We start from the raw sequence: 72,089 nt of genomic DNA, 5'->3' as shown, positions 1-72,089 counted from the left end.
AACAGAAAGTCCTCTTAGGAACCGAAACTCCTCTTAGGAACAGAAAGTCCTCTTAGGAACAAAAACTCCTCTTAAGAGTCGAAACTCCCCTTAGGAGCCGAAACCCTCCTGTCGGAACCGAAAGTGTCAGAAGCCTCTCGGACCGAAACCTCAGCGGACCGAAGATCAGCAGCGAGGACCGAGCCTCGGCTCCCCCTGCGAGACCCTCGCATCCCCCTTCGGAATTTTGGACCTTCGGCCTCCCCTTCGGATCTTCGGACCTTCCCTCCTACTCTCGGTTCCCTCTCGGTTCCTAGCTTCTAAGAGCCGAACCTCGCAGGTTGGGTTCCTATTGTCCGGTTTTTGACTACTTTCGTCTCCTAAACCCGTTTTTGACGTTTTTGACGGGATTTTTTCACCAAATTCATATTTTTATCATTTTTAACCCTCAGAACTATTATTTTAATTATTTTTCAAGGATTCATTAATTATAAATCATTATTTTACAACAAGAAGAGTATTCTACACCACAAGTGGGTCAAGTGTGCCCACTTGCCTCCTATGTGTCACTTTCTCATTGGTCCTACCTTATCCACATCACACAAACCAAGGCAAATATCCCTTCACCTTATCCACTTGCTCCAGCAACCCTCCATATAAGGAAATGCCTGGGATTTTCCATGATCATTTGCTTCACCATCAAACATTATACACTTCTTAAGGGCCTCTTTTCTCTCAACTTTCAACAATACTTTTGATGTGTTCTTGAGTCATTTATTCACTTTTTGGTAAGTATTTCCTTCTAACTCAAGTGCTATTACATGTTTTCATAACACTCTTGGATCGTCGACTCATATCTTAACACCAAAAATCGTTCTTAGGATCATCCAAAACTTCGTGTGTTCATCAAGTGATCTAGACTTGAAACTTATCATCTTCAACCTTTCCACTCTTCAAGAAATCACTGAAGGTGAGTTCATACCCCTATATTTTCATGTTTTCTTCAGTTTTCAGGGGGGGGGGGGAATACAAGTTAAAATACCAAAAACTTAACTAAACTCAAACAACAGCTTTCATCATAAAAGTTGAGTCTTATTCACGGACTGTATTGACTATCTTAAACTTAATATCTTTCAAAACTGTATAATATGCAAATAGTTCAGGCTCATACCTTTAAAATGACTACTTTCACATCTCCATATGATTCTTCTACGATTTATGGTGATTTTTACAAAACTGCCTATCATTTCAGAAACGAATTCAGACCAGTCTGTGAATATGAATATTTTAACACAAGTGAAAACTTCCAAAAATCATAGTAAAAATTATGAACAAACTAGACATATTTTATGAACTCTCAGAATTTACGGAATCAGTTTTCGACTACATATGATTTTTCTATGATTATTCTAAAACAGTGCTGAAAGGTTAAAAACTAGTCAACAGCTTATAACTTTCATAACACTTTGTAATATGTTGAGCAAAGTGTATAACATTAAGTTCTACGTATTGAATGTATTTTTCTTGTTAGTTTATCATCATAAACTGAAATTTAGTCATTCATAAAAAGGATTCTTCATTCATTTCGAACACATATAATAAACCACATTAAGCATGATTTATGGATTTTTACTACATGAAAAAGGTTTTACTCTCAAAACTAAAGGGTTTTTCACATAGTACTTGATAAACTATAATATTAATAGCTTATGGGTTCATAGCACTAATGTATTTTCATAAAAGGTGATTTCACTTCCTCCACGGAAGGGGTTTTAATATCAAACTATGTGTAAACTAGTTAACTTAGGTTGTGAGGCAATTCTCTCCCCATACGTTCGAGTACGGGATCCCAAATTCCTGTAAGTTATAACCAGAGTCTCTTGTAGGGAGAGCGTGATAATTGTGTATAGATCTATATTGGGATTGACACCCCACACCTTGCTGCTAGCTACAGTGGGACCTGCAGGTCTACAGGTGACAAGAGTCATAGTATCTTAATGTCTGAAAAACGTTGTGCAGGTTATTTTTCGTCATATTATGGTTATAGCGACTCACATGGGTAGTTAACAATCTTTCAAGTTTACATGGAAACTTCTACTTTAAAAAGGGGTTTTACTTCTAAACTAAACGAGTTTATGTCGATTTAAACTTGCATGATTTACTTTAAGTATGGCAAAATACATGTTTATTTTCGGTCATGGGATTTAGGGCTACACATCTTTTATAAAGAAAATATTGGATTTTCTTGGAAACATATTTCTATTAAAACTACATTTCATCTAGAATTGTTAGACTTCAGCTATAATCGCTAAGTGTATATGTTAGAGTTATATAAGAATCTAGTCACAATCGACTTAGAATTGGTGGGCCCACCTTATCTCATGTTCCTTGTTGGTTGTGGACCTAGGGCAGACCCATTATATTCGACAGTTTATTTAACTTAAATTTTATATAACTTATATACGCTGGGCGATTATAGGAGGAATCTATGGGTCTTTCTAGGGTTCATTATCGCATAACATAGGAGCATTCATTCCACACTTAACTAAGAAAATATTGGATTTTCTGGAGATCATACTCTACCGCTTTTACAAGGAAAACGGTTTCTTCCTCAAATAAAACTCTTATGAACTCACCAACTTAATTGTTGACACTTTTCAAAACTACTTGTATTCTCAGGAAATCAGTGAAACAGGAAAACATCAGCATTTTGAGGATGGGACGTTAAATCATCAACAGTTCATTTTGTCATCATAATGTAATTGATTTTGAAACATATAAACATATACTATGGTGTAACCTTTTTCAATTATATTTATGATGGTTGTATTTACTTTGAGCACTATTATACTCGTTGTTGTGATACTATACATGAAGTCCTCCACCCCCGGACGTTTCCGCCATCCTTGGTTTGGGGGTGTGACAGATTGGTATCAGAGCATTGTTTATAGTGAACTAAGTATATCGAACCACATAAGATATACAAACTATAAATGCATTGGGACTAAGGTACATGATGTAACATTTTCAAATAACTATACTTTTAGAAATAAATAGTTTCTTGTTAAAAAGTATACATGCATACATACATACTAAGGTCAGCATCATTCTAGAACAAAACAAAAGTTATGATTGTTAAATGGCACAAGTAAGCTTAGGGATGTATGGTCAGGTCTGGGAATGACATATCCTGATCAACTATGTCTGACCCACAAGTGATTAGCATATGCCCGGGAATGGTTGTGGCGTTGTAACAAGTCTAAAAACTTACCAACTGTATCTACAAACAAACATCGAAAACATAAGACAAACATTAAAATACTATAGGAGTATTTTGTAATACTATAACCAACTTACGTGAAAACTAAAGACCCTTATTAGTAGGTATATAATGACTGAGTGCATATGCCAAGGTTATACATAATTAAAGATATTATAGACTCAGAATCTATGACTATTGCTCTACTTCCTGTTCCTTGTTTGGTTGTGGACTTAGAATAGAGTCATTTATTCGAAGGTCTATTCGATCTCAGGTTATGTATAACTGGTATGCACTATGTGATTATAGACGTTACTAATAAGGATCACCTCCTATAAGTAATTATAGGGTTAGACGTCTATTAACTATCTCTTCTACCCCTATTCTCGCACGAGCAACGTGATAGGTAAATCTTAACGCCCGTACAAAACCCACCTCTACCAACTACCATAACTCCGTCTCAGGGACGTTAGCAGAAACACCGAGAATAGTTTAGTAAAGTGCGAAATTTATTACGTGTGTATATAAATGATAAGGATATAACCAAAGTATATCAATAAAAATTGGCATGCATTTTATTTCAGTGGGAGTTTACCACATTTTTCATAACCTGTTATTACAAACAATTTGCTTATGGTAACTCTAAGATTACTTGATGTATACCTCAAGGTTATGTGTAATTAAGAGACGATCGGCTTAGAAATGGTAAGTCCGCCTTAGGTCCTGTTCCTTGTTTGGTTGTGGACTTAGGGCAGACTCATTTAGTTCAACGGCCTATCGGACCTTAATTGCACGCAACTGGTATACATTGGGTGATCTTAGGGGTGGATCGGGCATGGAACAAATCACAGGATTACAATCGAGTCATTCCTACTAAATTCATAAGTTTATTTATATAGACCTCTGGTATGAATTGTTTTCCACACTCGAAAAATCAGGAAATGCCATACTTGAAAAATAATAACCTAGTTTTACGACGCCCGACTAATAACCAGTACTAAAATACGTATACTCATTTCATCTTTGAAATTCTATAACAGAAAGATGCCGCCTCAAAGGTCTGTTAGACGCACTAACGGAACGCAAACAAATCCGCCACCACCACCTCCACCACCCCCTTAGTTCGACCCAATAATGTTCCAGGCTGCCGTAACAGCCGCAGTAGTAGCCGCAATGTCCCAAATCGGCACCAATAATGCGGGTGGTGCGAGTAATGGTCCCACCAATTCTAACAACGGGGACATTCAAGGACGCTCGAGAGAGTGTACCTACAAAGACTTTACTAATGCCAAACCCAAAACTTTCAATGGGAGCGGAGGTGTCATAGCATTACTTCAATGGTTCGAGAAAACCGAATCCGTCTTTGAAATATGTGCATGCCCTGAAGCAAACAAGGTCAAGTTTGCAGCATGCACATTCTCTGAAAGGGCACTCACCTGGTGGAATGGCCACGTCAAGACATTGACACTTCCGGTGGCTAACTCGATAACATGGGAAGATCTGAAAACCATGTTGATGAAGGAATACTGCCCAAGGGGCGAGATACAAAAGTTGGAAGAGGAACTTTGGGGTCTCAAAATGATAGGCTCTGACATCCTGTCTTATACCTCAAGGTTTAGTGATCTAGCCATACTGTGTCCAGGGATGGTTCCGTCGGAAAGCAAGAAGGTGGAAAGATACATATGGGGACTATCTTCCCAACTTCAAGGGAACGTATTGGCCTCAAGGACAACTACCTTTGACAGTGCCAAAGAACTGGCCCAGCAACTCATCGACCATCATGCCAGCCACGACACTACGACAACCACCCCTGATCAAGCAAGAGGAGGAAACAACAAAAGGAAGTTCTGGGACAACAAGAAGGACCAACCAGCCCACGACTTCACTAAGAAGCAACAGATCGTTGCTGTTCATGCTGCCACAACCCACGCCACGCCAACACCCATAAATCAATACGTTGGAACCCTTCCGAAATGCAACGAATGTAACTTCCATCACACTGGGGCTTGCGGAGAGATACATTGCAAAAATTACAACAGAAAGGGGCACACTGCCCATTTCTGTAAGGCACCAGCACGACCCATCAACCAGGTCCCTGGCACTGGAGTTAGCCCAGCCTGTTACAAGTGCTGCGAAACGGGACACTTTAAAAGGGACTGCCCAAGAGCACGAAATGTCGGTGATGGTGGAAGGGTGCTCGCGATCACTGCAGGAGAGACCACCCCAGAACCGCCCATGAATATCAGTACGTATTTCTAACATCGACGTTTAAATTTTCCATCATCGATTAAAACTTACCAACCATAAATCTCGAGAACACGACAAAACCCAAGTAAGTCTTATCTTCTATATAAAAACACAGGGTTTTTACTGGTGAATCTATGATGGCTAGTGTAAACATTATGGTCATGTATCATTAAGATTCCATGGACTTAGAATGTGTGATTCCGCCTCATTTCCTGTTCCTTGTTTGGTTGTGGGCTTAAGGCGGGGTCACCCATCCGAATGCCCTTGCAAATCTTAATGATATACGACTAGTTTACACCAAGCGATTATAACAGATCTGGTAGGACTTATAATGCAAATTTCGTCACAATTTTTTGAAACATTCGTAATGCTGGAACTTGCTAACTACAATATAAAATATTCATACTGGAAATACCAAGGATAAAACAGGGAGCATAAAGGCACACATTGAATACACTATCATCCCAAAACAATAACTCCTTTTAAATTAAATCAGCTCAAGTTACAATAAGAAATTCCATGGTCGTCATGTGACATCAGGCGGGTTGTTCCTCACCATAATCAATTTCCTATACTATGAAAAGTTCCCCCATCTTTCCTCCAAATTCTTGAAGTCCCAGTCGAAACACTAATTTCGGGACGAAATTCTTTCTAACGGGGGGATGATGTGACAACCGTCAATTTCGGCCAAGTCAAAGTCAAAGTCAAAGTCAACAACTCAAACCGGTCAAACTTAACTAGTACTTGTATGTTAAAAAGTTATTCTATGGATAAAAATGTGCATTTGTGTATCAAAAATTCAAGTGTCTCGAAGACTCTATGTGTTAACAATGTAAAAACCCTAAAGAGAGAGTTAAACGCATCAAAACACGACTAACGACCCGTTCGGGGACTTAAAACGATCATTAACGAAGCATAACGGGGTTCATGAACATTGCATTTGCGAGATTATGCGATAATAATGGCTAAGGTTAAATCTCTCCCAAAACTCCCCAAGTATGTGAAATCTCTCCCAAATCTCTCCAAGTATGTGAAATCTCTACCAAAACTCTCCAAATATGTGAAATCTCTCCCAAATCTCTCCAAGAATGTGAAATCTCTCCAAGTATGTGAAATCTCTCCCAAATCTCTCCAAGTATGTGAAATCTCTCCCAAATCTCTCCAAGTATGTGAAATCTCTCCCAAATCTCTCCAAATATGTGAAATCTCTCCCAAATCTCTCCAAGTATGTGAAATCCTTCCCAAAATCTCTCTCAAATTTTTTCTGGTCATCCGGGTCATCCCGACCCTTAACTTGGTCAAAAATCACGCAAAACGGTAAGATTTCTCGAAAAACAGCCTTATAGAACCGAAACTCCTCTTAGGAACCGAAAGTCCTCTTAGGAACAGAAAGTCCTCTTAGGAACCGAAACTCCTCTTAGGAACCGAAAGTCCTCTTAGGAATAGAAACTCCTCTTAGGAGCCGAAACTCCCCTTAGGAGCCGAAACTCCCCTTAGGAGCCGAAACCCTCCTGTCAGAACCGAAAGTGTCAGAAGCTTCTCGGACCGAAACCTCAGCGGACCGAAGATCAGCAGCGAGGACCGAGCCTCGGCTCCCCCTGCGAGACCCTCGCATCCCCCTTCGGAATTTCGGACCTTCGGCCTCCCCTTCGGATCTTCGGACCTTCCCTCCTACTCTCGGTTCCCTCTCGGTTCCTAGCTACTAAGAGCCGAACCTCGCAGGTTCGGTTCCTATTGTCCGGTTTTCGATTACTTTCGCCTCCTAAACCCGTTTTTGACGGGATTCTTTCACCAAATTCATATTTTTATCATTTTTAACCCTCAGAACTATTATTTTAATTATTTTTCAAGGATTTATTAATTATAAATCATTATTTTACAACAAGAAGAGTATTCTACACCACAAGTGGGTCAAGTGTGCCCACTTGCCTCCTATGTGTCACTTTCTCATTGGTCCTACCTTATCCACATCACACAAACCAAGGCAAATATCCCTTCACCTTATCCACTTGCTCCAGCAACCCTCCATATAAGGAAATGCCTGGGATTTTCCTTGATCATTTGGTTCACCATAAAACATTATACACTTCTTAAGGGCCTCTTTTCTCTCAACTTTCAGCCATACTTTTGATGTGTTCTTGAGTCATTTATTCACTTATTGGTAAGTATTTCCTTCTAACTCAAATGCTATTACATGTTTTCATAACACTCTTGGATCGTCGACTCATATCTTAACACCAAAAATCGTTCTTAGGATCATCCAAAACTTCGTGTGTTCATCAAGTGATCTAGACTTGAAACTTATCATCTTCAACCTTTCCACTCTTCAAGAAATCACTGAAGGTGAGTTCATACCCCTATATTTTCATGTTTTCTTTCAGTTTTCAGGGGGGAATACAAGTTAAAATACCAAAAACTTAACTAAACTCAAACAACAGCTTTCATCATAAAAGTTGAGTCTTATTCACGGACTGTTTTGACTATCTTAAACTTAATATCTTTCAAAACTGTATAACATGCAAATAGTTCAGGTTCATACCTTTAAAATGACTACTTGCACATATCCATATGATTTTTCTACGATTTATGGTGATTTTTACAAAACTGCCTATCATTTCAGAAACGAATTCAGACCAGTCTGTGAATATGAATATGTTAACACAAGTTAAAGACTTCTAAAAATCATAGTAAAAATTATGAACAAACTAGGCATATTTTATGAACTCTCAGAATTTACGGAATCAGTTTTCGACTGCATATGATTTTTCTATGATTTTTCTAAAACAATGTTGAAAGGTTAAAAACTAGTCAACAGGTTATAACTTTCATAACACTTTGTAATATGTTGAGCAAAGTGTATAACATTAAGTTCTACATATTGAATGTATTTTTCTTGTTAGTTTATCATCATAAACTGAAATTTAGTCATTCATAAAAAGGATTCTTCATTCATTTCGAAGACATATAATAAACCACATTAAGCATGATTTATGGATTTTTACTACATGAAAAAGGTTTTACTCTCAAAACTAAAGGGTTTTTCACATAGTACTTGATAAACTATAATATTAATAGTTTATGGATTCATAGCACTAATGTATTTTCATAAAAAAGTGATTTCACTTCCTCCACGGAAGGGGTTTTAATATCAAACTATGTGTAAACTAGTTAACTTAGGTTGTGAGGCAATTCTCTCCCCGTACGTTCGAGTACGGGATCCCAAATTCCTGTAAGTTATAACCAGAGTCTCTTGTAGGGAGAGCGTGATAATTGTGTATAGATCTATATTGGAATTGACATCCCACACCTTGCTGCTAGCTACAGTGGGACCTGCAGGTCTACGGGTGACAAGAGTCATAATATCTTAATGTCTGAAAAACGTTGTGCAGGTTATTTTTCGTCATAGTATGGTTATAGCGACTCACATAGGTAGTTAACAATCTTTCAAGTTTACATGGAAACTTCTACTTTAAAAAGGGGTTTTACTTCTAAACTAAACGAGTTTATGTCGATTTAAACTTGCATGATTTACTTTAAGTATGGCAAAATACATGTTTATTTTCGGTCCTGGGATTTAGGGCTACACATCTTTTATAAAGAAAATATTGGAATTTCTTGGAAACATATTTCTATTAAAACTACATTTTATCTAGAATTGTTAGACTTCAGCTATAATCGCTAAGTGTATATGTTAGAGTTATATAAGAATCTAATCACAATCGACTTAGAATTGGTGAGCCCGCCTTATCTCCTGTTCCTTATTTGGTTGTGGACCTAGGGCAGACCCATTATATTCGACAGTTTATTTAACTTAAATTTTATATAACTTATATACGCTGGGCGATTATAGGAGGAATCTATGGGTCTTTCTAGGGTTCATTATCGCATAACATAGGAGAATTCATTCCACACTTAACTAAGAAAATATTGGATTTTCTAGAGATCATACTCTACCGCTTTTACAAGGAAAACGGTTTCTTCCTCAAATAAAACTCTTATGAATTCACCAACTTAATTGTTGACACTTTTCAAAACTACTTGTATTCTCAGGAAATCAGTGAAACAGGAAAACATCAGCATTTTGAGGATGGGACGTTAAATCGTCAACAGTTCATTTTGTCATCATAATGTAATTGATTTTGAAACATATAAACATATACTATGGTGTAACCTTTTTCAATTATATTTATGATGGTTGTATTTACTTTGAGCACTATTATACTCGTTGTTGTGATACTATACATGAAGTCCTCCACCCCCGGACGTTTCCGCCATCCTTGGTTTGGGGGTGTGACAGATTGGTATCAGAGCATTGTTTATAGTGAACTAAGTATATCGAACCACATAAGATATACAAACTATAAATGCATTGGGACTAAGGTCTCTGATGTAACATTTTCAAATAACTATACTTTTAGAAATAAATAGTTTCTTGTTAAAAAGTATACATGCATGCATACATACTAAGGTCAGCATCATTCTAGAACAAAACAAAAGTTGTGATTGTTGAATGGCACAAGTAGGCTTGGGGATGTATGGTCAGGTCTGGGAATGATATAGCCTGATCAACTATGTCTGACCCACAAGTGATTAGCATATGCCCGGGAATGGTTGTGGCGTTGCAACAAGTTTAAAAATTTACCAACTCTATCTACAAACAAACATCGAAAACATAAGACAAACATTAAAATACTATAGGAGTATTTTGTAATACTATAACCAACTTACGTGAAAACTAAAGACCCCTATTAGTAGGTCTATAATGAATGAGTGCATACGCCAAGGTTATACATAATTAAAGATATTATAGACTCAGAATCAATAACTATTGCTCTACTTCATGTTCCTTGTGATGGGTTTTGAGCATTCTAACACTTCCTAAGTGTACATGCAACCCTAATAACCTTGGATCTATGTTTGTCTAATAATCATGCAAAGTTGAATTCCAAGGTTATATTCCTATCTAGCATACATGGGGAACATTTTTAACTTGAATGAAAGATAGAATAACTTACCTTGTTGTTGATTATGATCCTCGAAACCTTGTGAGCCTAGCACCCCAAGTGTGATGCCTCAAATGCTTCACACAACACCAAATGCAAAGGAGTAAACTTTGAGAGAATCTTACACTTGCAAAATCGGCTCTAGCCCTCTTGTTTCTTATATGTAGCCTATTTTGGTGGAGAATGGGTTTCTTATATAGTGTTGACACATCTAGGGTTACACCATGTAAACCCTAATGTGTCATGACTCTTCATTTCCATGAGCCATGGGTTTGTAACTCCCATGGAGCATCCTATGGGTGGAAACCAACTTGATAATCCATGGAGCCTCTTAGCCCACTATATAATATATGGAAGATTTACATAATCTACCCATATATTTAATTAGTTATCTTTTGATCACTTAATTAATTCTAAATTAATTCTTGATCAAACTAATTAAATAATATTATTAATATATTAGAACTTATAATATATTAATAAACCATAAGTGTTATTTCTCTCATTTTAGTTTATCCAATTGCATGGTGCCATGCAACCCAAATGGACCATGCCGGGTCGGGTCAAGTACATACCAGAAATAGTTATGGACTTAGACACCTTATCCAACAGTCTCCCACTTGGATAAGTCTAATAACTATAACTGCAATACTTCAGGAACCGATCGGCAATCGTAGCTCTTTCAAGGTCTCTCGGAACTGAGAAGATGATGATACGCCATTTAAGATAAGTGATCATATAATCCTATGTTCTAGATATCAGCCGGACAAATACATGGAACAGTGTCTTACTTTGTGTCCAGCAGTTTGTTTCCCGATTTTCAATTTGTTTGACATAGAACTCAATTGAACACATCAACTTAGTTCTGACCGGGCCCGGTACATAGGTCAAAACAAAATCATCGAGGGGCCCAGATATCAGCTTCTAATCCAAGAAGGAACATATAAACTTCAACTCATATGTTTGTTCTACCACTCATTGAATTATACACAAAAGCACGTTTTATGACATCGAGTTACCAATGCGTTAACGTACAATCAATGCATAACCAACTCATAAGTAACAAATCATATCTCTAGGTTTGAAGACTTATATGATATTACCGTCTCATGATCACTCGAGATAAATTCCATGAAGTGATTCCAGTGAGCGTGGGTTGAGTCCAATGCTCAGAACTTATGAGCACTCATGAGTGTTGTAGCCATGTCCAACAACTTAGACCTCTGCAACCAATCATGACAGTCTTGATTCATACCTACTTCCGACATATGACCGACTGTGGAGGTTCGAATAATATGATATACCAAACATAATTATTCTGGAAGTCAAAACATGCAAAATAAATATAGTAAACGATCGACAAGAGATAGCAACACTTTACTCATAAATAAAACACATTTTATTCATCATCTAATGTCAATTACACTTTACAAATTTCAAGGTTATCTAACTACTAAATCTAATATTATCCTTCAGCCCTATGCTCCGAGCATGCTGGAGATGCTTAACCCGAGTCAGTCCCTTCGTGAGGGGATCTGCTGGATTCTCATCCGATGATAGCCTCTTTGCCACGAGGAGTCCTTCTTCTATTCGATGTCTGATGAAATGGTATTTTCTGTCGATGTGTCTGGATCTCCCGTGATCCCTTGGTTCCTTGGCTAAGGCAACTGCACTTTCACTATCACAGAAAATTCCCATTGGCTCTTTAATAGCTGGTACAACTCCAAGGTCTCCAATGAAGTTCTTCAGCCATATCGCCTCCTTTGTTGCCTCGCTAGCTGCTATATACTCTGATTCGCAAGTTGAATCAGCCACTGTCTCTTGCTTGGAACTCTTCCAAGAAATTGCTCCTCCATTTAAGGTAAAGACCCAGCCTGACTGAGAGCGGAAATTATCCCTATCAGTCTGAAAGCTAGCATCACTATACTCTACAACTCTCAAGTCTTCACTCCCACCGAGGGTAAGGACCCAGTCCTTAGTCCTCCGTAGGTACTTAAGGATATTCTTTATCGCAGTCCAGTGTGCCTTGCCAGGGTTCCCCTGATACCTGCTAACCATGCTCAAAGAAAAGGCTACATCAGGTCGAGTACACGTCATAGCATACATGATCGATCCTACAGCCGAAGCATAAGGTATTCGACTCATTTCTGCTATCTCAGCCTCAGTACTAGGGCTTTGTGTCTTACTCAATCTGGCGTTACTCTGGATGGGTAACTCTCCTTTCTTGGAGTCCTGCATGCCGAATCTCTTCAACACCTTATCCAAGTAAGTACTCTGACTAAGTCCAATTAGTCTTTTACTCCGGTCTCTCAAGATCCTTATCCCTAGAATATAGGCAGCTTCTCCTAGGTCCTTCATAGAGAAACACTTCCCAAGCCAGGACTTAACTTCCTGCAGAGTTGGGATATCATTTCCTATGAGTAGTATGTCATCCACATACAATACCAAAAAGCTAACTATACTCCCACTAGCCTTGACATATACACAAGATTCATCTTCACTCCTAGAAAAGCCAAATTCCTTGACTTTCTCATCAAAGCAAAGATTTCATCTGCGAGGTGTTTGCTTTAACCCATAAATGGATTTCTCAAGCTTACACACTCTATTAGGGTACTCTGTGTTGACAAAACCCTCTGGCTGACTCATGTAAACATCCTCAGCCAACTTTCCATTAAGGAAAGCGGTTTTGACATCCATTTGCCATATTTCATAGTCATGAAATGCGGCTATGGCTAACAGAACCCTAATAGACTTAATCTTGGCCAATGGAGAAAAGGTCTCATCATAATCAACTCCCGGAGTTTGTGAGAAACTCTTTGCAACCAGTCGTGCCTTATAAGTGTGTACATTACCATCCATGTCGGTCTTCTTCTTGAAGATCCATTTGCACCCTACAGTCTTACGACCTGGTACATTCTCAACCAAGTTCCAAACTTGATTTTCATACATGGACTGTATCTCGCTGTCCATTGCCTCTTTCCACTTGGCTGACTCAGGGCCTGCCATGGCTTCCACGTAACTGTTAGGTTCATCCAGACCTATCAGCGTCTCATCACTGATAAGTGTATCACCTTCCGCAGTAATATGGAATCCATAGTAATGCTCAGGTGCATTCCTAACCCTTGTGGAACGCCTCAGAGGTACAGACTTGTCAATTGGCTCAACAGAAGTTTCCTCCTCAAGTTGAGTGCTAGGGTTTGAAGTTCCTTCACCACTTGACTCTTGAATTTCTTCAAGGTCAACTTGCCTCCCACTGTCTCCTTGGCTTATGAACTCTCTCTCTCGAAAGAACGCCCTCCTAGCTACAAAGACCACATTCTCACTAGGTCTGTAGAAGAGGTAACCAAAGGATTTCTATGGGTAGCCGATGAAATTACACCTCTCACTTCGAGGTTCGAGCTTATCATGAGTCTCGCGTCTCACGAAAGCCTCGCAACCCCAAATCTTAATGTGGTCTAGTTTGGGTACTTTACCAGTCCACATCTCATGAGGAGTTTTGGCAACTTTCTTTGTGGGAACTAGATTAAGGATATGGGCGGCAGTCTCTAAGGCATACCCCCAAAATGAGATTGGTAGCGAAGCTCGACTCATCATGGAACGAACCATATCCAACAAGGTTCGATTACGCCTCTCAGCTACACCATTCAACTGCGGTGTCCTGGGAGGTGTCAATTGTGAGACAATCCAACATTCCCTAAGATAGTCGAGGAACTCTGAACTAAGATACTCACCACCTCGATCGGATCGAAGCATCTTAATGTTCCTGCCCAATTGATTCTCGACTTCCTGTTTAAACTCTTTAAACCTCTCAAAAGTCTCTGACTTATGCTTGATTAAGTAGACATATCCATATCTACTGTAATCATCAGTAAAAGTCAAATAATAACGATTAACATCCCTTGTGGCATGTTTGAAGGGCCCACACACATCCGTGTGTATAAGATCCAACAAACCTTCACCCCTCTCACAAGAACCTGTGAAGGGTGACTTTGTCATTTTTCCAAGTAAGCATGATTCGCAACTATCATCTGACTTTAGGTCAAATGACTCCAATACTCCATCCTTTTGGAGTTGACCTATGCGTTTCTTGCTTATATGTCCAAGACGACAATGTCATAATGATGCTTTATCCAAGTTATTATCATTAACAAAATCAATACACAATACATTATTTCCTAAGTTATCAACCACATATACAGTTTCATACACACCATCACAAGGTAATGCTTTAAAATAAAGAACATTATTAAAGAAAGCATTAATCGAACCAACTTCATTATCAAATGAAAAGGTGAAACCTTGTTTATACAATGCATGAAAGGAAATAATATTTCTTGCCATTTCTGGCGAATAACAACATTTATTCAAATCTAAACTAAACCCACTACTTAGCGATAAAGTATAAACTCCAATCTTGGTGACAGGTAAAGCTTTCCTATTCCCCATGATTAAGTTTATTCTTCCATGCTCCACATTCTCACTTCTTCTTAGTCCATGCAAATCAGAACAGATATGAATACCACAACCGGTATCAAGGACCCAAGAGTTAGAATGGGGTGAGTTATTAGATAAGATAGTGTAAATACCTGCATGGTTGGGTTTAACTTTCCCATCCTTCACATCTTGCTGGTACTTTGGGCAGTTCCGCTTCCAATGTGACTTTTCATGGCAATAGAAGCATTCAGCCTCTTTAGGGTCAGAAGAAGGAGTGACAAAACCTTTCTTGGTTCCACTTGAAGAAGAGCCATCAAGGGTCCTAGCCTTGGTACCCTTCGAAGAGCTCTTCCTCTTCTTCCCTCTACCTTTCCCGATTGCCAAAACCGGGGCGGAGTTTGGAGTAGGAGTGTTAACAACCGACTTACCCATAAGACCTGTTTTTGCGGTCTTGAGGAGTCCCTGAAGTTTGTTGAGTGTGACCTCTTCCTTATTCATGTGATATGTCATGCGAAATTGATCATAGCACGATGGTAAGGAGTGCAAAATGATATCTATTGCAAGCTCCTCAGGGAAGTTCACATTAAGCTTCAGCAACCGATCCACATACCTTTGCATTTTCTGCATGTGGCTCGTGACGGATTCCCCGTCCTTCATCATGGTTGTTATGATAGAGCATATGATTTCATACCTCTCTTGTCGTGCACTTTGATGGTATCTTTCCATCAGATCTTGGTGCATTTCAAAAGGGTAGAAGACCTCATAGGACTTTTGGAGTTCCGCTGTCATGGTGGCCAACATGATGCATGCCACTTTTGTAGCATCCCTTTCATGTGCCCGGAAGTCAGCGATCTCCTGGGGAGTTGCAGTGGTCTCATCAATCTCCTTAAGCTCCTTGTCAAGGACATATTCTTTGTCCTCGTAGCGGGTAATCATCCTGATGTTTCTGATCCATTCATTGAAGTTGGATCCATCAAAAGTGACTTTCCCACACAAGTTCATAAGGGTAAAGGAGCCATTAGGATTAGAGCCAGAAGCAGCATTGTTTGAAGACATCTGAAAGAAGAGAACAAGATTAGTTTAGATATTAAGAGAGTCCTTAATAAAACACCCAAATGTAATATTAAGGCTAGGATCCAATCACAATATATTATAACTTAGAAGAGGTATGTCGTAATCCAAGCTATAACATATTTGAAAGGTAGGTGAATGACGATTCACCAATTTCCACCATGAAAAACGAAATATAAATATTAGGTTTTTAATTGGTTCTTAGAAATTCCTAGATTCTTTTGAGATTCAATGAACTTTTCAAAGGCATGTTTCAATCTCGAGTGTGTCCTCCAAGTTTTGTGACTGGGATACCGAGGATCACAAAACGAGGTGTGAAGTAACCATGCAAATCACTTGGTACCCTCAAGGTTTATCACTCAATCGATGTGTCGGTAAACCACACACGCTCCACCGATGCTATGGTAAACCTTAAGTCACCCTTTACCTACCTTGTTAAGTCCAAGTTAGTGTGCCGGTTAACCACACACGCTCCACCAATGACTTAAACAAAGTGTAAAGTGTAATTTCATGGATTAGCACCTTATTCACATTTTCCTAAAGTAACTAAGATTGGGAATTTAATAAAAGCATTTAGTTACTTTATAATATTCATCATACTTTTAATGAGAATTTATAAGTCCTTGTCTTACCCGTTCGGCTAACGACCCTCTACCCATCAAGGAAGCGGTGGGTGAGAGTGGACACCCATTAAGTTGTCATTTTATAGGCAACAACCTTATACCCCCCCTTATAGACCGGCTTCGTGAATGAGGCGTACTAGCGGTAAGACGACTTGACGTTATACATATATATATTAGTAACTTATAATATTATAAAGTATAAGGGTTGAATTTTAACTTTTAAAATTCTAATGGTTGGAACTAAAGTTTTAATCAAGACTTTACATGTTCCAAAACTTGAGGGCAAGTTTTGTAAACTTCCAAAACTTTTCATTTCTTATAACTTATGAATTAATTGAGTAATAAAAATGAAGACTCTTCATTTTTATAACTCTTGTGTTCTTTTAATGGCTTTAATAAAAGTGAGACTTTTGGTTTTCCATAACTTGAGGACAAGTTATGGACTCCATTAAAACACATTATGATCATGAATTAAACTACCATGAAGGTTACAAACAATTCCTATGATCATCTAATCTTCATAAGTTCAAGAACATGAATATGAACACTTTCAAGAATAAAAAATTACACTTAAAAAAAACTTGTAATTTTAATAATTGCCATTGTAAATGGATTAGCATAAACATTACACCATCTAAAACAAGCTTTAAAACATCAAAACAGTTTAGGGTAATGTTTCTAGTCCATTTCTAACAACAAATGTGCAAACTTTCATACGAGCAGAAAACAGAAAAACGATTTTTTTTCAAGCTGTTTGCACACAAAAAAAAACAACAAACAAACCTAGGCTCTGATACCACTGATGGGTTTTGAGCATTCTAACACTTCCTAAGTGTACATGCAACCCTAATAACCTTGGATCTATGTTTGTCTAATAATCATGCAAAGTTGAATTCCAAGGTTATATTCCTATCTAGCATACATGGGGAACATTTTTAACTTGAATGAAAGATAGAATAACTTACCTTGTTGTTGATTATGATCCTTGAAACCTTGTGAGCCTAGCACCCTAAGTGTGATGCCTCAAATGCTTCACAACACCAAATGCAAAGGAGTAAACTTTGAGAGAATCTTACACTTGCAAAATCGGCTCTAGCCCTCTTGTTTCTTATGTGTAGCCTATTTTGGTGGAGAATGGGTTTCTTATATAGTGTTGACACATCTAGGGTTACACCATGTAAACCCTAATGTGTCATGACTCTTCATTTCCATGACCCATGGGTTTGTAACTCCCATGGAGCATCCTATGGGTGGAACCCAACTTGATAATCCATGGAGCCTCTTAGCCCACTATATAATATATGGAAGATTTACATAATCTACCTATATATTTAATTAGTTATCTTTTTATCACTTAATTAATTCTAAATTAATTCTTGATCAAACTAATTAAATAATATTATAAATATATTAGAACTTATAATATATTAATAAACCATAAGTGTTATTTCTCTCATTTTAGTTTATCCAATTGCATGGTGCTATGCAACCCAAATGGACCATGCCGGGTCGGGTCAAGTACATACCAGAAATAGTTATGGACTTAGACACCTTATCCAACACCTTGTTTGGTTGTGGACTTAGAGTAGAGTCATTTATTCGAAGGTCTATTCGATCTCAGGTTATGTATAACTGGTATGCACTATGTGATTATAGATGTGACTAATAAGGATCACCTCCTATAAGTAATTTTAGGGTTAGACGCCTATTAACTATCTCTTCTACCCCTATTCTCGCACGAGCAACGTGATAGGTAAATCTTAACGCCCGTACAAAACCCACCTCTACCCACTACCATAACTCCGTCTCAGGGACGTTAGCAGAAACGCCGAGAATAGTTCAGTAAAGTGCGAAATTTATTACGTGTGTATATAAATGGTAAGGATATAACCAAAGTATATCAATAAAAATTGGCATGCATTTTATTTCAGTGGGAGTTTACCACATTTTTCATAACCTGTTATTACAAACAATTTGCTTATGGTAAATCTAAGATTACTTGATGTATACCTCAAGGTTATGTGTAATTAAGAGACGATCGGCTTAGAAATGGTAAGTCCGCCTTAGGTCCTGTTCCTTGTTTGGTTGTGGACTTAGGGCAGACTCATTTAGTTCAACGGCCTATCGGACCTTAATTGCACGCAACTGGTATACATTGGGTGATCTTAGGGGTGGATCGGGCATGGAACAAATCACAAGATTACAATCGAGTCATTCCTACTAAATTCATAAGTTTATTTATATAGACCTCTGGTATGAATTGTTTTCCACACTCGAAAAATCGGGAAATGCCATACTTGAAAACTAATAACCTAGTTTTACGACGCCCGACTAATAACCAGTACTAAAAGACGTACACTCATTTTGTCTTTGAAATTCTACAACAGAAAGATGCCGCCTCGAAGGTCTGTTAGACGCACTAACGGAACGCAAACAAATCCTCCACCACCCCCTCAGTTCGACCTGATAATGTTCCAGGCTGCCGGAACAGCCGCAGTAGCAGTCGCAATGTCCCAAATCGGCACCAATAATGCGGGTGGTGCGAGTAATGGTCCCACCAATTCTAACAACGGGGACAGTCGGGGACGCTCGAGAGAGTGTACCTACAAAGACTTTACTAATGCCAAACCCAAAACTTTCAATGGGAGCGGAGGTGTCATAGCATTACTTCAATGGTTCGAGAAAACCAAATCCGTCTTTGAAATATGTGCATGCCCTGAAGCAAACAAGGTCAAGTTTGCAGCATGCACATTCTCTGAAAGGGCACTCACCTGGTGGAATGGCCACGTCAAGACATTGACACTTCCGGTGGCTAACTCGATAACATGGGAAGATCTGAAAACCATGTTGATGAAGGAATACTGCCCAAGCGGCGAGATACAAAAGTTGGAAGAGGAACTTTGGGGTCTCAAAATGATAGGCTCTGACATCCTGTCTTATACCTCAAGGTTTAGTGATCTAGCCATACTGTGTCCAGAGATGGTTCCGTCGGAAAGCAAGAAGGTGGAAAGATACTTATGGGGACTATCTTCCTAACTTCAAGGGAACGTATTGGCCTCAAGGCCAACTACCTTTGACAGTGCCAAAGAACTGGCCCAGCAACTCATCGACCATCATGCCAGCCACGACACTACGACAGCCACCCCTGATCAAGCAAGAGGAGGAAACAACAAAAGGAAGTTATGGGACAACAAGAAGGACCAACCAGCCCAGGACTTCACTAAGAAGCAACAGATCGTTGCTGTTCATGCTGCCACCACCCACGCCACGCCAACACCAATAAATCAATACGTTGGAACCCTTCCGAAATGCAACGAATGTAACTTCCATCACACTGGGGCTTGCCGAGAGATACATTGCAAAAATTGCAACAGAAAGGGGCATACTGCCCATTTCTGTAAGGCACCAGCACGACCCATCAACCAGGTCCCTGGCACTGGAGTTAGCCCAGCCTGTTACAAGTGCGGCGAAACGGGACACTTTAAAAGGGACTGCCCAAGAGCACGAAATGTCGGTGATGGTGGAAGGGTGCTCGCGATCACTGCAGGAGAGACCACCCCAGAACCGCCCATGAATATCAGTACGTATTTCTAACATCGACGTTTAAATTTTCTAGCATCGATTAGAATATACCAACCATAAATCTCGAGAACAGACAAAACCCAAATAAGTCTTATCTTCTATATAAAAACACGGGGTTTTACTGGTGAATCTATGATGGCTAGTGTAAACATTATGGTCATGTATCATTAAGATTCCATGGACTTAGAATGTGTGATTCCGCCTCATTTCCTGTTCCTTGTTTGGTTGTGGGCTTAAGGCGGGGTCACCCATCCGAATGCCCTTGCAAATCTTAATGATATACGACTAGTTTACACCAAGCGATTATAACAGATCTGGTAGGACTTATAATGCAAAATTCATCACAGTTTGTTGAAACATTGGTAATGCTGGAACTTGCTAACTACAATATAAAATATTCATAGTGGAAATACCAAGGATAAAACAGGGAACATAAAGGCACACATTGAATACACTATCATCCCAAAACAATAACTCCTTTTAAATTGACTCAGCTCAAGTTACAATAAGAAATTCCAAGGTCGTCATGTGACATCAGGCGGGTTGTTCCTCACCATAATCAATTTCCTATACTACGAAAAGTTCCCCCATCTTTCCTCCAAATTCTTGAAGTCCCAGTCGAAACACTAATTTCGGGACGAAATTCTTTCTAACGGGGGGATGATGTGACAACCGTCAATTTCGGCCAAGTCAAAGTCAAAGTCAAAGTCAAAGTCAACAAGTCAAACCGGTCAAACTTAACTAGTACTTGTATGTTAAAAAGTTATTCTATGGATAAAAATGTGCATTTGTGTATCAAAAATTCAAGTGTCTCGAAGACTCTATGTGTTAACAATGTAAAATCCCTAAAGAGAGAGTTAAACGCATCAAAACACGACTAAGGACCCTTTCGGGGACTTAAAACGATCATTAACAAAGCATAACAGGGTTCATGAACATTGCATTTGCGAGATTATGCGATAATAATGGCTAAGGTTAAATCTCTCCCAAAACTCCCCAAGTATGTGAAATCTCTCCCAAATCTCTCCAAGTATGTGAAATCTCTCCCAAAACTGTCCAAGTATGTGAAATCTCTCCCAAATCCTTCCAAGAATGTGAAATCTCTCCAAGTATGTGAAATCTCTCCCAAATCTCTCCAAGTATGTGAAATCTCTCCCAAATCTCTCCAAGTATGTGAAATCTCTCCCAAATCTCTCCAAATATGTGAAATCTCTCCCAAATCTCTCCAAGTATGTGAAATCTCTCCCAAAATCTCTCTCAAACTTTTTCTGGTCATCCGGGTCATCCCGACCCTTAACTTGGTCAAAAATCACGCAAAACGGTAAGATTTCTCGAAAAACGGCCTTATAGAACCGAAACTCCTCTTAGGAACCGGAACTCCTCTTAGGAACCGAAAGTCCTCTTAGGAACAGAAAGTCCTCTTAGGAACCGAAAGTCCTCTTAGGAACAAAAAGTCCTCTTAGGAACAGAAACTCCTCTTAGGAGCCGAAACTCCCCTTAGGAGCCGAAACCCTCCTGTCAGAACCGAAAGTGTCAGAAGCCTCTCGGACCGAAACCTCAGCGGACCGAAGATCAGCAGCGAGGACCGAGCCTCGGCTCCCCCTGCGAGACCCTCGCATCCCCCTTCGGAATTTCGGACCTTCGGCCTCCCCTTCGGATCTTCGGACCTTCCCTCCAACTCTCGGTTCCCTCTCGGTTCCTAGCTTCTAAGAGCCGAACCTCGCAGGTTCGGTTCCTATTGTCCGGTTTTCGACTACTATCGCCTCCTAAACCCTTTTTTGATGTTTTTGACGGGATTTTTTTTAACCAAATTCATATTTTTATCATTTTTAACCCTCAGAACTATTATTTTAATTATTTTTCAAGGATTTATTAATTATAAATCATTATTTTACAACAAGAAGAGTATTCTACACCACAAGTGGGTCAAGTGTGCCCACTTGCCTCTTATGTGTCACTTTCTCAATGTTCCTACCTTATCCACATCACACAAACCAAGGCAAATATCCCTTCACCTTATCCACTTGCTCCAGCAACCCTCCATATAAGGAAATGCCTGGGATTTCCCTTGATCATTTGCTTCACCATCAAACATTATACACTTCTTAAGGGCCTCTTTTCTCTTAAATTTCAGCCATACTTTTGATGTGTTCTTGAGTCATTTATTCACTTATTGGTAAGTATTTCCTTCTAACTCAAATGCGATTACATGTTTTCATAGCACTCTTCGATCGTCGACTCATATCTTAACACCAAAAATCGTTCTTAGGATCATCCAAAACTTCGTGTGTTCATCAAGTGATCAAGACATGAAACTTATCATCTTCAACCTTTCCACTCTTCAACAAATCACTGAAGGTGAGTTCATACCCCTATATTTTCATGTTTTCTTCAGTTTTCAGGGGGGGAATACAAGTTAAAATACCAAAAACTTAACTAAACTCAAACAACAGCTTTCATCATAAAAGTTGAGTCTTATTCACGGACTGTTTTGACTATCTTAAACTTAATATCTTTCAAAACTGTATAATATGCAAATAGTTCAGGTTCATACCTTTAAAATGACTACTTGCACATCTCCATATGATTTTTCTACGATTTATGGTGATTTTTACAAAACTGCCTATCATTTCAGAAACGAATTCAAACCAGTCTGTGAATATGAATATTTTAACACAAGTTAAAGACTTCCAAAAATCATAGTAAAAATTATGAACAAACTAGACATATTTTATGAACTCTCAGAATTTATGGAATCAGTTTTCGACTGCATATGATTTTTCTATGATTTTTCTAAAACAGTGCTGAAAGGTTAAAAACTAATCAACATCTTATAACTTTCATAACACTTTGTAATATGTTGAGCAAAGTGTATAACATTAAGTTCTACATATTGAATGTATTTTTTGTTGGATTTTGGTATAATACAACATCCTATGGTGCACATACAACCCTAAATACCTTGGATCTATGTTTTCACTAATTATACATGCAAATGGTTTCCAAGGCATTAAACCTATAACTAGCATGCATTTGACATAAACCATATAATATACTAGTTAGGGAAACATACCTTTTATGTGGCTTGAAGTCTTGTTGTATTTGGCCTTAAGAGCTTAGCACCAATAGTATGAAATGCCTCAAATGGAATCACAACACACCTAGGACAAAGGTGGCTCTTGAGAGAGAATTCCATGCACCAAAACACCTCCATATTTCTCTAAGAAAAGAAGTAGTGATTTTGGCTATGGAGTAACCTATTTATATGTAGGATTCCAAGGGTCATGGGTATAACCCATAATCCATACCCATGGGTTTTATGATCCATGGTTCATGTGGCCCAACTCTTTATGTATACATACATAAACTTGGTCCAACATGGATCATAAGCCCAACACATATAGATATAACTAATTATCATAATTAGTCCCCATAGATTTAATTAGTCTCTTTTGATCACTAAATTAATTCCAAATTAATTCTTGATCGATACTAATTAAAACGTATGATTTCATATTAATATATTATAACTTATAATATATTAATAAACCATAAATAACCTTCTCTCAAAAGTCCATCCTAACAAATTGTCCTGATGATATGCAACCCAAATGGACCATGCTACTCTCGGGTCAAGTACATACTAATAATAGTTATGGGCTTAGATATCTAATCCAACAGTCTCCCACTTGGATAAGTCTAAAACTATTATTGCAAGTACGACTTCATAACCCGACTAGCAATCGTAGCTCTTAAAGCCGCTGTCGAACTCTGAACAAATCAATGATGCGTCCATTAGATAAGGGATCATATATTCCTCCATTCTAGATATCATATGGACTGAGACATGGATTATAATCATTATCTCTGTCCATTTGTTGTTTCCTGATTTCTGATTTATGACGACCGACTAATTGAACAAATCAAATCAGTCTAGACTTGGCCAAGCACTTAGGGTGTCATCACTAAATCATCGAGGGGCCCACAGATATCGCTTTTATCCATTTAAGGGTAAAAGGAATGTATAAATTCGACTCATATGGCTTGTTCTACTACTTGTTGAATCATACACAAAGACACGTTTTATAACATCGAGTTACCAATGCGTTTTCGTGCAATCAATGTTCATCATCAAAATCCTCTTCTTCAACCTGCTCCTTTTCTGAAACTTTCGAAACTAAAGCCAATGGTCCACCCAAGCATAATTTCGATTCCTTTGCCATCTCATTCACTTCTGCTTCTTGAGTCTTCAGCAGATTATACAGATCACTCAATGTTGATGCGTCGAAGCTTTGTCGAGTTTTCACCATCAGAGTAACATTCCTCCATTCCTTTCGCAAACCCATGATGAACGTCAAGTTGAATTCCATGGTTGTTCTTGTAATGCCATGACGACGACACTTGTAGATTAATTCATTCAGCCTATCATAGTAACATTCAATTGACTCACCATCCTTTTGCTTAAAATCATTCAACTCAATCAAACAGTGCTTAACTGAATTGATTTTCGTCTTCTCGCTTCCTTGAAAATTTTCTTTGAGATTATTCCACATTTCTTTAGCAGTTATACAACTCCTAACATAGTTATACACAACCGGAGGTAATGCACTGCGTAACTCCCTCATACACCGTTTTTCAAGTTTCTTCAATCGATCAGTTTGAACATCAACACTTGAAGTTCCAGATGAAGATCCAATTGGTTGAACATTTGTTGGAGGAGTAACATTCTCAGACATACATGACCAAAGCTCCTCATCGAGTCCATTTAAGTAGTCATGCATACGATCAGCCCACTGATCATAGTATTCTGGAATGAGCATAGGAATCTTAGTTGAAGATCCTAGCAGATGAGAGTATGAAGTCATTGAGTTTAAGCTGAAGTTCGCCATTGATGTACGTATCAAATGTTTCTTAGAAACTGAAGAGAATTTGAAAGCAAATTGCTTCGAATGAACAGAGATTTCAAGTAGAACACTCGATTCAACAAATCAGTTGCAGAATCAAATCACAAATGAAGATCAAGAACAATTTTCACTTCAGAAGATCTGAAAACTTTCTGAACCAAAATTTGATCCAAAAATATTTTGAATAAGAATGAATAACAGATCGCAGACTATGAATTGATCAGAAACTTGAAAACGATCACTCGATTATACAATTCAAGCACAAAATCTAAACAAAAGTGAAGATCAAGGATGATTTTCAGAATCGAAATGTGCGGAAACTTTTGAGACAAACTTTTGACTCAAAAACGAACGATTCAAAATGAAAATCAGATCATTGCAGTTTGATTCCTGCTCTGATACCAATTGTAGAAGAATTGAACGTGTAATCAAATGTAAATCAGAGTAAATCAAGTCATGATCAAGTAAATACACACGATGTAAATCTGATCTGGTTTCAACTTCGATTACTTTCAACTAAACTTGAGTACAAAACAGATAATAACAGTTGTGAGAACTCTCTTACCTACACTCAAGTTCAGACCCTATTTATAGGATACTGAAAGTACAAAAAAATACTAAGCACTAAACATTAAGTTTCAACTGAACATGTGCCTTAGTAAATACATACGAAATTACAATACAAACACTTCGACTCTTTACAACATTTCGACCCTAACACATCCATACTTTGCTAGATTATGGGGCCATCGTTTGGGTAAAGGTTTCTCTCATTTTTCACCCCTAACCCTCATCTCACAAACTATATCACTTTTTCATCTCATCCTCCAACTCATTTTTTTCATCACGCATCAACTTATTTCATCTACCTATGTTCTACCCAACATATTTGTGGGTATAAAGTAGATATATAGTTCAGATAAAAAAAAGTTTAGATCCATAAAGAAAGTTCATATACATTTCAAATCTGAAGAAAAGTTTAGATTTGTAAAGAAAATACACATACGGTTCAGATCCGAAGAAAAAGGTCTAGATCTGAAAAACAAAGTTTAAATCTTTCATCTAGCATAAGTTCCAAAGCATAAAATACTTATACAGTCTAGATCTGAAGAAAAAGTTCAGATCTGAAAAGAAAGAAGTTTAGATCTTTCATCCAACACAGATCTCAAGTACAAAATATATATATACAGTTTAGATCTAAAAAGTTTAGATCTGAAGTGAGAAAGTTTAGATCAGAAGGGAAAAGTTTAAGATCCAAGAGAAAAAGTTTAGATATGAAAGATAAAGTTCAGATCTGAAAAGAAAGAAGTATAGATCTTTATCCAGCATACATCTCAGGTAAACAGGTAATATATATATATATATATATATATATATATATATATATATATATATATATATATATATATATATATACACACACACACACACACATAGTATGTAATCTATATAAAATACCCCATATCTATTTGCAAGATGAAAGTGACCATGCACTCACCTGATAAGGAGTGATTAGGACAACGCTTCGCTTCTTAAAATAATCTTCTTTGACGAAACCGGGAGTTTTGCTTGAAAACCGGGCTCTTCGCGAGCAAAGTTTCAAACCGAAAAACTCTTTTTCTCGGAGCCTTCGGGCACTCCAAGGCTTTCTTCTAATGCTAGGGAGTTTTCCTAGGCTTCGGGGGGTTAAGATAGTCTAGAGAGAGTGTAGAGAAAGAAAGAGAAGTTGGAAGATGTGAGAAAAACGCATGGCTTCAAACATCTATTTATAGTCGTTGGACTTCGGATTACGTTGGGTGTAGTCTTTGGGTACGCGGGGCGTTCCTCGGTACGCTGGGCGTGTTGGATTAGGTGTCTAAGCCCATAACTATAATTGGTATGTACTTGAATTGATAGCAGCACAGTCCTTTTGGGTTGCCCTCAACCTAGCAACTGGACAAGGAAATTATGAAAGGAGAGATATTAATTTATAAGATTAATAAATTAATATAAATGATTTATTAATATGTTAAAAGATTAATATATTAATTAGAAATCATTATGTTTAATTAATAGTTAGCCAGAAATTAATCAGAATTAATTTTGGGGTTAAAAGAATTAATTATAAAATGCAGGGACTAGTTTGGAATTAACTAATAGTTGAGTGGAAGGATCCAGAACCCCCTTGGAAGGAGGTGGACGAAATCCATAGGGGAAACCCTAGAGATTTCGTCCAAGGGGTCCAGATAAGGCCCTTGGGTTTTGCTTAGGCCCTAAGCAAAGGAGCATTACGGTTTTCCCTAAACCCTAGATCCCTCAGCTATATAAGGAGCCTCCCAGCTCTCAAAATCGGTCACTCCTTCTTTGAAGAAACCCTAGGGCCGAAATTTCATACTCTCTCTACCCTCTCTCCTTCTAGTTTCCTTCTTGCTAGTACTTGGGTGTGATTCCATTAGAGGCATTACATTTGTGGTGCTAAGCTTCCAAGAAGATCAAGATCAAGATCAAGGGAATTATCAATTGTTTGCTATAACAATTGAAAGGTATGTAACTCTTAAACCCTAGTTTACTATTTTCGAAAATAGCCTCCTCCTCTAGGGTTCTTGTTTTGCAATTCAAAGTTGTATGTTCAATAGTTAAAACATAGATCCAAAGTAGGTTGCATGTGAACTTAGGAATTGTTTTCTGGTTTATTTGTTTTACCTAAATCCCATCAGTGGTATCAGAGCCATTGTTTGTTTTAAATTGAATTGCTATAATTGTTTAATTGCAAATTAGGGTTTATAGCTATTAAACCCTAAAGGCCAAATTTTCGAAATTAGGGTTTTGGATAAAAGGGTTTTCGAAAACCCTAGCCTCCAAAGAACCCTAATCGAAATTAGGGTTAGGGTTTTGAAAACCCTAGCCTCCTCCCTTGTGAATTTCGAAATATGCTAGAAGTTTTAGGGTTTCTTGTTTTGGATAATTGTTACTTGATTAGATTAATTGGATAATTATCCTTACCCTAATTTTCGAAATTTAGAGGGATAAGGATTAGGATTAAATTAATTGATTAATTTAATTAGATAATCCTTACAAGATTTAATAAATTGATTAAAAGTTAATTAATAGATAAATATTAAATCTAGTTAATTGGTTTATTTAAATTTAAATTTAATAGTTTAAATTTCGAAATTTATATAAACCTTGAAGTTTTAAAAAGTTTTAAAACAAACCTTATATATGTATTATGATTAAATGTTTAATATTATATATGTATAAGAATATGGTCAGTCAAATCGCTAGTATGCCTCATTCACGAAGCTAGTTTATAAGGGGGGTATAAGGAAACTGCCTATAAAATGGTAGTTGAATGGGTGTCTACTCTCACCCACCGCTCCCTTGATTAGTGGAGGGTCGTTAGCAGAACAGATTTGATAGGAAAACTACTTCTCATTAAAAGTATAATGCTATTAAAGAAAGTACTAGAACATTATTTTTCAAAATCCCAACTCTAGTTACTTTAGGAAAAATGTGAAAAGTATGCTAATCCATGAAATTGCACATTATGCTTTATTGGTCGTTAGTGGAGCGTGTGTGGTTAACCAGCACACTAAAAGGCACTAATAAAGAGTAGTAATGGGTATCTCATAATTGTCATTTTGATGGAGCATGTGTGGTTTACCAGCACATCAATAGTTAATGATAAAGAGAATGAGGTTACCAAGCACATTTGCATGGTTATTCACATCTTGTTTGTGATCCTCGGCATCCCAGTCACAAATAGAAGAGCATAATCTGAGATTAAAACATGCCATTGAATAGTTTCAATGTATCTCAAAAGAATTAGGAATTTCACTTCGTTTGTTTAGTCTAATGGTGGAATTGGTGAATCGTCATTCACCTACCTTTATGAAATTTACACTTGGATCTCGGCATCCCATTTCTAAGTTGTGAATCTTCATAGTTGGATCCTAACCTTGATATTTTATCTTTGGGTTATTATATTGAGGTATCTTGAAATCTAACTAAAACTTTCTTTCTTTTCAGATGTCTACTCCTGGAAACACTTCTGCTTCATCCTCCTCCAACCAAAACTTATCTTTGCTCAATATCTGCTCCAAAGTCGTTATGGATGGCTCTAACTATAACGATTGGATGTGCAACATCAAGATGGCGCTTCGTTTTGATAACAAAGAATATGTTCTTGAAAAGGAGCTCAAAGAGCTTGATGAGTCTGAAGCTACTCCTGAAGAATATGCTGCCTACAAGAAACATTACGATGATGCTACCAAAGTGGCATGCATCATGTTGGCAACTATGTCCCCAGAATTGCAGAGGTACTATGAGGACTACTGGCATTTTGAGATGAACAAGGACCTTATGGAAAAGTACCATAAGCGAGCTCGTCAAGAAAAGTTTGAAGTAGTCAAGTCACTCATGGCTTGCAAGATGAAAGAAGGGGAGTCGGTTGTGTCACATATGCAAAGAATGCAACGCTACATAGAACGTTTGGTCAAGCTCAACATTCACTTTGATGAGGAATTGGCCATTGACATGGTCTTGAACTCACTTCCTGATTGTTATGGTCAGTTTATTCTAACTTACCATTTGAACAACACTGAGCAGACTCTGGCCCAATTGCACAACTTGTTGCAGACAGTTGAAGCAGGGATGAAGGGTAAAAGTATACCCTCCACACTTGCAAGTGCCCCTGTCTTGGCTATTGGACAGGGAAAGGGGAAATAGAGGAAAGGTCCTCCCAAGCAAAACTGGAAGAGCAAGGCTCAAGCTGGGTCATCTAGCAATGGCCCAAAGGCTAAGCCCAATGGTTCCACTCCCCATGTTTCTGATCCAAAAGAGGTCATTTGCTTTTACTGCAATCAAAAGGGGCATTGGAAGAGATCTTGCCCACAATATCTGCAAGATATCAAGGATGGCAAAGTGAAGCCATCTTCGGCAGGTATTTACACTATTTCTGCTAATAACTCATTATCTTCTCGTTCATGGGTCCTTGATACAGGATGTGGTTTTCATATCTGTTCTGATATGCAGGGGCTAAAGGAAAGTGAGGAGATAGAGAGAGGAAGGATAAACTTGATCATGGGAAACAGAAAGTCTTCACCAGGAACCAAGATCGGAGTTTATCAGCTTTTTCTTAGTAATGATGTTAGATTAGATTTGATAAATTGTTGCTATTCGTCTAAAATGACGAGAAACATTATTTCATTTCATGCATTGTTCAGACAAGGTTTTAAATATTCTTTTAATGATTTGAATGGTTCAATTTCTGTTTATAAGAATGGTGTTTTTATGTTTGAAGCTTTACCTTGTGATGGTGTGTATGAAACAGTGACTTGTGTTGATAGCTTAGGAAATAGTGTACTTAATATTGACTTGTCTAATAGTGTAGACAAGGCATGCTTGTGGCATTGTCGTCTTGGACACATTAACAAGAAACGCATAGCCCAACTCCAAAAGGATGGAGTGTTGGAATCATTTGACCTAAAATCAGATGATATGTGTGAATCTTGTCTTTTGGGAAAGATGACAAAATCACCATTCACAGGGTCTTGTGAAAGAGGTGAAGGTATGTTGGATCTCATACACACAGATGTGTGTGGGCCCTTCAGATCAACTACAAGAGATGCTAATCGATTCTATGTGACTTTCACTGACGATTATAGCAGATATGGTTATATCTACTTGATCAAGCATAAGTCAGAAACCTTTGAAAAGTTCAAAGAGTTTAAGCATGAGGTCGAAAATCAATTGGGCAGGAAGATAAAGATACTTAGATCCGATAGAGGCGGGGAGTATCTTAGTATCGAGTTTAATGTCTATCTGAAAGAATGTGGGATAGTCTCACAATTGACTCCTCCTAGGACACCACAATTAAATGGTGTAGCTAAGAGGCGTAATCGGACCTTGTTAGATATGGTTCGTTCTATGATGAGTCGTGCTTCGCTTCCTATTCACTTCTGGGGGTATGCCTTAGAGACAGCCGCCCACATCCTCAATCTTGTCCCTACAAAGAAGGTTGCCAAAACACCTCACGAAATGTGGACGGGGAAAGTTCCCTCGTTGGCACATATTAAAGTCTGGGGTTGTGAAGCTTTCGTAAGACGAGAGACTCACGACAAGCTAGCAGCTAGAAGAGGAGTCTTTCTACAGGCCTAGTGAAAACGTGGTCTTTGTAGCACGAAGAGGAGTCTTTCTAGAAAGGGAGCTCATATTCAAAGAGGATAGTGGGAGCACCATTGAACTTGAAGAAATTCAAGAGTTAACCAATGAAGGAACCTTAGATGACACTAGCACTCAACCAGAGGAAACAGTTCCTGTTGAACCAGTTGATAATTCATTACCTCTTCGAAGGTCCACTAGGGTGAGTGTGCCACCTGAGTTGTATGGTTTTCATATTACTTCAGATGGTGACACATTCATAAGTGACAGAACACTGGTAAACTTAGATGAACCAGTCACTTATAAGGAAGCAATGGCAGGCCCAGAGGCTTCCAAGTGGAAAGAGGCAATGGACAGCGAGATTAAGTCCATGTATGACAACCAAGTTTGGAATTTGGTTGATAGTGCACCAGGTCGTAAGACAGTTGGGTGCAAATGGATCTTCAAGAAGAAGACAGACATGGATGGGAATGTGCATACATTCAAGGCTCGACTGGTTGCAAAAGGTTTCACTCAAACCCCAGGGGTTGACTATGATGAGACCTTTTCGCCAGTAGCTAAGATTAAATCTATTAGGATATTGCTCGCAATAGCTGCCTTTCATGACTATGAAATCTGGCAGATGGATGTCAAGACTGCTTTCCTTAACGGGAAGTTGGCTGAGGATGTTTACATGAATCAGCCAGAGGGTTTTGTTGATGCAAAGTTTCCCAATAGAGTGTGCAAGCTTGAGAAATCCATTTATGGATTGAAACAAGCATCTCGCAGCTGGAATCTTTGCTTCCATGAGAAAGTCAAAGAGTTTGGTTTCTCTAGAAGTGAAGATGAGTTTTGTGTGTATATCAAGGCTAGTGGGAGTATAGTAACTTTTCTGGTGTTATATGTCGATGACATATTACTCATTGGTAAAGACGTTCCAACCTTGAGAGATGTTAAGTCTTGGCTTGGAAAGTGTTTTGCCATGAAAGACCTTGGAGAAGCTGCCTATATTCTTGGGATTAGAATATTGAGAGATAGAAAGAAGAGACTAATTGGACTTAGTCAGAGCACATACTTGGATAAGGTACTAAAGAGGTTTAGTATGGAAAATTCCAAGAAGGGAGAGCTACCTATCCAGAGCAATACCAAATTGAGTAAGACTCAATGCCCGAGTACAGATGTTGAAATAGATGACATGAGTCGTGTACCTTATGCTTCCGCTGTCGGATCGATCATGTACGTTATGACATGTACTCGCCCTGATGTGGCATTTGCTTTGAGCATGGTCAGTCGCTATTAGGGAAACCCGGGTAGAGCTCATTGGATAGCAATAAAGAATATACTCAAGTATTTGTGAAGGACAAAGGACTGGGTCCTTGTACTTGGTGGCAATGATACTTTGAGAGTAGATGGTTACAGTGATGCCAACTTTCAGACGGATAGAGATAACTTCCGTTCACAGTCAGGCTGGGTATTTCTACTGAACGGAGGAGCAGTTACTTGGAAATGTTCCAAGCAAGATACGGTGGCTGATTCTACTTCTGAATCAGAGTACATAGCAGCGAGTGAAGCGTCGAAAGAAGCAGCTTGGTTGAGGAACTTCATCGGAGATCTCGGAGTTGTTCCAACCATCCAGGAGCCTATGGAACTGTTCTGCGATAATGAAGGAGCGGTTGCCTTGACAAAGGAACCGAGAGATCATGGTAAAACCAGACATATCGACAGAAAGTACCATTTCATCAGACATAGAGTAGAAGAAGGCCATCTTGTAGTAAAGAGGGTGTCATCTGAAGATAACCCAGCAGATCCCCTCACAAAGGGTCTGAGTAGGGCTAAGCATATTCAGCATGCTCGGAGCATAGGACTGAAAGATGATATTAGTTTTAGTAGTTAGATCAGTTTTGTTCTGAAACTTGAAACAAAATAAATGTAATTGACTTTTGGTGATTAAATAATAAAGTATTGTTTATTAGTTTTATTACTGCCTTTTGTCAATTGTTTATTATTGTGTTTCATATTTTGCATGTTTTACTTCCTGAATAATAAGATTATTCAAACTCCACAGTCGCTCGTACTTTTGGAAGTAAGTAGTGAATTAAGACTGTCATGAACTGGATTGTAGATTGTCTAAGGATAGACATGGCAATAGAATTGCTGCAATGTTCATGAGTACTCAGAAATTGAGATTTGAGTATTGGATAAACCCTCGCTCAGAGTATCACTTCATGGAATTCATCACGAGTAATACTGAGACGATAATATCTTATAATCTTGAAGCGGAGAAATATGAGTTGTAATTTACAAGTCGGTCATGCATTGGTGATACGAAAACGTATCAGTAAATTGGTGTTATAAAACGTATTGTCATGTATAATTTGATAAGTAAAAGATACAAGCATATGAGTCAACGTTTATTCGTTCCTTTTGCCCTAACCGGAAAAGCGATATCTGTGGGCCCCTTGATGATTTGGTGTCGACTTATGTGCTGGGCCCAGCCAGGACTAAATTGATGTGTTCAATTAGAAGTCCTACATCATCACAAATCAGAAATCGGGAAACATAGATTCTGGACAAAGAGATTGATTACATTCCATGTCTTATGTCTAGGGATATCTAGCAGAATGAAGGATTATATGATCACTTATCTTAGGACATGTAACTGACTGGGTCAGAGTTCAGCAGCAGCTTTTGGAAGCTACAATTTGCTGGTCAAATTTAGAAGGCATACTAGCAATTATAGTTACAGACTTATCTAAGTGGGAGACTGTTGGATTAGGTGTTTAAGCCCATAACTATAATTGGTATGTACTTGAATTGATAGCAGCACAGTCCTTTTGGGTTGCCCTCAACCTAGCAACTGGACAAGGAAATTATGAAATGAGAGATATTAATTTATAAGATTAATAAATTAATATAAATGATTTATTAATATGTTAAAAGATTAATATATTAATTAGAAATCATTGTGTTTAATTAATAGTTAGCCATAAATTAATCAGAATTAATTTTGGGGTTAAAAGAATTAATTATAAAGTGTAGGGACTAGTTTGCAATTAACTAATAGTTGAGTGGAAGGATCCAGAACCCCCTTGGAAGGAGGTGGACGAAATCCATAGGGGAAACCCTAGAGATTTCGTCCAAGGGGTCCAGATAAGGCCCTTGGGTTTTGCTTAGGCCCTAAGCAAAGGAGCATTAGGGTTTTCCCTAAACCCTAGATCCCTCAGCTATATAAGGAGCCTCCCAGCTCTCAAAATCGGTCACTCCTTCTTTGAAGAAACCCTAGGGCCGAAATTGCATACTCTCTCTACCCTCTCTCCTTCTAGTTTCCTTCTTGCTAGTACTTGGGTGTGATTCCATTAGAGGCATTACATTTGTGGTGCTAAGCTTCCAAGAAGATCAAGATCAAGATCAAGGGAATTATCAATTGTTTGCTATAACAATTGAAAGGTATGTAACTCCTAAACCCTAGTTTACTATTTTCGAAAATAGCCTCCTCCTCTAGGGTTCTTGTTTTGCAATTCAAAGTTGTATGTTCAATAGTTAAAACATAGATCCAAAGTAGGTTGCATGTGAACTTAGGAATTGTTTTCTGGTTTATTTGTTTTACCTAAATCCCATCAGGGCGTACCTGCGTACGCGTAGGAGCGAGGGTCGTACAACGCATGTCACTCTACGGATTAATCGACGTGGCTCGTTTCAAACCATGCAAGGCGAGACCGTTGGGCGTAATCTTCTCGTACGTTGGGCGTACCTCGGACGCTGGGCGTCCCTTCTCTACGCGGGGCGTAGGCTTGCACCCAGTCTCACAATTTTGACATTCCGACTTCAAAAATTCATAACTCTTGCATATGAGCTCTGTTTTTGGACGTTCTTTATGTCCACGCGTAGGTGGGACCGTACTCTACAACTTTCGTTTAGACTTTGTTGATTAATTCTCGACTGATTTTAAATTTAATAGTATGAGAAGATTACACTGCTAAACGACCGTGTAAAACTCATAACTTCTACATACAGACTCTGTTTTCGTCTGTCTTTTTATCGTTGAGCTCCTATTGACGAGATCTTCGATTCTCGTTTAGGTTGTGTCGGCTAAAATCGTTTGATCTACAATTCGAACTCCGAGCTGTGCACTTCTGATTCGAAACTTAGAAAAATCATAACTTCCTCATACGAAGTCAGATTTGGGCGTTCTTTTTATGCACGCTCTCTTATTTTGACGCTTATTTTATTATATCTTTGCAAACAAGTATATAATCACACAAAAGCACATAATTCACGTAATTCACATAATGCTCAAATAATTCATCTATATTACTTCAAAGTAGGTTACAATGGTTGACCTAGATTATTACATCATCGTTAATGCTTAGCCCAGAAACACGGGCGTTAAAACTTTCTTCTTTATCTCCTCGTGGTTCTTGGTTGGGTCCTTGGAATAACCTTATTTGTACGATTGACAATCTTTGGGATCACGAGATTGATCTCTTATCTTTATGCCCAATTAGAGTGGGGGATGGTTCTTCTACGTCTTTTTCGCAATACAAATGGCTGGCGTATACGTCTCTTGCAGTTTCCTTTCATAGAGTTTATGCAATTGACAATCATAAATTGGCTTCTGCCAGAGATCGGGTTCTTTGAGGTTGGGACTCTACTAGGCTTCGGCGTTGTCCTAGGGAGGTATTAAGCAGAGCCATTGGGACGACTTCATGGATTTATTGAAGCATTGTCGGCTGTAAGATACTCTAGATAGATTGGGTTGGCTCGGTGATGTATCAGATCGTTTTTCAGTTTCTTCAGCTCGTTCTATTATTGATTCTAGTCTGCTTGGTGTGAGTGGTACGGAGACCAGGTGGAACTATTAGGTTCCTAACAGAATTAACATTCTCATTTGGAGGATCAAGCTTGGTTGCATCCCGACTAGGGAGAAATTGTCTATTCAAGGGTTGGAGCTGCATTCGATTATGTGTCCGATTTGTCTTAATGTTGTGGAGACTAATAAACATCTTTTTATAGGGTGCAGTGAGCTGACTGATATATGGAGTAGGATTGCTATTTGGTGGGGAGTACAGCTTCCTGACCAGTCTTCTACTACATATATTATCTCTTGGTTTGATTATGTTCAGTTGTGTGGCGGCCAACGAGAAGCTTTTGAAGAAGTGGTTTTTTCAGCCTTTTGGTGCTTGTGGAATTTCAGAAATTCCATAATTTTTGGAACGGTTTCTCATAGGAAATCCATATTTTTGATGAGGTTGTTAAGTTTGTTTGTTTGTTTGTTTGTTTTTGGATTTCCAATAGGTATAATAAAGTTATATGCGTAAATGGACGGATTGGCTTCACAATCTTGGTTTAACTTCTATTGTGTTGGAATGTGTTTTTTCTAGCGCCTTGCTGGTTTTTTAATAAAATCTTCCGTCGTTCTAAAAATAAATAAGAAGTACTAAAAGATTAATCAGTAGATGTTAACGGCAACTTTAATAACAAATATAAGGGGGGAATTTGAAAATATATAAGTTATTTGAAAATACTATTATATTAAGAAAGAGAAATCAATTAATTTATGAAAGAAACAAAACATATGATTCATATGATTAGTGAGTTTAATTTTAAGTTTGTATATTAAAATTACCCTTAATTAGTCAATAAATAAGAACCCCTTTGAATTACATACAAGATAAGAAACAATGGAACTTCTTTTTTTAGTTATATCTTTCATAATTTTCTTATTCTTCCTCCATGGTCTCGACCTCTACCGTAGAAGAAGACTACCTCCAGGTCCTCTGGGCCTCTCCATCATCGGAAACCTCCTTGACATTGGATCCAAACCCCATGTATCCCTATCCAAACTCTCCATGAAATACGATCCACTCATGACAATCCGATTGGGCAGTATCACCTGCGTGGTGGCGTCCACACCCGACTCCGCCAGAGAAATCCTCCAACACAATGACGAAGCCTGCTCTGGCCGGGTTGTCTCAGACGCTGTCACCGGCATGAAAAACCATGTGTCGGCGGTCCTATGGATCTCAGCAAACGACGAGTGGCGGACTGCACGGAAAGCCCTCAACACTTACCTCACCCACCAAAAGAAACTCGACACCCTCCAAGACCTTCGCCAGAACGTCATAGAAGGGATGTTGGAGTATCTGCGGGAGTCTGCTCGGAAAAATATGGCCGTAGATATCGGAAAGTTGGCATTCGCAGTGGCGCTCTACATGATGTCGAACACATTACTTTCACAGGATGTGACCAGCTACGAGTCCGAAGATATTGGGGGGTTCAAGATATTGGGGGGTTTAACATAGCAGACATATTTCCGGGGTTGAAACTTTTGGATCCGCAGCGTATCCGGCGCCGGGCGAAGGCTGCTCATGATTGGTTCGCTAAACTGACGGAAAGGTTTATAAGTGAGAGGTTAAAGCATCGAAAGTCGAATCTTGGGAGGTTTGGTGATATCTTGGATTCGCTGTTGGACTTCAGTGAAGATAATGAAGCCAACTTCAGTCTCATACACGTCAGGACCTTGCATGTGGTATTCTCCTCTTTCCTGTTATACTATCAAAATAAAAAGAGTTAAAACATAAAGTGAAATCGAAGTACGAAACCTTTCAAGGTTAAAAGACCAAAAGGCACCTTGAGTTGTTTTTTCATATTTTTTTCTAACATTATCAAACTTTTTAAAAGTTAAACATAAAGGGTAACTTTATTCGACATATTCTTTTATGAAACAAATATAATAATAATAATAATAAGAATAATAATAATAAGAATAATAACTACAAAATGTCTATCCCCTCTTTGCCAAAGTTATAAAGACTATTTTTGAAAAAAAAAAATCACAGGGATCATTTTCGTAATTCATTTTCCACATAGGGATAAAAGCTCACTTTTTAAAATTTGTTATTAGGAAAGGGCATTTATATAATTTTTTAACATGTACGTCATTCCTATAAATATAATTATGTACATAGACCTATTACGTATATTACAAGGACCGTTTTTGTAATTTCTTTTCTACCTAGGGAACAAACATATAAAACCTACAAACCGTGAAGTTCCGAAAGATAAGAGATGAAAATGTCGGTGTTCAAAGTTAAAGGGAAAAAGTGATATTTCACAAAGTAAGGGATAAATAGTAGCATTCGACAAAGTAAGCGGTAGAAAGTCCGAACATACAAAAGTTTAGGGATTAAATATGACAAAATAAGAAAGTTTTGTAGCTAAAGTCTAAAATAAAAAATTTTATGTCTAAATTTTTAGATTATTTATGACCAAAGTGTAAGATAACAAAATTTTAGGGTAAAAATGTAACACTCTAAAACTATGCATTATGGTAAAAAAAATAAAGCTTTAGTGGCAAACTCAAAAGTTTAAAAACCTAAAACTTTACAATTTTTTTATTTAAAAAATCATGTTAGGGCATCATACTTTAAAAGGTTTATTTTTACCTATAGTAGCAACGTTGTTACATAGTGCTACAAATACTTTATTTGATATTTATTATTATCTTTTATAATTAAATATATGTATTTTTATTTTAGAAGAATAAGGTCGTATAGTAGAATATAAAAGGTGTGGGGACCAAAAGCGACAACTCCATAAAATAATAAGGCAAAAACTTGATGTATCACATTTGGTAATGTCAGGGACCAAAAGTGGGCAACTCTTAAACCCATTATAGTTATCAGTAAAGAATATTGAAGTTGTGGGACCAAAAGTGACAACTCCACAAACTAATGTGGTTAAAAGTTAAGGAAAGACCAAAAGTGACAAATTGTTAAGAGTTTTGTGGCAAAACTTTGAAAAAGTTAAAGATGGACAAAAAGAGGCAAATTGTAAAAAGTTGAGAAGGCACCAAAAATGGCTAAGTATCAAAACTTTTGTGGTAAAAATTTGAAATAGTTGAGGAGCCACCAAAACAATCAAAGTTGTTAAATACATGTGCTCTTATTTGAATAAAATAAGGTCGTATAATATAATATCGAAGATGGAGAGACCAAAAGTGGCAACTCTAGAATCTAATATATATATATATATATATATATATATATATATATATATATATATATATATATATATATATATATATATATATACTAGTAGGATATCCGCGCGATGCAGCGGCGCCAGATAGTTTCTTTGGGTAGATAGTTTTCATGCGAAGATTAGTTTCTTTTTCGTGTTTCGGTCTTCTGACGGCTTGTTTTGTGCTGGATAGTTCCTATCGGCGAACAATTTGTAGCTAAGAACGTAGATGCGGGGCACCAGCTAGTTCCATTCAACAAATAGTTTCCACACGACAATTAGTTTTCTTTTGACGGAAAATAGTTTCTCTCAGCCATTTGGCATGCTATTTTTTGTTGGCAAGGAATTAATAGTTCATTTTCAGCGTTGGACAGCTTCCTTTGATAATTAGTTTATGGAGGCGATTAGGTTTTCTTTCAAGCAGTTGTTAAGGATGAAAATAAAAGGATGTTACTTTGGGTTACAAGTAAAAACATAGTGTTATTTTGAGATAAAAGTACAATAGGTGATGAATATTTTCTTTCTGGAGAACAGTTTCTTTTTGGTGGACAGAAAATAGTTTTTGGTTGACAGAAAATAGTTTTCTTTTGGTGATTGTTTTCATTTCGAAATATGTTATATTTCAATAAAATCATGCAATGTATGTTTTCATATCATTTAACACTAAATATATTTATAAGATTTGTACATATTTGTATTCCGTTTTTACAAATAGTTTTATTTATGATTTGGGTTCTATGGTTTATAATTTTATGTTTTGGATTTAATATTACGGCATATAAAATTATCCAAACATTAGTATTAAAAATTAATAGGTAAATATCAATAAATAACATTTATAGAAAAACGATTCATATTTCATAATAAGTACAAATAAAAAAAATAATAAAACAGTAAAATTGAATTTTTGTTTAGGGAGCTTATATCACTTTTAAAAAAATATTCCGAATTGTTTTTGTTTTTCAAACATGGTCCCACTTTTAAAATTCTTATACAAATTTAGTCCCTGTTCTAGAATACTAAAATAATACCCTTTATTCAATTATTGTTAAAAACTTTCGGCTAGGGGTGAGCATGGTGCGGTTCGGTGCGGTTTTTGTATAAAACCGCAACCGCAACCGCAAATTGCGGTTTTTTAAAGCCAAAAACCGAAAATTGCGGTTCTGATTCGGTTCGATTTTGCGGTTATTTTTGCGGTTTTGCGGTTATTTCGGTGCGGTTTCGGTTTTTAACCACAAAATGAGGTGGTGCGGTTTTTCGGTTAAAAGAGTGCGGTTTGTTACAGGAGGGTCAGTGCATATAAGTTTAAAATCTAAACAGATTTCGATAAATGATAGGAATTTGAAATTCTCACATTTTTCGATAAGGATTTGGGAGTGTGAAATTAGAATCATTGAAATTATGTTCAATTGGTTTATTTCACAAAGTAAGGATCATAGACAAACATAGAGTGCATACTTGGTGTATGGCAAAGCTATTGTTTAAGAAAAACATAGTGTACATGCTTGGAGCATGGGACAACTAATGTTTTTAATTCAAGTATAAAGTTGATAAAACTGAAACAATGAATAATGAGTAATCAGTATGGTGATAAATAAAAGTGTTTATTTATATTCATAGGGTTTGATACCATATTTGATTCATTTATTCTTGTGTTTCACTTTGCATGTTTTGACTTCCAGAATAACTAAGTCGCTCTTCCTGAATGATTAAGTTATTCAAACAATCCACAGTCGGTCATATGTTGGAAGTAGATATGAATCAAGACTTTCATGGGTTGGTTTGTAGAGGTCCGAGTTGGTGGACAAAGTGGTGCTACAACACTCATGAGTGCTCATAACTTCTGAGTATTGGATTCAACCCGCGCTCATTTGAATCACTTCATGGATTTTATCACGAGTGATCATGAGACGATAATATCTTATATTCTTCAAACCTAGAGATATGAGTTGTTACTATGAGTTGGTTATACATTGATTGCACGAAAACGCATTTGGTAACTCGATGTTATAAAACGCGCCATTGTGTATGATTCAACAAGTAGTAGAACAAGCCATATGAGTCGAAGTTTATCCATTCCTTTTACCTTCGGGATAAAAGCGATATCTGTGGGCCCCTCGATGATTTAGCGATGACACATGTGAGTGCTTGGCCAAGCCAGGACTGATTTGATTTGTTCAATCAGTCAGTCATCATAAATCGAAAATCGGGAAACAACAAATGGACAGAGAGAATGATTATAATCCATGTCTCAGTCCATATGATATCTAGAATGGAGGAATATATGATCCCTTATCTAATGGACAAGTCATTGACAAGGTCAGAGTTCGACAGCGGCTTTAAGAGCTACGATTGCCAGTTAGGTTTTGAAGTCATACTCAATAATAGTTTTAGACTTATCCAAGTGGGAGACTGTTGGATTAATGTCTAAGTCCATAACTATATTTGGTATGTACTTGACCCGACCCGGCATGGTCCATTTGGGTTGCACTTCACCGGCACAATTTATATGGATAGTCTTTTGAGAATAGTATATTTATGATTTATATTAATATATTATAAGTTCTAATATATTAATATGGAATCATATTATTTAATTAGTATTGATCAAGAATTAATTTAGAATTAATTAAGTGATCAAAAAGAACTAATTAAATATGGACTCTTATATATATGGAATGGGCCAAGTTCATTTAGGTTGGGCTAAGCTTTCATAGATGGTCCATGGAGCTTTTAACCCATGGATCCTATGTAAATGAAAGGTCATGGGTATTAGGGTTTACATGGATGTAACCCTAATCCTCCATAATATATAAAGGGGTCATTGGCTCACAAAATTGGCACAAGTGTGTGAAAATAAGAGTGGGCCGATTTTAGTGTGCATACATATTCTCTCAAGTTCTTCCAAGGTGTTTTGGTGATTTGTGATTCCATTTGAGGCTTCCACACTATTGGGGCTAAGCTCTTAAAGCTTGAAGACATCAAGCTACATCAAAAGGTATCTCATCTAACTAGAACTTTGTAGTATAGGTGCTTCATAATATGCTAGTTAGGATGAAACCTTGGAATAGTTAATATTTGCATGTATAATAGAGAAAACATAGATCCAAAGTTTATAGGGTTGCATGTACACCATAGGAGTGTTAGAATGCTCAAAACCCAACAAATACATGGGTTATATTATTGGTTAGCCACTTACATAATCATGGATCACTTAGCCCATACTATAAGTATCATTGATTTACATAATCAATCCCTCCATATTTAATTAGTCTCTTTTGACCACATAATTTAATTCCAAATTAATTCTTGGACAATACTAATTAAATAACTATATTAATATATTATACTTATAATATATTAATAAATCGTAAATAACCTTATTCTCATAAAACCATCTTATCAAATTGCATTGGTGAAGGTAACCCAAAAGGACCATGCTACTATCGGGTCAAGTACATAGCAGTTATAGTTATGGGCTTAGACACTAAATCCAACATATATAAGATAGGAATCATTAGTATAACACCCAAATGAAATATTAAGGCTAAAACCCAACAGAATATTCTACAATTCGAAAGAGGGATGCGTAATCCAATTGCAAAATATTTGATGGTAGGTAAATGACGATTTACCAATTTCCGCCATGAAAAATGAAATTTATTATTAAGTTTTAAATGAATTAAAATTCCTAGATTCTTTGAGATTCATTGAACTTTTAAATGGCATGTTTAAATCTTGATTATGCCCTTCAAGTTTGTAATTGGGATACCGAGGATCACAAACAAGGTGTGAATAACCATGCAAATTGCTTGGTACTCTTGATGTCACTTATCACCTAATCAATGTGTCGGTTAACCACACACGCTCTATTAATCTATGACAAACATCAAGCTACCCTTTGCCACCCTTGTTAGTACCAAATTAGTGTGGCAGTTAACCGTACACACTCCACTAACGACTTGGCAAGGTGCAAAGTGCAATTTCATGGAATAGCACCATTTATGTCTTATCCTACCCGTTTGGCTAACGACCCTCCACCAGTCAAGGAAGCGTTGGGTGAGAGTGGACACCCATTAAATCACCATTTTATAGACAATATCCTTATACCCCCCTTATAGACCGGCTTCGTAAATGAGGCCTACTAACGGTAAGACTGACTTGTCTTACACACACACACACACACACACACACACACACACATATATATATATATATATATATATATATATATATATATATATATATATATATATATATATATATATATATATATATATATATATATATATATAAGGCCCCGTTTGATAGACATCTTTCCAGGTCTAAACAGATCTTTCTGGCTGAATGGACCGGAAAGACTGTTTGACATGCATAAAAAATAGGACTTTCCAGGTAAGATATGTCTTTACCAGAAAGCTCCAAAACCATATCTTTCTGGCTAAATAGGCTGGAAAGACAATTGTGCCCCAAACTCTGTCTCTTTCTTTCTTGCATTATTAATTTCTTTTAAATAATTTTTTTAATTTCTTTTTTATTGAATTATTATATATTAATAAATATTATTTTTTATATATAATATTTATGTATTAATTAATATTATTTTATTAGATTATTAATTTCTTTTAAACAATTCTTTTTTTATTTTTAATGAATTAAGTATTTTTATTGGATTATTATATATTAAAAAATATTATTTATAAATATATAATATTTATATGTTAATAAATATTACTTTATTGGATTGTTAATTTCTTTTAGTTAAATTTTTAATTCATTTTTATTGGATTAGTTCTTTTTTTTGGACAACCTACCATCATCCTAATATATTTTGAAAAAAAATCATTCATCCCACTATTATCGGACATAAACCGTGTCAATAATCACATGTTGAGTTATAACAAAAAAATAATTGCTAGAAAGAATAACGACGTAACATTAACTTAAAAAAAACTAAAAAAAAACTTAATTGACATTCTATTTGGATTTTTAAATGATTATTGTATAACTTTGATTTTGTATGACAATTTGTATGTTTTTATAATTATTCAACAATTTTATCCATCACTGTATAGAACAACAGGGGAATATTGTCATTTTTCATTATTCTGCATAGTCAATCAGATGTACAATCAAACAACATTGTTTCTTTCTCAGTCAGAAAACTTTCCCATACAACAGTTTCCCAGACAGCACTTTCTCGGATAGAAACTATCAAACGGGGCCTAAGTATTAACTTTTAATATTATAATAGTATAAGGGTTGAATTTTAAACTTTAAAATTCTAAGGTTTGGAATTAAATGTGTCATAAGTGAGACTTTACAAATTCCAAAACTTAAGGGCAAGTTTTGTAACTCTTCAAAACTTTTGGTTTCCATAACTTATGAGTTTTAATGTTCATGAATGAGACTTTTCATATTTCATAACTTGAGGACAAATTATGAAACTCTCTTCAAGTGCAATTTTGATCAGTTATAACTTATTCATTTATCATATAATTTGTTATTCATCAAGTTGATCTAATCTAACTCATATAGAAAGACAATTCACATCAAATAATACAAATAATCAACTTATTATCTTAAAATTTGATAATTGTCCTTTCATTGGATAAGGATAATCACTACCATATCAGAAAAAACATTTTTAATGATACAAAGCAGTTTGTGGTAATGATCGTAATCCAATTCTGGCCTAAATCTCAAGAAAACTGCCATCAGATGATCCAACTCGTCGAGTCTGGCAATGGACTCGTCGAGTTCATCATCTAATTATCCAACTCATCGAGTACAATCATAGGACTCGTCGAGTCCAGCAGTCAGAGTCCAAAATTACAATTTTTCAGCTTTGAAAATTACACAATAGCATTAGTATAATAGAAAACAATCCTAGGCTCTGATACCACTGTTGGGTTTTGAGCACTATAACACTTATAGGGTGCACATGCAACCCTAGATGCTTTGGATCTAAGTTTTCTCTAATTATACATGCAATTTCAAATTTCCAAAGCATACATCCTAACTAGCATGCAATTGAAGACATACAACATAAAACCAAGTTAGATGAATACCTCTTGATGTAAGTTATAGTTTTTGGCCTTTAAAAGCTTTAGCACCTCAAATGTGATGCCTCTAATGTGTCACAAACACCAAATGCAAGAGGAGGCTTATGAGGAGAGGCTAGATAGCACTAAAATCGGTTATAGTTCTTCTTTAGAATGCATGGGCCGATTTTAGGGGCTAAGGGGATGCTTTTATAGTGTGGGAAAGCCTAGGGTTACATCCATTCAAACCCTAATTCACCATCACCCTTCATATTTCTTAGGCCCTTTGGGTTTAAACCTTCATGGATTATCATATAGGTTTAGCCCATCCTAATCAACCATGGATCATTAGCCTATACTATAACTATTACTAATTTACTTAATCAGTCCCCGTAAATTTAATCATTCTCTTTTGATCACTAAATTAATTCCAAATCAATTCTTAATCAATACTAATTAAATAATATGCCTTCTCAATTAATATATTATAATTATAATATATTAATAAATCACAAATAACATCTTCCTCAAAAGTCCATCCTATCAAATTGCTCTAGTGAAGGCAGCCCAAAAGGACCATGCTACTATCGGGTCAAGTACATACCAATTATAGTTATGGGCTTAGACACCTAATCCAACAGTACTTCCCCTTCAACAATGACTAGGGAACCTTCGAATTCTTGTTAATAGTCATCGTAAGCTCAATATCAGTTATTGCTAGGCAATCATAATAGTTATCTGTGAAAACCTTAATGTGAGAAAATCCAATAATGAAATCATTTTTGTTCGACTCAGGAAGCTTTGAAACATCAAAATTGCTCAAAATCCTTGTCACCGTCACCTAGTCATTCAAGTTCATGAGAGGGAAGTTAACAATTAAAATTTCACAAACCACGTTGTTTTCCATCAAGACAACATATCGAAAGTTTTGTAAAAGACCTCCGAATAGGGTTTCTCGAGTGATGGACATCACTTTCTCAATCTTTACTGATGACCACACTTCTTCTTCATTTTTCCCCAATATAACATGAAATCGCATCTTGAGCCTTTTGAACTCATCTTTATCTTTGATGTTTTTTTGCGATTTTGAACCGAGATGAAGTAAACGACATATGGTTCAAAGGGAGTCAAGCTGACTGAAATCTGAGTTCTCAAAGTCATAACTCATTTTTGGTGCTTTGCGAAAGAAGTCATTCATCCCAATCGAAACTATTTCTTCAATGGTTTCATAACACCACTGCTTGCTGGGATCACCCTTATTCAAGCCAGGTGGGTCATTCTGCCTTCACCTCATAATGTTGTTTATCTACCTTTTATTCTGAATATCTAATGCCTATTGCTTTTTCCTTTCTTCTTCAGAAGGAGTCACCATAATACCTTTTCCTTTATCCCCTTGATCGTCTTTCGAAGGTGGTAGCATAGAACTCGAACTTGAACCTCCAGATTTTTCATTTATAACAATTCCTTTTGTGATTGTCTTAATGTGGTTGTTGTTGAAGTTGTGGTTAGTGAAATAGGAAGTGAAGTGTGTATCTTAGTCGAAATCACTTTTCCAATCACTTGCATAGCACGAGGAGCATTTATTGGTAAGCAAAGGACCAACTCAAGGATGGGTGCTCGCTCAGTTTTGATATCGTTTCAATCTTCAAAATCAATTGAGAAATGGACTCTTGAGACACAGTTGACTAAGTCGAAAGATCAACTTTCAAAATTGACTCCTTAATGCTTGATAAGAATTCCTCAAACTTATGCAACACCTTACAATCCTGATCCGATTTCACTTCAATCGTGGTTGAATAAGAAGTATTGAATTCAACCAACTTCGCGATGACATCAACAACAACATCAACCTTACCATGTAACAAAGTATCGTTTTTCTCCATTTTCTCAACTTCTTTTGCCATTTCTGACTTAAGTTCAGCCACCTGAAGATCCACAAATTCTTTTATCTTCATTACTTGTTCCACAAAAAGATCATGACGCTCCTTAACCACATCATGAAGTTTTTGAATTTCATACTCAAAGCTTAGGGGTGCAAACGAGCCAAGCTATTCGTGAGCTACTCGGGATCGGATCGCTAAAAGCTCGACTCGAAACTGATTTTAGATGACCCCGAGCCGAGCTCGAGCTTAATATTAAGCTCGTTTATTAAACGAGCTCGAGCTCGAACCTATGTCACTAAGCTCGATTAGGCTCGCGAGCCTAAACGAGCCTTTATATAATATAATTTCTTATTTTTTTATATATTAAAATAAAAACATATTTGTGGATTAGGAATTTAGGGTATTAGTAAACGAGCTTCTTAACACGCTCGAGCCGAGCTTAAGCTTATTTAGGCAAGTCAGACAAAAAACAAGCCGAGCCCGAGTCGAGCATGTGTAATTATTTACGAGCTCGAGCCGAGCTCAGTACAAGAAGCTCGAATCGAGCCGAGCTCGAGCTCGAGCCTCTTAGAACTTAAACGAGCCCGAGCCGAGCCTGGCCAGGCTCGGGCTCGGCTCGACTCGTTTGCACCCCTAGAGTGAACATTCAACCGTTCGACCCGTTTCTCTTCAAGAATTCCAACCAAGGTGCGAAGACGATTCTCATGAGACTTCAATAAGTATTCCATGTTTACTCTAGAAACAAAATTGCTTCCCCCAGTATCTACTTGAATTTGTAGAAGATTATTGATTTTGGAGTTAAGGATTTTGACATGTTTACCGGACATGATCATGTCATCAGGAACATTATCCTCTTCTGGGTCGAACTGCAGACCATCAATAGAAACCATCACATCATAATCATTCATTTTTGCATCAAGAATTACTCTCTCTACTTCATTAGATTGAGATTAGAAAAGAGTAGTAATTGTTTCATGCATAATTGTGGAGTAAGTTGGTGAAATAGTTGAAACTGGAAATGAAGTTAGAATAGGTGATGAAAGTGGTGGTAACGAAATGGATGCTTCAATGGTTGAGGTTTCAATGGTAGAAATGTTTGAAGTCGGAATGGTGGATGTTGCAAGAATTGAAGTAACAAAATCTTATTTGTTCGACACCACTTCACCCGTATTGACATTTGTGTCCGTATTAGATACATTCACAGTGATTTCTAGAGTTCGAACCTCCTCCGTATGGGACTCGGTTTGCGAAACCCCGGGCGGTATGATAGTAGTCTGCTCAAGGATGGATGTAGATGTGTGATCATTCTAATTAGTGTTCATATCCGTATTAAATATGTTTACATTGACACTAGGATTTCTCATCTCCTCAAAAATCGACTTGATAGGAGAATCCCTTCGAGGTGACCCACGCCCAAAATCTTCATAACGATTATCCCTACTTTCACTATCATTATCCGTTTCGACAATTACGTGATCAACTGGATCTTCAAGTTGTCTTTTCTTCGTTTTAATCTTTTGAACCACTTCTAGGGATTGATGTTTCTATGTGGCAGGTGAAACAGGAACAAGAATGTCTCTAAACAGCTCACCTATTTTGTTGAATTAGGGTTTACGAATCTTCTTGATACCCTTCTGAGAAGAATGAGTATGCAAAGAATCAACCTGGGTTTGCTCAGTTGTATCAATTTCAGGTTCTTGAACAGATGGCCTGACTGGATAATGATGAGGCCTCTTGATTGGATTCTTAGTGCGCTTGAGAATACCAGTCTTCGAAGGAATAACTTCTTTAGAAACTTCCTCCACCACATGATCTTTAGCATGTTGTGGTTTCATAGTCTGCTTCTTCTTTTTCTTCTTCGTTACTTTAACAACTTTCAAAGAACCCTCAGCCCCTTTTTGCAGAAGAGCACCAACAGAAACATTAGCATCAATGGATGCCAAGTACTGAACAAGAATTGGGTTTTTCGGATCAATACACATCAACATTGTATCTGGAATGCAAGCAACACTTGGAAAAATAACTGGATCATCAACAAAAGGTTTTGGAGCTTTCAATATCAAAATCTCACCAGTTTCGACATCCGAAGGAACCAAAATCCCTTTTTGTCCGTACACCACCTTGAGAATCAAACTCCAATATTGAGCACAAGAAAAACTATTAATCATATTGGTGTGAGTAATTGCTGAGCCAAATACTTCCCATAGTTGTGTGACATAATCAACATCCCAATCATAGTAGATGCTAACAATCATCGCATAAACTTCCAATTTTGCTTTGTCCAACCCTGAACTGCGACTAGTCAATCATCGCAATACAATGCTAAACAGAAAACTTCAAATACAGGGAAGACTCGATTTATGAAAATGACTAATTTTAGTCAGAACTAGTTGATGACCCATCTCGTTGAGCATGTGAAGAACCCGTTCATTAGTGACTTCATAAAAGGTACCTGAGACCGGTAGCTTCATGATTTGGGAAAATTGTTTCTTCGTAAGCTTTCGTAGTTTGTTATTCGTTAATTGAAAGGTAACAACCTTGGCTGTTCTGTTGAATACGGAAGTAGAACCAGCAAGAGACAACCAAGTCATTGGAATAGAAAACGACAACGATAACATCGTGGAAAGAATATAGTGATTTAGGGCAAGAATCAACATTTGTAATTGTTCTGGATATTGATCAACAGTTGGCAATAAATGAATATTCGTTCTCTAAATCTTCATTAGGGGTTGTGAGATTTCTTCTTCATTGGTGGTGTTTGAGGGATCAACATTGTTGTTAGGAGCCACCATTGTTGTAATTGCAAAAAAATTTGAAGACGATGAAACACTGATGATATTGACAAATATGTTCTGAGAGCATAAAGGCTGAAAATAGTATCACCAATTTCGTTTTATAATTATCGATTTGAACCAGTAACCAATAAGACAATGCAATGTATTGCATTGGTTATTTAACTGGTCACCGTAAAAATCGCCACTTCATAAAAGTAATCATCATGATTTCCTCAAATCCCGTGAAAATCTGGAACCGTCATGTCTGCCAGATCTTTCGTTGTTCCCAGCCGGATATGAACAGCCACATATATTGAACTGTAATCAAGGACGTCGTGTTATTTTGACATCAAGAGAAGATCGTTCCCTCGCATTGAGTTAAGGCTCATTTGCTTTTGGGATTTGAAAGGAAAATTATATGCCTGACTTTGCGAAATCTTTGTTTCGAGTTGGTATTAACAAAAACCTCAAGGATTCTAGTGTAATTGTGTGCCAAAGAATGAGTGAGAAGAAAATTTCTTGAAAAAATATAGGTATTGTGATATCAAATACATTTGATACGAAGATAGTTGGATCCCGGGAAAAGATCTCTTCATTCGACATCAAGAGAGATGACGAACTGCTTGCTTGGTTTCTCGTGAAATACAATCGAATACTCTTTGATGAGCATCGAAGGGATTCTTTTTCATTGATTTTGAAAGATAGGCTCAATTTTGCTCAATACCACAACTTAACATAAGTTTTATTCAATTGATCAAAATTACTTGGATGACCAGTGTAGTCAGGAACAAGTATGGTTGGATATGTTTTGAAATAACAAAAAGTCAGAAAGATATTCAGACTAAAATCACATTCCAAAAAAAAATTAAGTACTGGACCTTGTTGGGCAAAAATGTCTTGGTTATAGAACATTTTATTAAGATCATGCATGTTGAATGGAAAATGATTTTGAATATTGAAAAGGTACTGAAACAAGTGTTTCGTTATAATCTTGAACAAAATGTTCACCGGCAATTCCTTGATTTGTTGAGATTTTTGGGGTTCACCATCATCACGGAAAAATGACTCAGGATCATAAACACATAGTGTAGCAATATCTACATTATGGTAGGTTTCGACCAGACATGACGAGGATATGCAGTGAGGTGTGTGAATATGACAGTAATTTTGGTGAAAAAGATTGTGTGTAAGAACTCATTGTACCTCTACAAAATATATTGACATAGCAGAAGTCTCTTTACTCAATATGAGAAGAGAAAGGTAGCTCTTCACCTAATGTGAATATAGCCTAATTGGGAAGGAACGTTCGTAACGAGAGTTCCATTAAGGCTACGAAGACATAAAGTCTATGAGGCTTGAGGTCAACTTACAACCGCATGCTTCGAGGGACTCCTAACTAGTACATTAGTTCGAAGTAATACATGTTCCCTTTCTAAATATGATTGTTGAGCATATGCCATAGCAGCATGTTGTTACAATGAGCCACAAAGAGTTAAACACAATATGAATTAAACAAAAACAAGAAAATCTTTTTGGATTTTTAGTTTTTGAAAAACAAATACAAAAACAAGAAAATCTTTTTGGATTTTTAGTTTTTCGAAAATCAAAGACAAAAATAAGAAAATCTTTTTGGATTTTTAATTTTTAAAAAACAAATAAACAAAAAAAAACTTATAAAATGTTACCAAAATACTTTCGAAGTAGTAGTTATCAACCAACAATTATGCTGCACATCGAACTGCTTTCTTCCCCACAAAGTGAATTGATGTGAACGATGAACTGAAACAGTAACCTCTGAACGATTCATAAAAACACTAAGCGAATTAACATCTTTTCAATCAAGAAGAACCTAGAACAGAACATGCTTCGATCATCCCCAATCCATTCAAAATCCTTAAGAATGACTTCTCATCTAAAGGTTTTGTAAAAATATCTGCAAGTTGATCCGTTGTTTTCACAAAATGGACCTCAATGTTCCCGTCTTCGACATGGTCTTTTATGAAGTGATAGCGAAGAACAATGTGTTTGGTTTTCGGATGTTGGACTGGATTATGGCAGATTTGAATGGCACTTTGTGAGTCACAATACAAAGGAATTTTCTACATCTTTATTGCATATTCAAGCAGGTGACTTTGTATCCAAATAACTTGAGATGTGCAAGCTGCAACAACCATATACTCTGCTTCTGCAGTCAAAATCGAAACACACGTTTGTTTCTTCGATTTCCAGCTTACTAATTTGCCACCCAACAATTAGCATTCACCTGTAGTGATCTTTCAATCAAGTTGACAGCCACCTAGGTCTATGTCTAAGAATGCTTATATAAAGAATCCTGTCTTTGATGGATACCATAGACCCAACGAAACTGTTCCTTTGAGATAGCAAAAATATGTTCTTTACAATATTGAGATGGGGTTCTCTTGGGTTTAATTGATACCTAGCATAGTTACACACAACAAACATGATATCAGGTCGAATTGTAGTAAAGTATAAAACTGAACCTATCATGCTTCGATATGTTGTTAAGTCCACAGCTGGCTTGTCCAATGAAGGGTTCAAGCGAGTTCCGACTGCCATAGGTATTTTTACTTTAGTGTTATTCGTCATCCCAAACCTTTCAAGCAAGTTGCGAGTATATTTTTCCTGATTAATAAAGACGCCTTCCATGCTTTGAATAATAGGTAAATCCATAAAAATATTAATTTTCCCCATCATCCTCATTTCAAACTGAATTTTCATAAGCTCCTCAAATTCCTTAGATAACAAAGGTTCAGTTGAACCAAAAATTATATCACCGACATAAATTTGAACAGGCATCAGGTAATTCCCAACTTTCTTTGGAAATAATGTCGGATCAACTGATCCTAGTTTAAATTTATCAATTTTCAAAAAGTTGGTCAAGGTTGTGTATCAGGCACGAGGTTCTTTTTTCAACTTATAAATTACCTTATCTAAAACATAACAACAATTAGGATACTTATCAGTGATGAAACCAGGTGGTTATTCAAAATAGACCGTTTCCTCCAAAACTTCGTTGAGGAATGCACACTTGACGTCAATTTGATACACATCAAAATCTTTATGTGCTGCATAAGCACTAGAAAATTCGAACAACCTTGAGTCTTGTGACAGGGGAAAAAAATTCCTCATAATCGATACTTTCTTGTTGTGAGTAACCTTTAATGACTAATCTTGCCTTATTTCGAATCATATTGCCTTATTTATCAGTTTTATTTTTGAAAATCCATTTTAAACAAATTAACGAAACATCCTTTGTTTTAGGAATTAACCGTCATACTTTGTTTCGTTCAAATTTAACCAGTTCAGATTGCATTGCAACAACCCTATCAGAGTGTTCTAATCCCACCTTTACTAATTTTTATTTAAGTTTCAAAATGAGCACATTAAACATAAAGTATTCCTTATGAACATTAAGCACGTCATTTTTGGCTCGAATTTATGCTCGTGTCAAGACTCCAACATGTGGATCACCAAGAACCTGTTCCTTTGGATGATTGCGTGTCCTTTTTTCCATCGGTGGATATGCATGATGAAAATCTAATGGTGCATCTTCGAATACATCATCCGCTTCTGAACCTTCTACTTCATTCAAAAGATTGTCAGTGACATCATGAAACTTATTAGTTTAATCATTTAGATTATCAGGATTCAATCAACTTGGCTCGCCCTCAACCAATGGATTTGAGTTCTGATGCTCCCCCTCAACATCAACATGGTCCAACACATGCTCCCCCTCGACTTGAGATGTAGTTCACACATGCTCCCCCTCAATAGTTGAATCTTGATGTTCATCATGTAGTGTCGAACTCAAGTGCCCCCCTACACTTGATCATCACTCGAAACCGATACTCGTTCGACATTCACTCGTGAAGTTGATGTAGAATGAGTGTTATATTCTTCCCTTGTAACAGTCGAATCATCTGAATGCTTTAATTCGCCAGGAATATGATTGTCATCAGCATGGTTTTCAACATCTATTGCCCTATCTAGAATACCAAAAATCAAATAATAATTAATATCATTAGAATTCATGATTTTAGAATCATCATTTGTTTTAGAAATGATAAGCTTTTGTATAAAGGACTGTTCGACATGCTTAACAAAATAATCATTAAATGTAAGATTGAAATTTTCTTCGATCTTTCTCGTTTGTTTATTCAACACCCTATAAGCAATAGAATTATGCGAATATCCCAGGAAAATTCCTTCATCAGCTTTCAACTAAAATTTAGAAAGATTGTCCTTGAGATTCATTATAAAACATTTGCACCCAAAAAGATGAAAGAATTTAACATTAGGCTTTCTTTTGTTAATTATCTCATTAGATGTTATGTTAAAACGACGATGAATAAAAGAACTATTTTGTGTGAAACAAGCAGTCAAAACAGCTTCTGTCCAAGGATATTGAGGTAGATTCGCATATGTAAGCATGGTTCTTGTAGCTTCACATTGAGAACCATTCCTCCTTTTGACTACACCATTTTGTTGCAGTGTGTAAGGAGACGAAAAGTTATGCGAAATTCCCAACTCAGTCAAGAATGAATCAAGATTTCGATTCTTGAATTTTGAGCCATTGTCACTCTTAATTCTTCGAATTTTCTTCTTCAAACTCAACTCGATTTTTTGATAAAGTTAATCGTCACTTGAGCAGTTTCAGACTTCTGACAAAGAAATAAAACACAAATAAACCATGAAAAATCATCAACAATGACCAATATGTACTTCTTCTTATCGAGAGTCTGAACAGTCGAAGGTCCACATAGATCAATGTGAAGAAGCTCCAAAGGTTAGATGATTTTGGAATCAATTACAATTGGATGACATTCTCTATGTTTCTTTCCCTATTCACAAGAAGCACACAACGAATCATTATCAAATTTTAAGACTAGTAAGCGTCGAACAAGATCATGTAAAACCAATTTGTTAAGATTTTTGAAATTAACATGGGAGGACGACGATGCCATAACCAGATAAGGTAAAATGAAGCTTTCGGTAGTAGACACATAGAGGGAACTCCAACAATAGGTTGCATGTCAAGCGCGAACATATTTCCTTTTCTTTTCGACTAAAGAAGAATCTCCTTTGTTTACTTGTTAGAAATAATGTTGCCTTCTTCATCAAAAACAACTTGATTTCCAGTGCCCACAACAAGTTGTGAAACACTAATCAAATTATGTTTTAAGCCTTCGACATACACCACTCTGTTCACCGTGAATTGTCCAATAGCCACCTTGCCATATCCCTTGACTTTGATTTTGTTGTGTTATTGCCAAACTTTACTACTCCTTCATTTTCCAGCTTTCGAAAATCCCTTAAATTCTTCTTCCTTCCAGTCATGTGACATGAGCAACCACTATCAATATACCAATTCTCATCGTATTATTCGTCACATAATACGTGCGACCATATAAAAGAAATTAGGTCCCTAAGACCTTTTGGGTCCTTGGACATTAGTTTGAAATGCATTATGAAAGGATGAATCTATGACCCAATTTCAAACCTAAGACTTTAAACTATCTATTAAGTCAATGTCATTGGCTTTAGGCCTCGAAATGTAATCATTTAATGAGAAAGATTCAACATTGATTTTCCCTTTTCCATCCTCATTCTGAAATCCATCATCTTTCTTTGTAGGAATTTCATTCCACTTTTTCACAGATGGAATCGACTCCTATAATGAAGAACTTCCACACATCGAAGCTTTTAAGTAAATCTCGTAAGAAGACTTGATTTTCTCTTGAGAGTATTTTCCTGATTGGTATTGTTTTCCTTTACCTTCAAGCTTTGAATAAGGGTTTGGAAAGTGTTGATTTGTGGTCTTAAAAGGTTCATTTTCTTTCCTTAAACATCCAATTTCTCAAATTTTCGTTTTTGAAAAGACTGTTTTGGTGAATTTTGAAATCGATTTTGATATTGATTATGATAACCAACAACAATCCGATTAAAACATTTTGACCTTGCTGAAAACATCTTTGTCCATGAGTTGGATTAAAATTTCTTTGTTAATTATTTCGAAAAAAACTGCTTTGATTCTTGTGTTGAATAAAACTTCCATTTTTATGATTTAAACCAACATTTCTTTTGAGATGGCTTGTTGAAAAATTATTTTGCTTTTGAGATGACTTGTTTTGAACAGATGTCTTATACTGAAAAAATGTCTAAGCATGTTCAGTTGATTTTTGCTTAAAAACTTTTTGTTTCTGAAAACTTTGTTTCAAGATTTTGTATTCAAAACACTTTCCTCACAAACCAATTTTTCAACATTGTCCTTGAAAACTTGTGCTTTTGTCTTTTGAGATTTCGAAACATTTTCTTTGTTTTCATTAACCAGACTTGATTTTTCAGTTTTACTCCCCAAACACGTTTTGATTTTTGTCGTTGAAAAGTTGGTGAGTTTTTTTTCAGACCATTTTTTACTTTGCTTTGGTTTGAATAAAAACCATTTTTTGTCACATCTTTATTATCCTCCTCGACCAGTTTGTTTAATTCTGGATTCACCTTGTCACCATTTACAGAGGTGACAAAATACTTGGTTTGGAAATACAACCTCATCTGTATACTTCAACGATGGATAGAAAACGGAATTACATTCCAGATAATGTTGTCCTTTGTCTTTCAAGACCTAATTCAAACAAAACATGTTCAGTTGTTCCAATTGTCTACAGTGTCACAAATCTTGTAGAAGGTGAAAGTCTATGAACTAAGAAAGATTCATTATCCTCTAGATAGAAGAAATCTCAAGAGCCATTGACTAAAAAGAAGCCTCTGTTGAACTGTTCTAATATTCTATCTCCTAGAACCGAAGCCCAAACAATAGTTGCGCATGAATCAAAATCTAAACTCAACCAGAAAATAAGAAAAGAATATTCTGATAAGGTTAACAATAGATTAGGTTCAAATGTTGATAGATCCAAAGTCGAACAACCTATTCAACCTGTTTAGATTTTGACTAGAAAACCACATCTGAAGTCTGTTGTGTCCCATTCTTCTGTCAGCACAGAAGAAAAATCCATCCCTTTGGAACCTATTTAGAATTAGAAACCAGTAGAATCCATATATAAATTAACTATTCCTTATTTTTGGTGGATTAATGAGACTAATCTTACTTTTTGCAGTTATCCAGTTCTCTCCTCTAGACTTCATCACATTCATAAAAAATTTCATCTACTTCTATTTCAATTTCATCTACGAACAAAACATCCATCCCCAAGAAATCCTGGGTGCCAAAACTAACTGCTTAACCTTTTGCGAGAAATGTGTCTGGACAAGCGAGACAAAATTGGTTCATTGATAGTGCTTGTTCCTTGCACATGACTGGCATATTGGAATTTCTGCAAGGCTTCCGACCAGCAACCAAAATTGAATATGTTAAATATGGAAACGAATCGAACGACAGCATCAATGGTCGTGGAGTACTTACAAATGGCATATTTAAAATCCAGAAGGTGGCATACATTACAAATCTCAAAGACAATTTCATTAGCATCGCAATTTACTAATGCCAAATTTCGGGTTACATTCAATGACAAACATAACTATATCTTGCCACAAGATCTCTCTAAGTGCTTTATCGCTTCAGGGAGAAATGTAAATATGTACCCTCTATATTTTGAGCTTATGATAGGAAAACCTCAGCTATGTTTTATTACCGATGCTGCTTTAGACAAAAGCTGGCTATGGTACCTACGTCTCACTCATCTCAACTTCAAATATATCAACATTCATGTAACTGTAGAACCTGTGTGAGGCTTGCCTCTAATAAAATTTGATAGCATCTCTCTTTGTGTAACTTGTCAATGTAGAAAGATCAGTAGAAAACATCATCCTCTAATTCTTGATTCTGTTATGAAGGATCATCTGTTGCTGCTACATATTAATCTATACGGTCCCTCCATAATTGAAAGTATGTCTCAGAAAAATACATTATGTTAATTGTCGATGATCATACTCATTTCACATGGCTTTTTGTTTCCACGACAGAAATCTAAAACTACTCAAGAATTGATCAGCTCCATCAAAGGGATTGAAGTTCGGATGAAGCTTCTTGATTGACGCATGCAGAGTGTTAATGGCACCGAATTCACCAATGCTACTCTTGACATGTTCCTTGTGGAAAAAAGATATTGACCATAATTTCTCAAATCCTTACACTCCTCAACAAAATGGTGTTGTTGAAAGAAGAAACAGAACCCTCATCGAATCAGCCAGATCAATGCTCAACTTTGCAAATCTTCCATTGCACTTTTGGGCCGATGTCGTAGCCACTGCTTGCTTTGTTCAGAACCAAAGTATAATCAAATAATGACTCAAATGCACTCTATATCAGCCTCTCAATGGTAAGAAACATAATGTTATATTCTTTCACATTTTCGTATGTATGTGCTTTATCAAAAATAATAATGTAACACCTAGAATCCGAAAGAACAAGAAAGGAAAAAAAAGCCCTTATTCAAAGGAGTCAACTCGTCGAGTTCAAGGAAGAACTCAACGAGTCAGAGCGGGCTCCGTGTGGAAAAGTAAGTGACCGACTCGACGAGTCGGCATATGGACTCGGCGAGTCTGGTCTGGATTGAGAAACCCTAATTTCGGGACTTGGTACCCTATTTAAGCGTCTTATTCTCTTCCCTAGGGTTCATTCTAAGCCTCTCTCGTCCAGTACCCAAAACCCTAGCCACCCAACTCCATTGTTTGAGCTTTTGAAGAAGATTAAGGGCCATTGGAGTGCATCTTGGAAGCTTGGAGGGAAAAGGGGCAAGGAAGGAAGAGCAGATCCAACCTCCATATCGATTTGGCAACTGTTAGGAGGTAAAAGTCTGAATCTTGAGCTTTCAATTGATAGATCTCTTTCTAGCTTTGCCTTTTTGTCACAATTGGACCATTTCCAAGTAGAATCCGGGTGATAAGCCTTTGAGGATGGATTGGACTACAGATCTGGACACTTTTGAGCTTTAGAAGCTCAAAGTGATTGGCTTTATCTAGTTAGGGTTCCATTTCTTGGCCTTGACCTTCATAATTAGCTTGGATTTGGTGTTCTAGCCTCATAACACCTTGCATGTAAGTAAAGTTAGCAACTTTACGTGCAATGCTAGCATAAGGAGTCCAGATCTATGAGTTGGAGGTGTTGGGATGGACTGAAATCGACAGAGTAGAGATGTCTCAGGGAGGACTCGGCGAGTCAGTTCATGGAGTCGGCGAGTCGGGTCGCTAACCCAAGTCCTTATGTTTATAAGTCGGATCAGTGAGTGGGGTTAAGGAGGATTCAGTCAGTCAGGACCCATAATGGTTATGAAGATCATAGCACTCGACGAGTTTAATGAGGAACTCGGCGAGTCCAAGACAATCTTCTTAGTTATGAAAATGAACTCGACGAGTTGTTCATACAACTATTCAGCCTGGGATATTTATACTTTGATATTTTGACGATTGTTACGATATTTTGGAGATACACTGTTTATGATTTTTATATGATGTTCGATGATTATAGTTTTATTACTAAATTAAAACAAAAATTTTAGACTGTATTTTTTAGATGTTACAAGTCGGTATCAGAGCCTTGGTTTGAGGGATTCGGGCACACTTTCGGGTGTGTCTGAACTCAAACTAAGGATGTGGTATAAAGTTTTCAAAGGAAAAGAGTTTTAGAAAAGAGAAAAGAATTTTTAGAAAGGAAAGAACTTTGAAAAGAGAAAAAGGGTGTGGTGCACGCAATCAGCCGAGCTCAAGTAAGTACTCCAAAATTACCTATGCAAGTTTATGTTATGATTATCAGTTTCAGTTTCAGTAGGACAACATGCTAGAATAGGACTAAGGATCTAGGAGGATGCCTTATGTGCCTGCTATATGTGTTCCAGCTTTATGAGAATTGCATGCTAGTATTGAGTAGACAGTAGTAGGATAGCCTGTTTAGGTTATGCCTGATAGCATGAGCTTACCATTGTATGCTAGTACAGTTTCTTGTTATGAGGATAGATTTGCCTGAGTAGTTTCCTTTGTATGAATGGTGCTTGCTTTGTGCTTGGTGGGACTCTGAGTGATGGGAGTTAGCCATTAGGTGAATACGTCACGTCACATGTGATCAGGGTTGAATAATCTCAGAGTGTTGGATTTGGCCTTATTGCGCAGCTCTCGTCTGAGTCTAACCGTTGTAGGGACGAGTCTTTTACTCGAAGGATTATCTGAGCCTCGTCACATGTGATGGTATTTAGGTGATGGCTAATTGGTATTACAAGGAGGCCTTCAGCAGCTGAGGATTGTTTTGGGTGGAGTCAGAGATTTTCCCTAAGGCAAGCCTAGAATGAGAACAGCAGAGATCAGTAGCAGTAGAAGGGACTTGGTAGAGTCAAGGCAGTTCTTGAGGAAAGTACGGATAGATGTGGAAGGTAGTATGGGCCCGTACTATTGAAAGTAGAGGATCCGTACTCGATTCAAGAGGGGCCAAGACAAAGCCAGGGAACTTGTAGCGTGTATGTGTAATCCCTCAGCAGTGAAGTGTAATTTGATAGTTATTGTGATATGCTTTCAGCATGGTGACGTTGCGTGAAAGGCTAGTGGGTGGATCAGGCGCCTGAGAGGGATCAGGCTCGGGTTCAGGGACCGAGCAGCTCGAGGAGCGTATGACAGAGTTTGTATCAGCTGAGATCACGCGCAGTATCTTAGAACAGACTCATGTGATCTTTGGCACGGTCAAGGAGGGTATACTAGAGATTTTAGATGAGAGGCTTGGAGCCTTTCGCACAGAGATGATGGCTATGATAAGAGCACGTACGTTGACATTTCGAGAGTTTAGAGCTTGTGGAGCACCAAATTATCATGGGGGTAGGGACCCCATTGCTAGCAACAAATGGTTGGCAGATGTTGCCAATGCTTTCCGCACGAGCCAGTGTCCCGAGGGGATAAGGTCAGACTCGCCTCCTGTCTTCTGAAGGGCAGAGTGCGGGATTGGTGGGTGGAGGTTGTTCATGCCTTGGGGGATGATGCCGCGTTGGATGCGATGTCATGGAGTGATTTCTTGGCTAGGTTTAGGGCTGAGTTTGCACCAGCTATTGAGGTGCAACAGTTGGCATGAGAGTTCTAGGATCTTCAGCAGACTACTAATACGGCGGCGGAGATCACCGCCAAGTTCAGGGAGAAGGCTCTCTTGGTTCCGTAGTATGTGGCGGACGAGGAGATGAAGAAAGCTCGATATCATGAAATGTTGAGATATGACATCAGGCAGTTTGTGAGCAGGTCCAGCTGCAAAACGTTGGAGGATATGATTGCTCGGGCCAGAGAGAGGGAAGTTGATCTGGAGCAGATCAGGAAGAGGAAGCCGGATGAGGTTCAGGTAACCTCGGGTTCGGGCAAAAGGCCCAAGGGGTCAGATTCGAGATCGAGGGATTATCAGAGCCGCAGCCGATGCGGAAAGTGTGGCAGGACGCACGAGGGTGCGTGTAGGAGTGATAGTGATGGTGAGTCTGGTTGCTTCAGGTGCGGCCGGACTGGTCATTTTAGCAGAGATTGTGCTGTTACCACCACTCGGGGGTCAGATCTGATATGTTTCCTTTGCAGTCAGTGGCGCCACAGGAAGGCCCAGTGTCCGTGTTTGCTTCCGGCAGTACAGATGATATCACATGTCCCTACCACTTTGAGGATCACCGACGGCCGTCAGGGCCGGGTAGAGGCGCCTGCGGTGGGAAGCAGGGCTTTTCAGTTGTCTGCAGTGGAGTCGCGAGCAGTACGCGAAGAACTACCCGACAATATTGGCCTAGCAGCTAAGTTTCAGGGTCAGTTAGCGACTACTCAATCGATTAATGAGGTAGTCGGGGTAGCTCGGGAGAAGGAGATTGGTTTGGATGGGCAGCGCGGTAAAAGGAAGCAAGCACTTATTTAAGGACAATTGGGAAAAAGTGAGGAGTCATACTTAGCTGACTTGGGTGTTGGAAGTCGGGAGGACCTTGAGGTGTGTGGTAAGTATGGAGGAACTCATGGGTTTGCTTGTCACAAGTTCAGGTGTTTCAAGTGCGGGGAAAGAGGGCATATGTATCGGGATTGTAAGAAGGATCAGATATGTTTTCATTGCCACCAGCCTGGTCATTTCAAGTCTTGATGTCCTGTTTTGATGGTGGAGAGAGTCCAGGTTTAGGCGCCCATTGTCCTGTAGGAAGTCAAGATCGAGCCGCATTAGATCGCAGGTATGTCGTTTGAATTATGCCTTTTGTATTAATTCTATTGTTAAGGTTCTGCATCGGTAATGATAATGATACTTCGGAATTTTGTGGCCTGCTTGTGAGTGAGTGATATGCTATCTGCATATCTTAGATTTTAGAATGATAGTTGGAGGACGTCCCCTGTAGAGCAGGTTACTTCGGACGCAGTAGCAGAAGCAAGTATGTGTGAGACTCGGTAGCATCTCACTACCTTCGAGAAGGTGTGGTTCGGGTATATATTGGTTATATTCCAGCACGAGGAGTACCTGAGGGAGGTGCTAGAGACTTTGAGGAGGGAGACACTTTTTGCAAACTACTCCAAATGTGAGTTCCGGTTGTGTGAAGTGCAATTGCTTGGGTACCTTGTCAATCAGAAGGGTATTCTAGTCGTTCTGGCTAAGATAAAAGTCGTGATATAGTGGGAGTTTTCGAGGTCTCCAATTGGGATTCAGAGCTTCCTGGGTCTAGCGGGTTATTGCCGGAGATGTATTCGAGTCCTTGGAGGTGGTGTCATCTTTTGGACTGGTTAGTACTGGGACACTAGCAATGGTAAGCGTGGTTTTCAGCAGATTGCGCATAGAATGGTAAGAAGGATTGAGAATCCTTCCAGTATTGTGTGTTGTAAGACGTTAGTTGAATCTAAGTGGGGGAGATTCATCCAAGGATTTAGAAGTAGGAGTAGTTTTGAAACTGGGATAAGTTTCGCATCCTTGTCAGAAAGGAAGACAGCCCAGGCAGCTGTACGGTTTGAAGACAGTGTTAGAGTCTTGTAAGTCTGCGGGTGTAGCCGTAGCATTCACTAGCAGCCAAATAGTGTTAGAGTGTTGTAAGTCTGCGGGTGTAGCCGTAGCATTCACTAGAAGCCATATAGTGTTAGAGTGTTGTAAGTCTGTGGGTGTAGCCGTAGCATTCACTAGCAGCCAGATAGTGTTTGAGTGTTGTAAGTCTGTGAGTGTAGCCGTAGCATTCACTAGCAGCCAGATAGTGTTAGAGTGTTGTAAGTCTGCGGGTGTAGCCGTAGCATTCACTAGCAGCCAGATAGTGTTAGAGTGTTGTAAGTCTGCGGGTGTAGCTGTAGCATTCGCTAGCAGCCAGGTGGTGATAGAGTGTTGTAAGTCTGCGGGTGTAGCCACAACATTCACTAGGTTGGTAGATAGCGTGAGTGCGTTGTTAGGACGCTGGAAGGATAATAGTACCCACCAGTTCGGGCATAGTAGTAACGATATGGAAATCCGCGGATTGGATTTCGGAATTATCTGGATGGATTAGACCTATTTGAGCCAGTGATAAGACTGTAGGAATGCCGCTGCAGTTTTGAGATCGAGGAAGCAATGGATTACTTCATGTTACTTGTTAGATAAGGCTACAATTGGTCATGTAGCAGTCACGTTTAGCCGTGGTTTGGTAACATCAGGAGTCGACGCACGGACCCTATCGGTTGGATCAGGAGGTTGTTAGAGCCTCAGTGTCATGATAACGAGTGGCAACTAGTTCCAGAGAAGGATTTTGTTCAGAATTCATGTGAGGCGACTAAATAGGGAGCCCTTGGGCTCCGCAGCCAGGTTGGAACACGATATTTCAGATGACTGACGAATGAATTGAGACCAGGAAGGTCTCGATAGATGTTGGAAAGCAGCCATGTAGCAACATGTTGTTTCAGACAGTCAGTATTCAGGCAGTTTAGTGTTCAGGCAGTTCAGTGTTCATGCAGTTCAGTGTTTCAGGCAGTCAGTGTTCCAGGCAGTTCAATGTTTTAAACAGTTTTGGGTCTCCAGCGGTAATGGTATTTGAGGATCTTATGTATGATAAGCGTAACAGATTGCTGAGTAATGCTAAGTCACCAGTGGTCTGTCAGAAATTCAGACCATCTCGAGACAACAGATTTCAGACAGAGTATATGTGATCTTGTCGCAAGGAATTCGTTCATCTGCAAGAGTTAGGGCCTTGTGAAGGATAGCCAGTTGAGTAAATTGATTTCTCAGGATCGTTGGGAGAATTAGAGTGCACTCGAGGATTGTTATCTACGATGATTAGTTTTAGTCTGAATGACCGGGTAAAAGGTCAATGGAAGTGGCCAGCGGGAGTTAGATTCTTCCGGCAGGAGTGTTGAAAGCAGATTGCAGAACAATTGGACGTAGCGGACTTTGAGGACGAAGTCTAGTTTAAGTGGGGGAGAGTTGTAACACCTAGAATCCGAAAGACCAAGAAAGGAAAGAAAAGCCCTTAGTCAAAGGAGTCAACTCGTCGAGTTCAAGGAAGAACTCGACGAGTCGGAGCGGGCTCCGTGTGGAAAAGTAAGTGACAGACTCGACGAGTCGGCATATGGACTCTGTTAAGATTTATGGAGTCATGAACAAATTGATAAGTTTCTAAGAGTTCAAGGGCCATAAATGTAACTTGACAAATTAAACAATTGAATTGTTTAATATTTGTTTATTGGACGGTGAGTGGACGGCAAAAGTATTAATTGTTTAATGGAATCCATGTGCAATTTTGTTTCGGCCGTAACATGTGAATGGAAGAAAATTCAAATGGTGGCTGGTCAAACAAAACGGCTCCTCTCTTAGTATATATATGTGCGATGTAACTCTTTGTATTTGTGCCGAGTGATATTACCATTTGTAATCTTATAGTGAGTTAATATAAAATCTAGTTGCGCCCGTGGACGTAGGATTTACACCGAATCCGAACCACGTAAAATCCTTGTGTTCCTTTATTGCTTTATTTTCTCGTTTCGTTTGTGAGTGTGTGACAGTGTGTTTCCGCTGCGTGTACCCGGTCCGATTCCTAACAACTGGTATCAGAGCCTGGTTAGCGAGGTTTTGGAGGGTACGATCGTTTTTTTCTGTCACACACGAGTGTACCTAATTTTTTTTTTGTTTTCCGTAATGGCTGAAGACAAGATTATAATCGAAAGGTTCAATGGTTCTGATTTTAGCTGGTGGAAAATGCAATTAGAAGCATTGCTATGTCAGAAAGACTTGGACATGGTACTCGGAGACAAACCAGAGAAAATTGAAAAAGCTGCTGAAGATGCGTGGAACTCAAAGGACAAGAAAGCCAAGGCGGTTATTACATTGTCGTTGACGAAGAGCGTTGCTTTCAACATCATGAATGAAACCACGGCGCGTGGTATGATGGAGGCTCTGTGAAATATGTATGAGAAACCATCAGCGGCTAACAAGGTGTTCTTGATGAAGGAGCTGTTCACTACAAGGATGAATGAGGAAGGCTCAGTTACGGTTCACATTAACAATCTAAATTCAATTCTGTCCAGATTATCATCTGTGGGAATTAAATTTGATAATGAGACTCAAGCTTCGCTGCTACTAGCTTCTCTACCTGATAGCTGGTCCGGAACAGTTACTGCTGTTACGAGTTCCGTGGGGACCAGTGGTATGACTTTTGAAGGGGTTAGAGATTTGGTTCTAGGCGAGGATATCAGACGCAAGAATCAAGGTGGATCTTCCTCTTCTGATTTATTAAATGTCGGAAGAGGTAGAGGGAATAGCAGGAATAGTGGGAGCAGTGGGAGTCGGGGAAAAAGTTCTTCTAGAACTTTGAAGAATGTGAAATGCTGGAACTGTCAAGAAGTGGGACATGTTAAGAGTCAATGTCCAAAGAAAGAATTGAACATTGCTGGTGCTGAGAGTGTGTCTGAGGATGATGCATTGTTACTCAGTATGGAAAGTTCTGTGGACTCTTGGGTCATGGATTTAGGGGCTTCGTTTCACGCCATGGACAACGGGGAAACGATGGTGAATTTGAAAGAAGAAGATTTTGGAAAGGTACGTTTGGCAAATGACGAGATGCTTCAGGTAACGGGCATGGGAGATATTGATCTAGTTACTTCATTAGGAACTACATGGAGCCTGAAGAATGTCAGGGTTATTCCGAAGCTGAACAAAAAATTGATTTCTGTTGGTTAGCTGGATAAACAAGGACTGGAAGTAAGGTTTGGTGGTGGTAAATGGATGGTGGTCAATGGTAATTTGGTGATTGCTCAAGGTTTGAAGCGTGGGTCATTATATATGGTTGAGGTACCTACTGAGGGAAGTATGACCATCCCTGTTAAGCAAGACAAAATCTGGTTCGCTAAATCTACGGCTAAGAGAGTTCATTTTGCAAACATGAATTCTGGAGCCAAAGAGATGTTAGCTGAACGAGTTCGAAAGTCTAAACAATTCAGGGGATTCTGTGACAGTGGGAGCACGGGACGTGTTTCGGGTACAGTTACAAAGAGCCGTTGGGTTTTGAAGACTAAGACTGGAAAATTCTCTCTTGTTGGAAGTTTGCAAAGTTTGGAGAGTGTTAGTGGTCCTCGGTGTATCTCTGGATCTGGTGGAGTGTCCAAACCGGTTGAGACAGAGGATGAGTCGGTGGTGGGATTAGCCACGACTGAGTTGGAGCTAGTGGGAGCTTCAACTGGCCCTTCTAGTACTTGAAGATGAGGGGCGGCTGCAACTAGAGAAATCAGACTAAGTTTTAGCTTGTTCTTTGGAACTGGAAGCTTGAAGGACTTGGTTGTTTTTTTTTAAGATTTTTGGAGTAATTGAGAGTTGGATGGCGAAGAAAGACTAATTTGTTCAAGTCTCCAAGTGGGAGATTGTTAAGATTTATGGAGTCATGAACAAATTGACAAGTTTCTAAGAGTTCAAGGGCCATAAATGTAACTTGACAAATTAAACAATTGAATTGTTTAATATTTGTTTATTGGACGGTGAGTGGACGGCAAAAGTATTAATTGTTTAATGGAATCCATGTGCAATTTTGTTTCGGCCGTAACATGTGAATGGAAGAAAATTCAAATGGTGGCTGGTCAAACAAAACGGCTCCTCTCTCAGTATATATATGTGCGATGTAACTCTTTGTATTTGTGCCGAGTGATATTACCATTTGTAATCTTATAGTGAGTTAATATAAAATCTAGTTGCGCCCGTGGACGTAGGATTTACACCGAATCCGAACCACATAAAATCCTTGTGTTCCTTTATTGCTTTATTTTATCGTTTCGTTTGTGAGTGTGTGACAGTGTGTTTCCGCTGCGGTCCGATTCCTAACAGACTCGGCGAGTCTGGTCTGGGTTGGGAAACCCTAATTCCGGGACTTGGCACCCTATTTAAGCGTCTTATTCTCTTCCCTAGGGTTCATTCTAAGCCTCTCTCGTCCAGAACCCAAAACCCTAGCCACCCAACTCCATTGTTTGAGCTTTTGAAGAAGATTAAGGGCCATTGGAGTGCATGTTGGAAGCTTGGAGGGAAAAGGGGCAAGGAAGGAAGAGCAGATCCAGCCTCCATATCGATTTGGCAACTGTTAGGAGGTAAAAGTCTGAATCTTGAGCTTTCAATTGATAGATCTCTTTCTAGCTTTGCCTTTTTGTCACAATTCGACCTTTTCCAAGTAGAATCCGGGTGATAAGCCTTTGAGGATGGATTGGACTGCAGATCTGGACACTTTTAAGCTTTGGAAGCTCAAAGTGGTTGGCGTTATCTAGTTAGGGTTCCATTTTTTGGCCTTCACCTTCATAATTAGCTTGGATTTGGTGTTCTAGCCTCATAACACCTTGCATGCAAGTAAAGTTAGCAACTTTACGTGCAATGCTAGAATAAGGAGTCCAGATCTATGAGTTGGAGGTGTTGGGATGGACTGAAATCGACAGAGTAGAGATATCTCAGGGAGGACTCGGCGAGTCAGGTCGCTAACCCAAGTCCTTATGTTTATAAGTCGGATCAGTGAGTGGGGTTAAGGAGGATTCAGTCAGTCAGGACCCATAATGGTTATGAAGATCATAGCACTCGACGAGTTCAATGAGGAACTCGGTGAGTCCAAGACAATCTTCTTAGTTATGAAGATGAACTCGACTAGTTGTTCATATAACTCGGCGAGTCAAAGCCTAGACCTTCATGCGATGATGATGGACTCGACGAGTTCGAAGAAGAACTCGGTGAGTCGGTTGAAGATGGTCCCGAAGGGTTAGTTGAAGGAGAATCTGTCGAGTTATTGCCAGACTCGACGAGTGGAGTCGGGGTTGTTTTGGAGATAGAGGGGCATGGACTCGACGAGTTGGTAGAACAACTCGGAGAGTCAGGTCAACTGGAAAGTTGACTTTGACCATAACCTTGGCCAGAGCTGACTTAGTTGACCTCTGGAGGACATTTTATGCTAAGTTTTATTATTTGGTGTTGATAGCTCGTAAAGCTAGGAGAGCAGCGCTTCAGAGAATAGTCGATCAGCAACCACAGGATTATCAGCAGAGTTCAGCAGTTCAGGTGAGTTTTCCTTCCAATAGGAACGGGTCTACGGCCACAATGCCGACCCGTTTAGTTAGCAATAGTTCTGGACTTCGGTCCGATGCAGTAGTTCAGTGTGCTTGATGTCTTTGTGATTCAAGCATGTTCTTGTGTTATGTGTTCCGGACTTCGGTCCGATGCAGTATGCAGTATATGTGTTGATACTAGTAGTATTATTATGCCATGCTATGTTCAGTCAGTTTCCGGACTTCGGTCCGATGCAGAGGGCAAGGCCCTGGTTAGTTCCGGACTTCGGTCCGATGCAGTTTCCGGACTTCGGTCCGATGCAGAGGGCAAGGCCCTGGTTAGTTCCGGACTTCGGTCCGATGTAGTTTTCGGACTTTGGTCCGATGCAGAGGGCAAGGCCCTGGTTAGTTCCGGACTTCGGTCCGATGCAGTTTCCGGACTTCGGTCCGATGTAATGGGCAAGGCCCAATATATGGTTATATGTCATTGTATGGTATGTGGTAGTTTGGGGGAGCTCACTAAGCTTCGTGCTTACAGTTTCAGTTTTGGTTTCAGGTACTCAGTTTTCAAAATAGGAGCTCGGGAAGATTGCAGTGCACACACCATCTATTCAGCCTGGAATATTTATACTCTGATATTTTGACGACTGTTACGATATTTTGGAGATACATTGTTTATGATTTTTATATGATGTTCGATGATTATAGTTTTATTACTAAATTAAAACGAAAATTTTAGACTGTATTTTTGAGATGTTACAAATAAAGATCATCTCATCAAATTCTAGCCAAAATGAGATAAAGTCGTTTTTATGGGATATTCTATTAAAGGAGTAGCCAACAAGGTTCTGAATAGAAGAACAAGTCTCATTGAAGAAAGGTTTGATATCATGTTTGTTGAATTATTTGTTCACAACACTTATCAAACTAATGTTACTTCCCATATTTTGGAAAGTGACACACCTAAGTCAGACATACAAGCTCAACAAGATATCATCAACATCGAATTCACTCTTTTGGCCACCAGAAGTTGCTCTAGATGCTGATGTCATTCATCTAACCAAAGTTCAAGTCTCAACAAATTCTTCTGGACCCTTTTGTTGGATAAGGTGTCTAAGTCCATAACTATTCCTGGTATGTACTTGACCCGACCCGGCATGGTCCATTTGGGTTGCATGGCATCATGCATTTGGATAAAATAAAATGAGAGAAATAACACTTATGGTTTATTAATATATATTATAAGTTTTAATATATTAATTGTATTGTTTAATTAGTATTGATCAAGAATTAATTTGGAATTAATTAAGTGATCAAAAGATGACTAATTAAATATATGGGTTGATTATGTAAATCATCCATAACTTGCATAGTGAGCTAATGCTCCATGGATTATCAAGTTGGGTTAAAACCCATATGATGCTCCATGGATGCTCCATGGGAGTTACAAACCCATGGGTCATGGAAATGAAGAGTCATGTCACATTAGGGTTTACATGGTGTAACCCTAGATGTGACACACTATATAAGGAACATGTTGTCATCCAAAATCGGCTACACTAAGAAAAAGAAGAGGGTAAGCCGATTTTACAAGTGTTACATATTCTCTCAAAGTTATTCCAAAGCATTTGGTGTTGTGTGAAACATTTGAGGCATCACACTTGGGGTGCTAGGCTCTCAAGGTTTTCAAGGAATCAAATCAACTACAAGGTATGTAATTCTAGCCATCTTTTGTGTTTAAAGTTCCCTATGTATGCTAGATAGGATTATGAACCTTCGAAATGATATTTTGCATGTATTTTAGACAAACATAGATCCAAGGTTTTCTAGGGTTGCATGTACACTTAGGGGTGTTAGAATGCTCATAACCCATCAGTTGTATCAGAGCCTAGGCTTGTTTGTTAATACTTGATGCAAAATTGTGTAAAAAAAATCGAATTTTTGAGCTGTCTGCACAGGGGAGTCGACGAGTCCATGAGGGGACTCGACGAGTCCAAGTGAAATTGCATCCAACTCGGCGAGTCAGTTTGTGCACTCGACGAGTTGGCCAGGCAAAGTGCAGAATTTCGATTTTTGCTGCTGGAAATGGACTAGAAACATTACCCTAAACTGTTTTGGTGTTGTAAAACTTGTTTTAGATGGTGTAATGGTTGTTCTAATCCATTTACAATGGCTAATATCAAAATTACTTGATTATATGTGTTCATATGTTCTTGAAATTTTGATATGAATGTTCATGTTCTTATGACTTCTTGATAGATCATAGGAATTACTTGATTAATGCTTAATTCATGATCTTTATGTGTTTTAATGGAGTCCATAACTTGTCCTCAAGTTATGGATAACCAAAAGCCTCTTTGTTTTAAACCCATTAAAAGAACACATAAGTTACAAAAATGAAGAGTCTTCATTTTAATAACTCAAAAGTTATGAATTGAAGAGTTTTGTTAAGTTACAAAACTTGCCCTCAAGTTTTGGAACATGTAAAGTTATCTTAATAAACTTTAGTTCCAACCCCTAGATTTTTAAAAGTTAAAAATCAACCCTTATACTTTATAATATTATAAGTTAATTATATATATATATATATATATATATATATATATATATATATATATATATATATATATATATATATATATATATATATATATATATATATGTATGTATGTATAAGAGCAAGTCGTCTTACCATTAGTAGGCCTCATTCACGAAGCTGGTCTATAAGGGGGGTATAAGGTTGCTGCCTATAAAATGGCAGCTTAATGGGTGTCCACTCTCACCCACCGCTTCCTTGATCGGTGGAGGGTCGTTAGTCGAACGGGTAGGACAAGGACTTATAAAATTCTCATTAAAAGTATGATGAATATTATAAAGTAACTAAATGTTTTATTAAATTCCCAATCTTAGTTACTTTAGGAAAATGTGAATAAGGTGCTAATCCATGAAGTTACACTTTACACTTTGTTTAAGTCGTTAGTGGAGCGTGTGTGGTTAACCGGCACACTATCTTGGACTTAACAAGGTAGGTAAAGGGTGACTTAAGGTTTATTATAGGTCAGTGGAGCGCATGTGGTTAACCGGCACATCGATTGAGTGATAAAATTTAAGGGTACCAAGTAATTTGCATGGTTACTTCACACTTCGTTTTGTGATCCTCGGTATCCCAGTCACAAAACTTGGAGGGCACACTTGAGATTGAAACATGCCTTTGAAAAGTTCATTGAATCTCAAAAGAATCTAGGAATTTCTAAGAACCAATTAAAACCTAATAATTTATATTTCGGTTTTTGGTGGAAATTGGTGAATCGTCATTCACCTACCTTTCAAATATGTTATAGCTTAGATTACGACATCCTTCTTCAAAGTTATAATGTATTGTGATTGGATCCTAGCCTTAATATTACATTTGGTTGTTTTATTAAGGACTATCTTTATATCTAAACTAAACTTGTTCTCCTCTTTTTCAGATGTCTTCCAACAACACTGCTTCTGGCTCAAACCCTACTAGCTCCTTTTCCCTCATGAACCTATGTGGGAGGGTCATCTTCGATGGTTCCAACTTTATGGATTGGATCCGGAACATCAGGATGGTGACTCGCTACGAGGACAAGGAATATGTCCTTGATAAGGAGCTAAGGGAGATCGATGAGTCCACTGCTACTCCCCAGGAGATCGCTGA

At 37.9% G+C, this 72,089-nt stretch overlaps 1 long non-coding RNA gene across 1 annotated transcript; it reads left to right on the top strand.

The window, feature by feature from the left end:
- Positions 1 to 36,908: 36,908 nt before the first annotated feature.
- On the top strand, positions 36,909 to 39,717 carry LOC145167453 (uncharacterized). Its single transcript, XR_013741140.1, has 2 exons — positions 36,909 to 37,751; positions 39,438 to 39,717. It is a non-coding gene; the product is annotated as an uncharacterized LOC145167453 (long non-coding RNA).
- Positions 39,718 to 72,089: the final 32,372 nt, after the last annotated feature.

The sequence above is a fragment of the Lactuca virosa genome, chromosome 3, assembly GCF_052849685.1.
Source record: "Lactuca virosa cultivar CGN04683 chromosome 3, Lactuca_virosa_CGN04683_v6, whole genome shotgun sequence".
Lineage (NCBI taxonomy): Eukaryota > Viridiplantae > Streptophyta > Magnoliopsida > Asterales > Asteraceae > Lactuca > Lactuca virosa.
Note: the sequence above shows the minus strand (reverse complement) of the source record. Positions and strands in the feature narration are given on the sequence as shown.